General features: G+C 39.2%; 1 protein-coding gene, 1 long non-coding RNA gene, 1 other non-coding gene and 1 pseudogene across 3 annotated transcripts; 3 read left to right on the top strand and 1 right to left on the bottom strand.

Annotated features, from left to right (window-relative positions):
- Nucleotides 1-22,129: 22,129 nt before the first annotated feature.
- LOC142170576 (uncharacterized) lies at nt 22,130-33,206 on the top strand. The gene is made up of 2 exons (XR_012699836.1): nt 22,130-23,253; nt 32,625-33,206. It is a non-coding gene; the product is annotated as an uncharacterized LOC142170576 (long non-coding RNA).
- Nucleotides 33,207-34,559: 1,353 nt separating this feature from the next.
- Nucleotides 34,560-34,666, bottom strand: LOC142171339 (small nucleolar RNA R71). The gene has a single exon (XR_012700911.1). It is a non-coding gene; the product is annotated as a small nucleolar RNA R71 (small nucleolar RNA).
- A 1,179-nt stretch (nt 34,667-35,845) lies between these two features.
- Nucleotides 35,846-36,430, top strand: LOC142170384 (uncharacterized). Its single transcript, XM_075232282.1, has one exon. It carries the CDS (start codon nt 35,846-35,848, stop codon nt 36,428-36,430), a length of 585 nt encoding a protein of 194 aa, XP_075088383.1.
- Nucleotides 36,431-50,174: 13,744 nt separating this feature from the next.
- LOC107784849 (uncharacterized) lies at nt 50,175-53,957 on the top strand (annotated as a pseudogene).
- The last annotated feature ends 18,132 nt before the right edge of the window (nt 53,958-72,089 follow it).

Raw genomic sequence — 72,089 nt, 5'->3', positions numbered from 1 at the left:
TTTCACTGATTAGCCAACACAGCCTTAAAATCTTCGTCTTCGAGGTGCTGAAAGGCCGTATTTGCAAAACCGGATTTTAATTTTTGAAAAAAAAGGGAAAAGAAAAAGTGTGTCAATTTTGTCTTCGCGTCAAATGAGTCTTGATTTTTGCCTAATCACCCTAATAAATGTGCAGAATGAGCACGAGTCCAAGTTTGCCGATAGCAGTTATGAACAAGATCCCTTTAGAGTTGCGTATGTGGTGGGAAGATCTGGGCAAGTCAGAGCAAGATAAGGTCAATCTACATTTGGGGGGTCTTACCGGGTTATTAAAGACCAGACCTAGAGGAGACATCATAAAGGCTTTGGTTACGTTCTGGGACCCGACCCATAACGTATTTCACTTCTCGGATTTTGAACTTACCCCGACCTTGGAAGAGATAACAGGTTATATGAAAAGTACTGCAGGTTTGAGGCATAAGTATCTGATCGCTCCAAGGGCCGTTAACTCTCACAAATTCATGGATTTGCTAAAGATAAACAAGGGAATCCCATACTCCGAGTTGGAATGGGGGGTTTTCCACTCTACATTTTATATACCAGAAGTACGGGCATGTAGGAGGGTTCAATGATCCGGAAAGCGGGGTTTGCAGTAAAGGGAACCGAACAAAATGGGACGAGCATAGGCGTTTCGCCTTTATGGTAGCATTCTTAGGCCTTGTGGTATTTCCCCGAAAAGACGGGAATATCAATTTGCGGGTGGCCGGAGTCGTCAAGTCCTGGTTACCAACGCCAAGAGCACTCTTGCCCCAATGATAGTGTCTGAGATATACCGAGCTCTCACAGCTTGTAAAGCTGGGGCAGACTTCTTCGAGGGATGCAATTTGCTACTACAAATGTGGATGGTCGAGCACTTGTGCCACCACCCTCAGTATATGAGTTATGGATCCGCAGAGAAAAGCTGCATTGAAGAATTCAATACAAGGGTTTCAGGGTTCAAGTTACTGGAGGGGTTTGGAGAATGGACAGCCCGCCTTCGCGCCATCACTACGGGACAAATAGAATGGACACTAGGATGGCTTCCTGTTGAAGAAATTGTGTATATACCCGCCACAGGTACTTACTTCCTCCTAATGGGTCTTCGAGGTATTCAGCCTTACGCTCCCTATCGAGTGATGAGACAATTAGGAAGGTGTCAGGTGATGCATCTAGATGAAGATCTCAGTATCCACGCGGTTGAGATTAGCTCCGACGGCCGATTTCACGAAGAAACAGTTCGTTCTATTTGGAATGAGTGCCAATATTTGACGGCAAGCACCCGAGTGCGGAACCTATCTAAAGGAGAGGTCTCACCCGCCTACCTTGCCTGGTATAGAAAGAAGAACACTGCAAGGGCCGAATCAGAAAGACTGTCTAAAAAACCGCACATTCAGGAATTCGTCGAGGCATCGCAAAAACCATGGGCTTGGTTGGCCAAAGAAAACGAGTATATGGCCACGATAGGAAATCTGGAGAAGCAAGTCAAAGACCTTCAATTCGAGAATGGCTTACAAGCAGCGACAGATGAGGGTGAAAAGAAAAGGCTAGCCAAAGAAAATGAGGTCCTTCGAGCTCAAATTCAGAAACTGAAAGTAGCAACAGAAAATCCAGTCCGAAGTAACAGAGATGAAAAGCTCGTAGCTAACCTAAGGCAGAAAGTGAGTAACTATAGTTTCTATTTGAACAAAGCAGAAAGTGAACTAGCCGGGGCTCAAAAACAATTGGCTAAAAATGTAGATGAATGGGTATGCCTGGTTAAGCAGTTGAGAGAAAGGTACGACGATGAGGTCGCGGGGTTGAAGAAAAGGGTCATCGCCACGAGAAACAAAATGATCAAGCAGGCAAAAGACTTCAAGGTTGAAAGGGAACACTGTTACACGACATTGGCACAGTTAGAAATAGACTTGCAACAACTTCAGGAACAAAACTATGCAGCCAAGCAAACTTTGGAGGCCAGGTCCCAGCAGATTGGGCGTTTGTTACAAGAAAAGGGCGTCATAAGAGAGAGAAATAGAAACATCGCTGACTACATCGTTATGAAGTGCCACATTTGTGAGGATATGACTCGCACTACATTCTTTGCAGCGGTGATGACCTTTGTTAAACAAATAATGTACAACTTGGACCGACTTCAAAGGGATCTTGCACATAGGCCCGTGGCGAGACCGAATGATGTCCCACGGACACCAGGAGCATTGAATGTACTTATGATTTTCAGTTTGAGTCTGTATTTCCTTTTCTGTCAGAGTCTGTAAGGCATGTTGGGTTTATATTTTCTCTCTGTTTGAGTCTGTATTTTTTTAAAGTATGATAGTTTAATTTCAGAGTCTGTATTTTGTCTTTGCATCAGAGTCTGTTAGTCTTTTGAAATTTGTTAGTATTGAGTCTTTGTGATCGAAGCATCTGTTTTATAAAAGCTGAAAATCCCAAAAATGTTTTATTTACTTTCACACTTATCTGACAGAACTACGCACAGTCTGATTCATGTGGGGACATGATACGTAGGCAATCTCTATAGGATTCGGCCACCACTAAAAAGAAAAAGGGGAAATAAAGAAGGATAGAATAAAATAAGCTTAAAAGAAGGGAAAAAATTATGAGAGGCCGGAATGACGCACGCAACCGAAGCAAATGCATGATAGAAAATGATTAATTATCTAGGTGCATTGCATCCCAACGTGTAATTGCATATGTGTTAAACTCTAAGAACTAACAAGTTTGTTGTTTACCAGAGAATTCAAGCAGTTTATTTATTTAGAGGATACTGGCACATTATCATTACCAAACCAGATCAAAAGGACCAATACCAAAAATCATGTCTATCCCGGATGTCGACACTAGTGTTGAGGTAGAGGAGTTGGACGTCAATAAAATGAAAGAGGAAATACTCAAGATTAAGCAACAGATGGCCGAAATGTACCAGGCCTGGTCCAAAGGGCAATCACCGCCGTCTTACCCAGCCAACCCGGCTTTTACCCCACCATTAGCTCAGTCTCAGGATCATCCCGCCCCCGATCCAGGTTTTCCCATTTATCAACACTACCATGGCACTACTTCTCATATGCCGCAAGATCCACCACCAAAATCAATTCCATACCCTCCTCCGCCAGCCACCCCTATCTTTGTGGCATCTCCACCAGCTGCACTCCATAGATACCTGAGTGAACCCGTGTTCCAAGCTCAGGACAACCAGTATTATCCCCCGGAACCCACCTTCAAAGCTCCCGAAACCTACCCCTACGATCCACGTTCTGATCTCTCAAGAGAAGCTGAGAGACCAGCCAAAAATCCTGAACATGAGGAGATGTTCAGAAAAATGAAAAGCATAGAACAATCCTTAAGGGAGATGAGAGGGCTAGGAGGTCAAATAAGCGTGGCTTACAAAGACCTGTGTTTGTTCCCAAATGTACAACTACCGGCAGGGTTCAAAATGCCCAAATTCGACTTGTACAACGGACACGGTGATCGGATGGCTCATTTGAGAGGTTTTTGCAGTAAGATGAGGGGAGCCGGAGGAAAAGATGAATTGCTAATGGCTTACTTCAGTCAGAGTTTGAGCGGAGCAGTATTGGAGTGGTACACCCGCCAAGATCACGGAAGATGGTACACATGGGATGATCTGGCACAAGCATTCGCTTGTCACTTTCAGTATAATCTTGAGATCATTCCAGACCGACTATCTTTGACTAAACTAGAGAAGAAGCACAGTGAAAGCTTTAGAGAATATGGTTTCCGGTGGAGGGAGCAAGCAGCAAGGGTAGATCCCCTAATGAAACAGAGCGAGATGGTTGATTACTTTTTGCAGGCTTTGGAGCCAACTTACTTTGGTCATTTGGTGTCTGCAATTGGCAAGTCTTTTAATGAGGTTGTAAAAATGGGAGGCATGGTCGAGGAGGGGCTTAAGTCCAATAAAATCATGAGTTATTCAGCGATCAAGGCAACCACTCAGGCCATTCAAAGCGGCACTGTGGGTGTACTTGGGAAGAAGAAGAAAGAAGATGTCACGACTGTTGAGTCCGGTGCCTGGTTCAGATCTAGAGGCCCGTCACCCTACTATATCCAACCACGACCCTACCACCAAAATTACCCCCACACTCCATATAGCCCTCCACAACATTACTACCCACCGCCAGATCCCCATTTTTTCGTTCATCATGCACAAACCTATACCCAAACTCCGGCACACGCACAATTGCGTGCGCCGGCTCCACAAAATCCATATCCACCCCCAAGAGCCGACAGAAATCCCCCCGGAATGGGTTTCCGACCAAACCAAGTCTTCAAGAATGAGAGGTTACAGAAGCAAAAGACTTTCACTCTACTAGGGGAATCATATACCAGTCTTTTCCACAAGTTGAGGCAGTTGGGCATGCTGAATCCAATTGAGCCTAAAATGCCAAATCCTCCTCCTAGAAATCTTGACCACTCGGTGAGTTGTGAGTACTGTTCAGGAGCCCCGGGGCATGATACAGAGAAATGTTGGAAACTGAAAACAGCTGTGCAAGAGCTTATTGATACTCATCGGATCGAGGTTTAGGCCCCAGAATCACCAAATATCAATCAGAATCCACTGTCAGCTCACCATGAGACCTATATGATTGAGTTGATACACAAAGGAGGGGATCCCAAGAAGCCCTCGCAGACGGTAATGATGGTCCGTTCCAGTGAAACCAGCTCAAAGGAAAAGGTAACTAATGGGAAATCAATGGTCCAGTTGAAAGGGGTAGACAATAAGCTAGTCGTGGTAGCCGAGAAAGGGTCGTCAAGCATTACTGCAGTGAAACCCGAAAAAGCTAAAGTGGTAGTACTAGGGGTTGCAAGTAAACCTATTGTGGTCGTGAAGGGGGCTCGCACAGAGCCTGTTATTATAAAACCAGTAACTCAGCTTCCAGTGATCAACAACAAAGCTGTTCCTTGGAATTATGAATGGGTGACCGTGATTTACAAAGGAAAAGAAATCAAAGAAGAAGTTTGTGAAGCACAAGGTTTGACTCGCTCAGGAAGGTGTTTTACTCCCGAGGAGTTAAGAAGAACTAAAGATGATCCAACACCGGTGAAGAAAGCTATAACTAAAGAAGAGGCAGAGGAATTTTTTAGGAAAATGAAAGTGCATGACTATTATGTTGTAGAGCAGTTGAGGAAAACGCTCGCTCAGATCTCATTGCTCTCATTACTAATCCATTCAGATGAGCACCGCCGATCATTGATGAAAACCCTGAATGAGGCCCATATTTCCGACAAGATCTCGATGAACCATCTGGAAAAGATAGCCAGCAAGATTTTTGAAGTAAACATAGTCACTTTTTCCGATGATGAATTGCCCATAGAGGGTACTGAGAACAACAAAGCCCTTTACCTGACAGTAAAATGCGAGGATTCTATGGTTACCCGGGTACTGGTTGACAATGGTTCAAGTGAGAACATCTGTCCACTCTCCACTCTAAGCAAGCTGAAAGTAGAAGATGAGAGGATCCATAAGAACAGTATCTGTGTGCGAGGATTTGACGGCGGAGGCAAAGACTCAGTCGGCGACATAATGTTGGAGCTGACTATAGGTCCAGTAGAATTCACAATGGAATTCCAAGTGCTGGATATAGCTGTTTCCTACAATTTGCTAGTAGGACGACCATGGATCTATGCCGCTAAAGCAGTACCATCAACACTCCATCAGATGGTCAAGTTTGAATGGGATAGACAGGAAATAGTTATGCACGGCGAAGATAATTTGTGTGCTCACAGCAGCACCATTGTGCCATTCATTGAAGTGGAAGATGACAAGGGACCATGGGTCTACCAAGTTTTGACGCAATGTCAGTCGAGAAAGTTCCAGAAGGGAAGTGTATCCCAAATCCGAAGATAACCGCCACATCAGTTATGGTAGCGTATGAAATGCTGAAGAATGGTTTTGTACTAGGAAAGGGTTTGGGGTCAGATCTGCAAGGCATCATACAACCTGTGTCTCTTCCTGAAAACTTGGGAACATTTGGTCTGGGATTCAAGCCCACAGCCGCAGACATAAAAAGAGCCAGGAAATTGAAACAGAGGACATGGGTCCTTCCAAAGCCAGTCCCACGTCTTTCCAGATCATTTGTCAAGTCCGGTACAAGGAGTCGCCCAGTGACAACAATTCCCAGTTCTGTGATTGATCCGGACAATGAGTCAATAGAAAGATTTGAGAAGTTGTTCGACAGTGTGAACATGGTGGAAATTGGAGAAGGTTCTAGCAACGCGGAAGTGCAATTTGTTGGGCCAACAACAAAGCTTAATAATTGGAAGGCTACTCCTCTCCCTACTCGGAAGGAGTCTTGGTAGTTTGCTTTGATTTTTCTTTAAGTTTGTACGGATTATTCCAGGGTTGTAATCCGAATTTCATTTTGCAGTCTGTTTGAGTGTGCAAACCTTGTTATCTTTTATCATTCAATAAAATATAATATTCCTTTCTTCATTATTCCTGATGGTTTTCCTTTTGTTTTCTTTTCTATACAGTTCTTTTTATGCTGGTTCTAATGACGTGGTATGCATAAGGAATCCTCAGCCCAGTCTTAAAAATCAATCTGATTCTGAAATGTTAGTTCAAGAAGTAGATTGTGATTACGAATCAGAATACGATGATGAGGATGAAGCCTTCGAAGAAATTAGTAAGGAGTTAATTCACTTCGAAGAAAAACCCAAACCCAACCTGAATGACACAGAAGCCGTCAATTTAGGGGACATAGACAATGTCCGAGAGACTAAAATAAGTGTCCACCTCGAGCCGAAAATCCGGGAGGAGTTAATCAAAACACTCATCGACTACAAATATATTTTTGCGTGGTCATATGACGACATGCCGGGTTTAAGCACTGATTTAGTGGTCCACAGATTGCCCACTGATCCAGCATTCCCTCCCGTCATTCAAAAGTTGAGGAAATTCAAAACTGATATGAGTGTGAAGATTAAAGAAGAAGTTACAAAGCAGTTGGATGCAAAGGTTATTCGGGTCACTCGATATCCTATTTGGTTGGCTAATGTTGTGCCTGTACCGAAGAAGGACGGCAAGATCAGAGTATGCGTCGATTATCGCAATCTCAACAAAGCAAGTCCGAAGGATAACTTCCCACTACTCAATATCCACATTCTGATTGACAATTGTGCCAAGCGCGAGATTGGATCTTTTGTGGATTGCTATGCCGGGTATCATCAGATTCTAATGGACGAAGAAGATGCGGAAAAGACAGCCTTCATCACGCCATGGGGAACTTATTGCTACCGGGTAATGCCATTTGGGTTGAAGAATGTTGGGGCAACTTACATGAGAGCAATGACTACAGTGTTTCATGATATGATACACAAGGAGATTGAGGTATATGTAGATGATGTGATCATAAAATCAAAACATCAGGCCGACCACGTCGAGGATTTGAGGAAATTCTTCCAGAGGTTTCACAGGTACAACCTCAAGCTTAACCCCGCCAAGTGTGCATTTGGTGTTCCATCCGGAAAACTGTTGGGATTCATAGTCAGTCAGCGAGGCATCGAGTTGGACCCATCGAAGATCAAAGCCATACAAGAATTGCCCCCTCCGAGGAACAAGACTGAAGTGATGAGTCTGTTAGGAAGGTTGAACTATATCAACAGATTTATTGCTCAACTCACGACAACTTGTGAGCTTATTTTCAAGTTGCTGAAGAAGGACCCTACGATCAAGTGGACTGATGAGTGTCAAGAAGCATTCAACGAAATAAAGGGATATTTGTCTAACCCGCCTATGCTGGTACCACCAGAACCAGGGAGACCTTTGATTCTTTACTTGACTGTCCTGGAAAATTCATTTGGCTGTGTACTGGGGCAGCATGACGTCACCGGAAGGAAAGAACAAGCCATCTACTATCTTAGCAAGAAGTTCACAGCTTATGAGGTTAAGTACACTCACATGGAAAGGACATGTTGCGCCCTAACTTGGGTGGCACAGAAATTGAAACATTATTTGTCATCCTACACTACTTACCTCATTTCACGCTTGGATCCATTGAAGTATATCTTTCAAAAGCCTATACCGACAGGAAGACTGGCGAAGTGGCAGATTTTGCTCACAGAGTTTGACATAATCTATGTGACTCGGACTGCAATGAAAGCTCAAGCATTGGCCGATCATTTAGCCGAAAACCCAGTCGTTGAAGAGTATGAGCCACTGAGGACTTATTTTCCTGATGAAGAGGTGATGCATATTGACGAGCTAGAACAAGCCGAAAAACCAGGTTGGAAACTTTTCTTCGATGGGGCTGCTAACATGAAAGGAGTGGGGATAGGAGCCATGCTTATTTCTGAAACACGGTATCACTATCCTGTTACGGCTCGGCTTCTATTCCATTGCACCAACAATATGGCTGAGTATGAAGCATGCATTTTGGGTTTAAGGCTAGCTGCAGACATGGATGTCCAGGAAGTCTTAGTCTTGGGAGACTTAGATCTTCTAGTACACCAAATTCAAGGAGAATGAGAAACACGAGATTTGAAGCTCATACCATACCGACAATGTTTGCATGATCTTTGTCAACGGTTTCGATCAGTGGAGTTCAGGCATATTCCGAGGGTCCATAATGAGGTCGTCGATGCTTTGGCTACCCTGGCATCAATGTTGCACCATCCGGACAAAGCCTATGTCGATCCTTTGCACATTCAAGTACGAGATCAGCATGCTTACTGCAACATGATTGAAGAAGAACTTGATGGCGAACCGTGGTTTCATGATATCCAGGAGTACATCAGAATGGGGATATATCCAGTGCAAGCCACGGGGGATCAGAAGAGAACAATTCGACGGTTGGCAAGTGGATTCTTCTTAAGTGGAGGAGTTTTGTATAAAAGAACACCAGACCTTGGATTGTTAAGATGCATAGATGCTAGACAAGCTACGGCTGTCATGTCCGAAGTACATTCAGGAGTTTGCGGACCACATATGAGCGGGTATGTGCTGGCAAAGAAAATTCTCCGAGCAGGTTATTATTGGCTCACCATGGAGCGAGATTGTATCAGTTTTGTGCGCAAATGTCATCAATGCCAGATACACGGAGATTTGATTCATTCTCCACCATCGGAATTGCACACGATGTCGGCACCATGGCCCTTCGTTGCTTGGGGCATGGATATCATTGGACCAATTGAGCCAGCAACATCCAACGGGCATAGATTCATTCTGGTAGCCATTGATTATTTCACCAAGTGGGTTGAGGCCAAAACTTTCAAATCGGTGACCAAGAAAGCAGTGGTCGATTTCGTTCACTCAAATATCATCTGTCGATTCGGAATCCCAAAGGTGATCATCACGGATAATGGTGCTAATCTTAATAGTAAATTGATGGAAGAGGTATGCCAACAGTTTAAGATTACGCATCGCAATTCTACCCATATCGTCCCAAGGCGAATGGAGCAGTTGAGGCAGCGAACAAAAACATAAAGAAGATGCTTCGGAAAATGGTAGAAAGTTCCAGGCAATGGCATGAAAAATTACCGTTTGCATTGATGGGTTATCGCACTACTGTCCGTACTTTAGTAGGTGCAACTCCTTATTTGTTGGTATATGGAACTGAAGCAGTGATACCTGCGGAAGTTGAAATCTCGTCCCTTCGGATTGTCGCTGAAGCTGAAATTGATGATAATGAGTGGGTCAAGACCCGTTTGGAGCAGTTGAATTTGATTGATGAAAAAAGATTATCAGCAATGTGTCATGGCCAGTTGTATCAAAAGATAATGGCAAGAACATACAACAAAAAGGTACGTCCCAGGAAGTTTGAAGTGGGCCAACAGGTGTTGAAACGTTTCCTTCCACACCAGGCTGAAGCGAAAGGCAAGTTCGCCCCAAATTGGCAAGGGTCATTCATTGTAACCAGAGTATTGTCCAATGGTGCTTTATGTTTAACGAATATCGAAGGAAAATGCATAGACATGGCTATCAATTCTGATGCAGTAAAAAGGTATTATGTATGATTTCTTTATTATAACTGTTGATTGTTTGTATTTGGCATTATTTCGAAGATTGGAATGACGATGGCAATTTGTTATGCTATCTAAACACTTCACCATTTGTTCCCCCTTTTGAGCCTTATTTATTTCTTTCATACCCCTCTTTTGGAATCAATAACGAAAAAGAGAGAAAAAGAAAGAAAAGAAAAAGAGAAGAGAAAAGAAGTGAAAAGTATAACAACAAGGAAATTCACGTCTGAACTACGTTTGACCTGATTCCAGTTAAGGATACGTAGACAGCTTCCCGGCTCGGTCATAGTAAAATAAAATATCAAAAAATCCCCAAGCAAGAAACTGGGGCAGAAGTTGTACTTGTAATAAGAAATGTGATTCCAAGAGTTGTAATTTTAAAACCCGTGTCAAAATTGCTTTGAGCCTTTGATACCCTTTCTTTCTAACCCCATACAAAAGCACACATTACGGTCCAAAGAAAGACCTTCCGATCAGACTTTGAGAGATGCCAAGTCGAGCAATATACAAAGAACTCATATCAGGGGCAACACTCCAGTTTAAGTAAGAAAAATCAAAAAATGAGAGAGTCTTATTGGTGAAAACCCTCATGGGCACCATGAGGCGACGAAAGCTGAGAGAAAATAAAAATGAGAGAGTCTTATTGGTGAAAACCTTCACGGGCACCATCAGGCGACAAGTATTTGAGGAATCAACAAATGAGAGAGGTTTGTCGGTGAAAACTCTTCAGGGCACGGCAAGTCTAACGAGGTCCGTAAGTTGGCGGAAAGTAAAATTGGGTTGTGGAAATCTTGGAGAATAAAGTAAAACAATTGGGGAGGAGATTGGTTAAATAGACTGGGCTGATTGATCCAAATGCATACCATGATCATTGGTGCCGGTGATTCCGCTTAGATAAGTCCCTTTTCCTATCTCCAACAGTCATCCAAATTTGGATTCTTTTCTTTATTCTTAAAATCCTTGCATTTCATTGTTGTTAATTTTACTTCTCTAAAGCTCTACCAAGTTTAGCCTTGTAAGAAGGAATTTCAAAGCTTACTACCAGTTTCGGAATTGCACAAAGCAAAATGCAGCTGGAACATGCAAAAAATAATATGATGAAAAATGGGACCTATGGTGTAAGCAAAAGTTAAAACTGTGGAATGGTTCAGTAATGTCGCGGGAGATATACGGTTTCAGGCAGAAAGGTCAGGAGGGGAGAATAGAAGTTGGGGATCTTGCAGTTAAGGATTAGTCAGGAGGTCAAAATGATCTTTTCGATCAGTCCAAAACAATTGGATGAAGCAAAGAATGGCAAAGAGAAAACCACCTCCAGCAGGAATGCCACGATGAACCACCACGTTTTAAACTGACGAAATTTTCTTTGATTTGAAACAGGGGCAAAAATGGCATTTGTTTCGGGAAATCATCCGTAGGAAGAGTAAGTACTAGGCAGAATTGATCGCGGAAATTCTCAGGACCCTCCTGGAAAATAGGACTTAGTTTAAAATTCAAAATAATCATGAGTAGCGAAATTTGGCATGAGTGCACCCTAGAAGATTATAAGTGGAACTTTGAAGTTTGTATGTTTGAGATACACTTTGGATATTACCCCATGAGAACAAAGATTCTGACTTCTCTTCTTTCCTAGATTAATGATTATGATTTTCTGTTTCCTCAACATTTTCCCCAAGCAGAAACGCCATCTTTTTCCGCCTTTTCCAAATTTAGTCAGAAATTTTCAGGACCCTCCTGTAAAATGGGACCTAGTTTAAAAATCAAAACAATCATAAGTAGCATAAATATACCCCAAGGAATATAAGTTGATTTCAAAGTTTGCATGTTTAAGATAGGATGTAATTAGGAGTTTTCAGGACCCTCATGGATAATGGGATGTAGCTTTAAGACCCTCTTAGATAACAAGATTTAGCGGAAGTCACACCTTTAGAAGATATAACTTAGATTTAAAATTATCGTTTAGGTAAGAATTGTCAGGACCCCCCTGGATAATGGGACCTAGCTTTCGAATTCTTAGTAATATTTGGTAATATGATTCAGTTTAACACTCACATATGTGCCCAACCTCCAAACTGGGGCAGAAAGTTTTCTTTGTTTTATCTGTTTCATTGAAGTCAGGAGCCCGCCTGGAGAGCAGGGAATACTTTCAAGCGCAGCAGTCAGGAGCCCGCATGGAGAGCAGGTAATACATTCAAGTTCAGCAGTCAGGAGCCCGCCTGGAGAGCAGGGAATACATTTTAAGTCAGCAGTTAGGAGCCCGCCTGGAGAGCAGGGAATACATTCAAGTTCAGCAGTCAGAAGCCCGCTTGGAGAACAAGGGAGTACAATTCAAGTTTTAGTTTTCAAGTTCTTATTGATATTTGGTAATGTGATTCGTTTTACACTTACATATGTTCCCAGATACCCAAACTGGGGCAAAAAAATTTCCTTTGTTTTCGTCAATTTTGGTTGAAGTCAGGAGCCCGTTTGAAGAGCAGGGAATACATTTCAAGTTAGCAGTCAGGAGCCCGCCTGGAGAGCAGGGAATACATTTCAAGTCTAGCAATCAGTTTGAAGTCAGTAAAGCGGAGGGTTACAATAAAAATCCTCAGCTGAAATCAGAAGGAAGACCACAAGTCGAGCCAGAAGTAAAGAAAGAGCGGAGGAAACACAAATCAACAAGGCAACATCAGTCACAAGATCAAGTTTGGAAATAAATCTTTGTAAAGCATAGATTATAGCTTAGTCTAGCTTCTTCATTTTTGTCATGGTGTAATAAGGAGGTCAGTAGGCAGTATCAGCAGCAGCAGCAGCAGTAACAGCAAAACCGCAGCTTCATGGTAATCCCAGCTACCAAGACTTCCCGAACTACATTGACCTGATTCCTTTATAGCCAAGGATATGTAGGAAACCTTTGAAGTAGAGGTTCGGTCAAATCTTTCTAAATGCTTCTCCACGGAGTATTCAAAACAAGCAAAAATCGCTCGTATCCGCTCACTTTATCTTTGCACGAAAACTCTTCATGTTTCCGGACAAAGAGGGGCAACTGTGAGCACGTGATTTTTGCCTCATATGAATTACTCCAAAAGAATTCTCACATTAGGCCTTTTCTTTAATTATGTGTTATTCCAGGAATTACTGTGCAATTTTTTTGATTGTTTGCATATTTAATTTTAAATTAAAAATACCAAAATATAGCATCTGCACTTAGGATTTGATTTTGCATTTTTGGTTAATTTAGTAAAATGTTATTTTTACAAAAAATGAAAAATGGACAAAAAATAACGTACTTTACATTTTTAAAGTGCTTAATGTCAAATTGTGTGATTGTTTTATTTTTAGTATTTAATTACTTGTGATAAATATTATTTGAAGTGAATTAGTATTTTAAGTCAATTTTGGTTTTATAATTTGAGTTAGGATTTTGGTTTTAATTTTTTTTAGACAATTTAGGAAGAAAATAATTAATAAAAGAAGAGGAAATCGGAATTGGGACAAAATTAATTTATATCCCCAAGGCCCAAATCCTTACAACCCAATTCAAACACCCCTATACCCGGTCCAACCCGACCCAGTCCCCAGCGCTAAACCAAACGGCCCCGTTTTGTTAAGCGACTCAATCGGGACCGTTGGTTTCCATCTATCCAACGGTCCAGATTAAGTCTTTGATTTTAATATGTCACCCCCCATACCCTTAAACCCATCTCCATTCCCAAATCCCCCCCCCCCATTCCAATCGTCTCTTCAGAGACCGGAAATCTCTCCCCCAAAACCCTAGACGCCGCCGGCCTGCTCCACCGCCCAAAACCCAGCGGTCGGTACTCCAATGGCCACCAAATTCACACCCCAGCTTCCCCTCGACCTCCCCAACCTAACCCCTCTAACCATCACCCTCGAATCATGGCCGACTGCTTCGAATCTTAGATCGAAGACAAGACCTCAAACCTTAAACCTACCCAATCAGTCCCAAATTAACACCATACCACCACTAGACCTCTTTCGTCCCTAATCCAACACCATTTTCCTTCGAATCAAGTTAGATTCCTTCGAATTTGAAATTGATTGGACGAACCCTAAAAGAACCAAGCCAGGGGATCGATACGCAGTAAAAAACTAAGGTCGTAATCGACCTTAGTTGTGTGTTCTCAGTCGAGAACACTCGATTAAGGTCCATTTCGGCATTAAAATCAAGTTAAAGCTTCGAGTAGGACGAGTTCGAATGGTCTGAAATTCCAAGGTATTTCTTTTCATTTATTCTTTTTCGTTTGTTGTCTTCTGATTAATTTTCGTTGTAATTCGCTTTTGTCAATTATTTTCTTCCTCCTCTTTCGGACCCTTTTCTTGGTCCAGTTTGCTTTGTTGATTAGCATATGTTATAAACTATCAAATCGATTAAATAGTTTCGTCCATTAGTCCGTTTTCTTGTAGCTAATTCATGTTTGTAGTTAGTTGTTCTCTTCAAGTTATTTGACGTTGGTTGTTTTAATTCCTGATCCGTATATTCTCAGCTTCAGGAGTTCATTGTTAGTTTTGAGTTTTGCTACCTGAATCAGTAGGTTTTTTAATTCATATTCGTTTTTGAATTGAGTTACAATCAATCGAAACTTAAGGTAGAGATTCAAGGGGGCTTTAATTTGAAAAGTTGAACTGAGGGTAACATGATAGCATGGGTTGTCAGGGCACTTTTTAATTTAGAAAATCATGCTGCCCATAACTAGGGGAATAAAATAATGAAATTGGGATATAATGGGGTAACTGACACTTCTGTCTTGGTTTTTTTGAGTGGGAAAATCAGAGGGGGTGATGGGAGGAAATATTTTCTTAATAGTTAAATGCTTTTAGGAGTTGGAAAGTAGATAACATGGGGATAATGATAAAAGAAAGGGGTACACATAGTAAGGGAGGATACAAGCTGTAAAGAAAAGTCTGAATAAAAAAAGGGAGTAAGTTTGATCTTTAAATAGAACACATAGAGAGGAAAAAAAAGGGATGAGAGAAGGAGTTGGAGAGCTTAGGAGATTGAAAGGAAGAAAACTTTCTAAGAGAGATACCAACCTAAGAGAAGGGAGATCAGTCTTTGATCAGTTTTTTAGAGAGTGAAAAGAGTTCAAAAGGTTCTGAATTTTGAGGCCTTAAGAGTTTGAGAGAGGTTCTGCTTTTGGTTCCTCTCTAATCAGTCTTAGAGAGCAGTTTTGAGGATCATTTTTCAGAGGTTAAATTTAAAAGAATCTTTGAGGAAAGTTGAGGCCAGTTTTTTGAGAGTTTTAAACAATCAGTTTCTTTTAGAGAGTGTTGGAGAGTTTAAGAAAAGAAAACCAAAAGAAAGATACTGTTTCATTGCATCCGTAGGTGTAATTCGACTTCTGGACAGTGATTCTCATTCCTTTTGATTGCTTAAGTGGTTCAGTGGTCTACTGGTTTAATACAAGCTTGGTTGAGTCTGTTTGTTTTGGTATTTGTTGTTGTTGTTGGTTTACAATCTTTCTGGGTTTTTCTGGAGTATTGATTGAGTCGCTGCTGGTGGTGCATTGCTGTTGTATTGACTGCTACTAGCCTGTTGCTGACCTCCTTCTCTTCTCATTGTATTGCCATTTCCAGGTATCCCTTGAATCCATAGAAGATGAGATACAGAAATATGTAAAGTTGTAATTACATGAAGCTTGATGAATGAATGATCTTTGGCCTTCAGTCTTCAATAACAACTTGTTTGGAATCCAGTAGCATAATGTGAAAGTAGTTAGTTTAGCCTGTTTCATCCTAGTCCAAGTAGTGTATTCTAGGAACCATGTTGCTCTTTCTTTCTTATCTGAATATTTTTGGTATGTAAAGTTAATGGAATACTTGAGATATTATGTATATGGACTATTAACCTATGCCTATTCCCTTCAATAGAATCGACTTTAGTGTGGTTCTATTTTAGTATAGTCCAAGTATGGCACCCTGTTCTATAAGTGTTAAAACTGGAATATGATGGAGCCTAAAAGGTTAGGAAGAATGTCTATGTTCGTACCAGTAATTCCATGTATAATAGATAGTAGAAATGGTTTATACTTCATTGTCCAGTGTCAATAACCATAGCCTGGATATCATGTAGTCGTAGTTCAGAAGTTGCATCTTTTCTAGCTTCGATATTGAGTTATTATGATTCGCCCACTAATTGCATATTGAAGGAAAGGATTGAGGCATTAGTGTAAGTTTGTTTGGTTAAAGTCTGAAATTTTTGGACCATGGAGATTGGGCTTGAATGCGTGGAAAACGAGCCCAAAGATTTCCAACCCACAGAAAGGTCTCCTAGGGGAGATTAAAAGAACGTTGGGCTCTAGAACTGATCTACGACTTTGAGCCCAAACGCTAGCGGCTGAAATGCCGGGTTACTGCAATCGTGCACAAGCAAATTCATTATTTAGACTTGGCTAGAAGAATTCAATTCATAGTTCAACGTATTATAATTCAATACATAATTAACTAAGACTCTTTCTTTTATTTTAGAGACAAATAAAGTAGAGAATCATAGTTGCTCTTAGGTTTGCCCTTTAAATAATGAACGAGATGAGCCTCGCTAAATAAAGCACCTAGATTGTCGGGGCCTCGATAATTGTATATATTAAAATACTTAGATTTCGGTATGGGCCGTTTAGCGAATTTCACGGCCTTCCCCAAAATTATAACGCGTTAGTCTCTTTAGGCGCGTATTTTAACATTACCTCCCTAAACTCGGGTGCGTATTTTTGTGACCCAAATCCAAATCCCAACGATATTAAAGTATGTCCAAAAACCACGAGTGCATTTATGTGACGTGGTTCAAGACTTGTTTTAATGACGTTGCAATTTTCTCAAAAAATGAATAAAAGCGGTTAAGGTTAAAATTTGCACATAGGTTCATAATTGTTAAAATCAGATAATTTAAGCCAAATATAACAGTTGAGCGACCGTGCTAGAACCACGGAACTTGGGAATGCCTAACACCTTCTCCCGGGTTAACAGAATTCCTTACCCAGATTTCTGGTTCGCGGACTGTAATACAGAGTCAATCTTTTCCTCGATTCGGGATTCAACCGGTGACTCGGGACACCATAAATATCCCAAGTGGCGATTCTAAATCTTTGATAATAAATCCCGTTTCGATTGTCCTTTAATTGAAAAAACTCCCTTATGCCCTTGCGAGTGTAGGTAAAAAGGGGGTGTGATAATTCACAATGGTGTTTGGACTTGAAGAATTAGAATTTATCATATGCAAGACAGAAGGAAAAGAAGAGTGCTCGGGTGAAATATTAAAAGGGAATACATCTTCATGGAACAAAATATCTCTAGATATATTAACCCTCTTTGTGACTAGATCCAAGACCGTATATCCTTTTACCCCAAAGGGATAAAGACATGGGAGTAGCCTTTAGCTCAAATTTATCTTTGTGTGTCTTGAGTGTGGTAGTGTAACATAGGCAGCCAAAGCTTTTAAGGTGAGAGTAGATTGATTTTCTTTTGTAGAGAAGCTCAAGAGGGCATTTATCATTAAGGACTGTAGAGGGTAATCTGTTTATCAAGTAAGTAGCAGTAAGGATACACTTTACCCATATCTCATTGGTAATTTGGATTGATAAAGCAGGGCCCTTGCAATTTCTAGTAGATATGTGTGATTTCTTTTCACCACATCATTCTGTTGTGGTGTGTATGGACAAGTTTTCTGGTGAATTATGACTTTGTCTTGAAAGAATAGAATGGCTTCACTATTTACAAATTCTAGCCCATTATCAATTTTAACAACTTTGACTAAAGAATTGAACTGGTTCTCAATCATAGAAATGAGGGCTTTAATGGCTTGAAGGGTGTTGCTTTTGCTGCTCAAAAGATGTGTCCAGGTTAATATGCTAAAATCATCAACCATGGTAAGGAAATATTTGCAGTTGTCATGTGTGTCTATGTGATAGGGACCCCATAAATCAATGTGCAGAAGTTCAAATATTTTGGTAGTGGATGAGGTTTTCTAGGAAAATGGTAGTCTTGTTTTCCTTGCCATAGGGCAGATAGAACAGAAAAAGGTTGTTTGGGAGAAAAATTAACGGGTATGGTAGATATCCTTCTCATTTTCACAAAAAGTACATGACCTAGTCTATTATACCAGAGATGTTCAACACTGTCCCTATGAGATGCAATAGATGACAGAAAAGAATGTACACCAAAGGAAGAGTCAGTTTTATTTCTTGAATGAAGGTTATTTACATTGTTGAGTGAATGTGATGATCTATTTACAATTGATAATGAATGTAAAGGCAGACTATGACTCTTTCCTCTATTTACAACATCAACTGATGCAGGAAAGCAGGAATGGGAACAAAAGGCAGAAGGGATAGAAGATGGACCACTATGACATTTTGAGCATAAGAAGTACAAACTACTAGTTGTTTTACCAATCTCCAGAGGCCTATTCATTGAAGAGGCCTGCATCATGCAAAGATATTTGCTGAAATTAACTATTCAATCGAGATAGTCTGTTAAAGAATAAATAGAGATGAGGCTGTATTTGAAACTAGGTACGTATAACACTTTGACTTGAGTTATCATTGGACCTAGAAATGCATCTTTAATTTCTGTCACTTTCACCCTATATTCATTAGATAGTGTAACTAAAAAAGGATAAGATAAGGTTCTAATATTTTTCAGAAAAGATTTTCTATATGTCATGTGATTTAAAACTTCACTATCTAATATCCACAAGTCAGCAACTGATTTAGATCATCTACATACAGTAGTTTCAACAATCTTTTTATAAGTAAAACAAGCTAGAATACCTGCAATGTTTGCAACTCCACATGCTATGTTGTTTGAGATTTCCCTTGTGTTCCTTCTTGGAAATTTCTCCAATAGGCTGAGTAGCTAATTGTATTGATCCTTTGTCAAGTGCTGAAATTCCTGATTGTGAGTTTCACCCTCAGCTTCTTCACATTCTGCGTGAACATTTGCATAAGATGTTGCATTTCTCCCCTTAGGGGACTTGAAATCCTGTGGAAAGCCTTGTATCCTATAGCAATTATCTCTGGTGTGTCCTGGATTTTTGCAATAATCACAAAACAATCGAGACTTGGTAGGTAGATAGCCTTGTTCGTTTAAATTGTACGAGTTATGGGTGACACCATTTCCTCTTGGATTGTAATTTGTCCTAAATTTATTATTCCCAGGTCCATTTACATTCAGTGAAGTGGACTCCATAACCAATTTGTTGCTTGGCTTGCCATCTATCTGCTTCTCTTCCTGAATGAGAATGGAGAAAGTCTGTGCTATACTGGGCAGTGGATTCATCATAAGTATGTTGCCTCTTACCACTGTGTAGGCTTCGTTTAAGCCTATCAGGAACTGAATTAATCTTCGATCTTGCTCAGCCTTGTGTATATTGGACTTTGCATCACAAGTACACTGACAATCGCACTGTGCATGTACATTCAGTTTATTTAATTCCCCCAAAGCCTTTTCATTTTTGTGTAGTAACCTGTGATATCCAAAGCTCTCTGGCTAAGGTCGTTAATTCCCTTCTGCAATTGATACAATTTTGCTCTATTTGTTTGATTATATCTATCTTTCAGCTCTTGCCATAGTTCCTTAGCATCACTGACATATTGTAGACTATCAGCTAAGTCCTTTGAAAGTGAGTTTAGAATCTACGACGTGACCATGTCATCGCATCGAGCCCACTAGTCATAAGTCGCATCATCAGGATTAGGTTTCTTACATTTTTCGGTAATGAATCCAACCTTGTTCTTCACGGATAACGCTCTGAGAACTCCCCTTTTCCAAGATCTGTACCTAGTTCCATCAAAGGCAACAAGTACTAATGTTGTTCTGGCACTCTCTGACTGGTGCATGTACAACGGGTTGTCGAGTCCAAATTATTGGTTGTATTCTGATTTTCTTTATCTCCGGCCATCGATTGAAGACGAACTTAGAAAATTAGGAGAAATAACCTCTGAAATTGGGGAGAAGAATCGAGAAATCTCAAACCCTAGAGACGAACTGTAAATGCAGATTTTGATTTTGTAAAGCTGAAAAAATGAAATTGAATGATGAAATTTGAAGAGAAGGAAGAGACATTGATGAGAGCAATGTTTTAAAAGGTAGGGGCGTGAGGCGAGGCGTTTTACCTCTGATGAAGCGAGGCGTAAGCCCTGAGACATGGGGCGTAAGTCCCACGGATCATTAAATTTTACTAATTTTAAGATAGTATAAAATAAAAAATAATTATAAAAATTACATTAAAATCACAAAATTATAACAAATAATCTCTTTAAAATATTTATAAATTATAATTGAACTATGAATAATACGAAAAGTATGACATATATCATAATATGCAAATTAGCTACAACGTCATTACAACTCAAACATCAAAAGTAATGTATTCGATACGAAATCTTATATGCATCTCTTAAGGAGTAATGAATCTTGAAAGAATTTCGATCATATAATTTGATATTTTTCTTAAAATACTCCTTTTATTTAATATGCTTTATATTTGAAAGAGAATTTATATAAAAACATAATTCACAATTTAATTTAAATATGATTCTCTAGCATCGTTTATTTTTAAGTTTCAACAAGTTAATAAAGTGACACATAAGTCACCATACAATACCATGATAACTAATTACTTGTAAATAGTTACTAACTAATACTAAGCTATTAAATTAATAAGTTTTGTATCTCGTAAACGTGGAAAAAATAATATTTAGAAAAATAATTATAAAAAAATTATGGACTATTATATAGTAAAGACATAACAAAAGTTAATAAATAAATACTTTTTAAATGAAAGATTTATTTAAAATTAACTATCATAGCAGTCTTAGTGGATAACGTGCAATAATTTTTATTTCAATTATGACATAAAATACTCTCAACTCAATGATATATGATTAACAAAAAAAGTAATTTTGAATAGTCAACGATTTATTAAGAAAATTTGAGGATTTACAAGGTTAGTTGCACACAATTGCATAAAGTTCTATTATGTGAGCCCAGTACACTAGGCGTTGGGCGTGCCCGAGGCGTAAGTCTCACAGAACTAAGCCCCATACATAAGCCCAGGGGCGTTTTACGAGTGCTCCGCCCCGTGGTGAGCCCCGGACGAGTCCCAATTCTGTCTTTTAAAACAAAGGATGAGAGAATCAAGTTGTGCTCTGATACCATGTCGAGATTGAAATTAACAGAATGAATCAACCTCCATCGAAAGAGGTTGAGCTTGAGCTCTCATCATGAGAGAAGCTTCTGGACAAAAAAAGAAATTGGGAAAAAATATTGTGTTATTCTATTCAACAAAAATGAGTCTTATACACGTGAGAAAGAAAGAGTAAACTGCTAATTACTAAAGTACCCCTGTAACTAATCCTAAATCTAACAACTAACTAACTACAATGTAACATAAATAACTTCAACTATACTACTACACTTGACAATATTCAATAACCTCAATAAAGTAAGGGTATAATTGTAAGAAAATAGGAAACAATCACACTATACCAAATTATTGTTTCATAAAATAGGGCTTTTAGTTGTTGTGGAACAATGAATTTAACGATACAATACAATTAATTTTAAATAATATTATTTTGAGATAACAAAATAATATATTACGATACAATGGGTAATAATCATCCAAACAACCTGTTAACATGACTAGTTATAAATACAACTGGTTTACTTCAAAATTAGTTACGTATACAGTAAAAACGTTACATGCGTATGAATTTGTATAGCATTCTCGTTACATAGAAAAGTTGTGTATGAATTTTAAATATAAGAGTGCAGATCTATGGGTGATTATGGGATGAATAATATTGAAGCGTACGTGTCTCACTCTTGTGTTAATCTAATTAGCTACTACTAATTTGTTTTCTACAACTTGCTGGTTCATATTAAGTATTACTCCTAAGAGAGAAGTGTTCTATCAAAGATTTTATCACTAATAGCACATTAAATCAAATTAAGATTTTGATTTAATAATGTTGGAGTAGTATTTATTGTAACAGAAGAAAACAGTAATTATTGTAACCGAGGAAGTACTCTCAGCAGATATTTTCACAAAGAGGACTGATTAGTCACCAAAGAAAAATAGGCTTCGACTAGGTCAGACATTTTGCACAACTCGTTTCTTCATTTTCTATTGAAGTTTCTTCCTTCCAACGACGTACAAATGGGTAAAAGTTTTGACTTCTATTATGGACTTCTTATTCTTCTCCTCCTTATTTTATCATTTGGTCCTTTTAAATGGTTGATCGGCAAGTTTTACCATTTAATCGACTGAAGAAACGTTGTCATACTCCAGTTATTCGCAAATAAATTCTAATATTAGGATGGATTTTGCATATTTTAATAAGTTTCACATTTGACATCTATGTCGGAGCTACATAGCTCTGTCTCTACTTTCGCCTAAAAAATATATATTTTTAGATGGGTTCAGATTTTATATATATAGTGAGCAGCTAATTTTTGATCATGTTTGAATTTATTTTTGCTTTTCCCACTCACTTTCCACTTCCCCACTTTCTCCACTCACTACCCACTTTCCCCATTTTCTCCCCTCACTACCCACTTCCCCACTTTCTCCGCTCATGTTCCCCACTCTCCCCAAAATATTTCCTCCACTCACACCCTTCACAACCTTAAGACACCCATCAGCTCTCTCTCCTTCAACCAAGCAAAAACACCAGCTCTATTCTCTCCATTAAAAACATAGCTGAAAGCAGCCCCAAGGTACCCCCTATTTTGCACCAAAAATGAGTTCGAATCTACCCTAAAAATGACCTCAAAACAACTCCAAAAATGAGCTGAAAAACTGTCCAAAAACTAGCATTAAACTACAACCAAATCAGCCCCGTAAATGCCCCAAAATCCAGCTCTAAACTGACCCAAAATAGCCACTAAATTTGCTCAAAATAGCTCCAAAACGAGCTGAAAACACTCCTCAAAATAGCTTAAAAAACGACCTGAAAAACTGGCCCAAACCCAGATGAAATTCTGCCACCAAACAGCCATGAAACGAGCTGGAGTTCACACCAAAATCCAGCCCCAAAACTTCAGCACAACAGCTTCGAAAACCAGTCCAAAAATCCATAAAAACCCAGCGAATCATCCTCACAATGTTCGTGCTATGGGTCTGCAAAAGGGTCGAGTCCGTCGAGGTCGGCGTGGAAGTTCTCCGGTCGATGGTTCCGGTTGGTTGAGTTCATTTGCTGCTCATTTTTGGTCGTTGTCTATGATCTGTTGAGTTGCAAATTCTCAACCTCAAATTCATTAATAAAGGTCCATTTTTATTCTTACTCTAGTTTCAAATCCTACTTTGGTTGTTTTCTATGATGATTAATTTTGCATTGGTCTTTTTAATTGTTAGAGATAAATTCATGTAGTATTTCTTCCACTCTTTAGTATGTTGATTCTTTGATTTTAATTCCCATCATGTGTTTTACTTCACGTTAGTTATTGAATGTTCTTTTCACTGTGATTGATCAAAGAAGATTTTGTTAGTTTTTTTTTAAAAAAAATTTCTTTGTCATTTCCAAGTTATATGCATTTGAAAGATTATTTTTCGGTTGAATTCTAGCAGAGACATGTGTTCTTTTAGAATGAATGAACTAACATAATATTCATGTGAATAGGGAATAAGAAGCGTTGTCTTCAGCCACACTGAAAGAACCTAGCTCTGAAAGAACCTAGCTTTATTTACTCATTATGCCTTGAATTTGGTAGTAATTCATAAGTTTTATGTTAGAATTGTTTAGCTAAAATATTTCTTAAATTCTACATCAATTCCATTTCCATAATTCTGCTTCACAAATAATCTCAAATTTAGCCTAGAATATTAATTTATAAATACATCGTAGTTTGCTTTAGGCGCGATTAATTAACTATCGTGACTATGGGTACGGTTTCCGTGGTATAGTCATAGTACCTAATTCCCAAATTCGGGGGTGCATTTCATGTAACCCGATCATAACAACTTCGAATATTAATAAAATAAAAATATTGCGAATCGCGGGTGCATTTCATGTAGCATGGTTTGTGATGTGTTCCAAAACGGCAAGTGTACGACAATCGTAACTTGTTCAAGAGATAAATTCCATAAATTGTAAAAAAGCAGTTTTAAATAAATAAAAGCGGTTATAAAGTTAAAAATGCACAATAGGTTTAAAACATGTAGTAAATCAGATAATAGGCCAATATTAATAGTTTAAGCCACCGTGCTAGAACCACGGAACCCGGGAATGCCTAACACCTTCTTCCGGGTTAACAGAATTCCTTACTTAGAATTTTTGGTTCGCAGGCTTTTAAAATAAATTCGAAATTTCCTCGACTTGGGATTTTAAAATAAACCAGTGACTTGGGACACCAAATAATCTATTCCAAGTGGCGACTCTGATAAAAATAAATAAAATAATCTCATTTCGAATAATGTTACTTTAACTGAAAAAACTCTCATATACCCTCGGGTGTGTAAAAAGGAGGTGATATATATATATTAGTCTTTGAGTATGCGCTTTGCGCGTGTAACCTGTCTCAATGAATTATATGCTTGTTATTGAGTTACAAAAATAAAATTTTACAAAAAAATAATTCTTGAGAATAATAATAGTTGATCTAATTTAGCCAATTACTCAAGAAAAAAAAATCTACCTCATAGATATTCTCAATCATGCATCTCAATTACTATATTCAACTTAATATTTCTCCCAGTTTTATAATTATATTAAAATAATATACCATAGTTTACCTAATACTGAAAATGATAATCTTATACCTCTTTATTGTTTGATTTTGAGCTGTTTTCCTTTCGACTTTGAATTTTTAGCACCCAAAAAGTCTGTCTGTACAAACAATCTAGGCATGTATTCGAAGTTTCCATGGGGTTGGTAAGGCGAAATGAGGCTACCCTTTCGTCCATATCTGTGCATTGGTCCTTTATGCCAGCTAGCATAATATAAAAAAAAAATTCTATGTATTCTAATAATCGCTTATAGCTTCTTACACATTAAACAAAATAAATATAAAATATACAAAATCGGCTTATTGAAGTAGAAAATAATAAAACTTATTGTATATATTCATATCTGTATAAGGAATAACATAAATAAAAGAATACAATAGAATAATACTATATTCTTTATTTTATTTTTAACTAAATAGTAAATAGAATAGAAACTATAGACCTTTTTCCTAGAATTTAAATATATTATGAAAATAATTTCATATTTAACGTTATACTTTTAAAAGGAGTTGATGAAAAATATATTATATGCAAGAATAATTTCCCCCAAAGTAAAAATAAGACGTAAGATATTAATTTAAATTAAAAAAATTATATAAGGAAAAGATAGATTTAATGGTAGAATTTAAATGGGAATCAACCTTTATATAAACCAAACCTAAACTTTATATAGAACAAATATAGACGTAAGAAATCTAACGAAGACAAATTAATTATGAAGTAAATAAGGAAAGAATTTACTTAAGTAAAATCTTATTTGGTTTTAAATTCTTAAATGTTAGGTCCTAAATATTAGGACTTTTTACGTAGTTCAATAAGAAAATATTTAATAGTCAAAATTTTAGTTGATTTTAAAGTGCTAGATATTAGGAAAGTTAATTAAATTACAATTTTATCTAACGTGAAACCTATTTTTAAAGGGTAAAAAAGGCGAACGATATTTCGCTAAGGGCCTTCGTGCTTTTAATATAGTATAGATATAGATAGATTCGCGCGATGCGCGTGTACCTTGTACGATGCATATAAAATTATAAAAATATAAGCCCTTAAAAATATTTTTTTAATATAAGCTCTTGAAAATGACAAATATTGAGCCTATTTAGTAAAAAAAACAAAAGTAGAGGCTAAGCATGAAACAACGTAACCAAGATGATTTTGAAAGTTTAGTGTTCTTTTATATTAGTTTCGTATCAAAATAATCGTCTAGATACCATGTATTCTAGACAAGTCAACTACATAAAGAAATAAATTAGCGATGAAAAAATTATGTAGTTAAATAATAAAAAATTATCGCTAGTGACAGATCAATAAAAAAAAGTGATCAGCTACAAGAAGAATTTCGTAACTAATTCCTATTTTTAAAGTTAAATTATGCAATAAAATTTCTTAATAATAATATTAGTTTCTTTTTTAACACGAATTTTTATTGAGGTACTTTAGGTATTTTCGTAAATTAGATTACGCTAATTAATATTTTATCACAAATTAGTTATTACTTTTTTCCAAAAATAATTACTCTTCCCTAAAACCTAATGTCGTAGAAAATTTGAGAAATAAACGAATTTAACAACCAAGCTTCTAAAAAAAATACTTTTCATTTAAATTTTAAAAATAATAAATAAATTATATGAAAGGGAAATAAAGAGGCAATTTATGCATATCTCATACAGAACTATTCGCTTAAAAAAGAAGAGAAGATGGTACTATGTTGCAATTTCGGAGATTAGTGGCCAGTAATAAATCAAACAAAGACACAGTAAGAAGTAAGTTGGCAATGGCAGTAGCTACAAAGAAGAGAAAGAGACAGGGGAACAAAAGGGGAAAGAGAAAATGAGAAAGATTCCAAGATTTGAATATGGCATATTCGAAAGAGACCGAGTCTAGACAGTAGGTACACTACTGTCATGCATTTATTTAGTGACATGTGGGACTCTCAGATTTGAATTAAAGCAGTAATCATAGTCCCCATCACACTCTTCATTAGTAAACAATAATAATGTTAGTAACTGTAACGACTTCGTGGTACAGTTCATAAGTAAGTATATACAATTTATAATGCATCAGTTTATTGGGGAGTGGTAAGGGCAAATATATACAATCCAAGGTATCAGCGTGGTTTGACAGCAAATGTAGAAATAGGTTTGTACGTGGATTGGTTAATAAATATAGAAAAATAGAGGAATGCTACCAATGTTCACTGTTCCGCAGCTTATTGCGCATCTTGTGCCTGGCCTTAACATGCCCACACATGCCATGAAGTGTTTTAGCAGTCTTTTTGAATATCTAGTTTTCAATACAAATCACAAGGAGATATCAGCAACTTAAACATATTCGTTTACTCGTAAAATGGTACAATTGAATTTGTAACATGATTTGTAGTCAAACAAATCGATTTGATCCAAATAGTAATAAAGAAATAAGATTAAACTAAGATTTAACAACTAAAATTAAAGAGGATAACTAGCCTGGTTCAGAATTCAACTTTTCCGAGAGCAGAGACGAAAATAATAATAATAAAGCGATGATAAAGCTATTAAAATTAGAGCTAAATAGTAAAGTGTGAGAACCAAGATAGTAAAGTATAGCCTTTTCGTATCGAATATGTTTTTCTCTCTTGACAATGGCTGTTAACCTCAGTATTTATAGCTTTACCTAAGGAAACAAGATCCTAGGATCAAACTCCTCCTTAAATGAGAATAAAAGTATCATTGATGAATATATAACGACAGGCCTTGAATGCAAATATTCTCTGTAACGGCCGTTCATTTAACGCTAGTAAATGTTCCTTCATTGAATAATGTCCGTGCAAACCTTTGAACTCTTACTGCCGACTACGTTCCCTTCAGAATCCATCCGGTACCGGTCACACGTGTCACATTTGGTATTAGTTGTTTCCCGACTCGTCCTTTACTTATCTCCTATTCTACGTGTCATCTTACCATTCAACCACCTGTTATCAACCAATTTTACCCCATATTGTTAGTCCCCCTACTTTTCGGTGATGAAACTCAGCGTTACCGGAAGTAGATGAATATTCCTTTCTTGGAGGGAAAGTTCCTGAACGGTCTTTAACACTTGAGGGGACACACATCTCTTTGCATTTAATACCCCAAACACGTGTTGCCCCGTAATTCAGCAAATATTTTCGCCTGGTTTTGAGGTAATCATGACTATGATTTTTGCCATCTATATCTTCTACACTACTCATCATTTTTACTTTTTCACTTTCACTACTTTCATAAATCTTCCTTCTTCTCCGCATTTGCTAAGAACTCTTTCACACCCTTCAACTTCATCAACAAAAAATTACCTCATCAACTTCACTACTTTTACTAACCTTTTACCACGATGAGTTCTTACACTGCTTTCTTCGAAAATACCGGTCTTCTCTTTGGTGGAGGTCCAAAGAAAAATAAAGACAAGGAGGTTGACATCGAGTCTGATCCTCCAACTGTTAGCACCATCATACCACATCATCTCAGCACCACAAATTATCTTCAAGAAAAAGCCCTTTCTGCAACTTCTCAAGGCCACCGGTTTTGGCCAGTTCATAGGTATCCCTCCTCTATTCCTCCTAGTATCCCAACTGTGAAAGAGAACTGCAACTGTTCCAATATTGAAATCCTCACCCCAGATATGGTAGAGCGAGTTACCTGCTCCAAGGAGGGGTTCATGTATGTTTATACGTACCTATTTACCTTGGGTCCATTTTCTTTGGGGTCGAGTGAAGAGCTCGACCTAATAATTTTAGAGTTTTGTCACCGATATTAGGTCTGCTTAGCACAAGTAGGTCCATTTATATGGCGGACGGTGACCTGCCTTCGTTAATTGTGCACTGAGACCGGAAAACGCCTACTCTTACATATATAATGATCCTTTACTTTCCCAAGATTTTCCGTAGGGAAGTAATAAACTTTAGCAAGCATGGCCACCATGCTCTCCTCACCAATGTAGACAACGACAATGATCGTGGATGGATAGAATGGTTCATTGTTATTGCTACCAGGGATATCATCCCCACCACAACTCCAACCTTTCCCGAGTCGTGGAACATTTTTCATAAGTTTTCGGTTATTTGCTTCCTTTCTCCGTGAAAAGATCATTTTTTGCTTTTGCTGATTTTTGTTTTCTTTTGTTTCAGCTACCCGATAGGAATCGCCACGGGTCCAAGCCTGGACAAATGGGTTCAGAAAATTCTAAAAATTACAACTCTAGAACCTTAACAGTGAAAGAAAATGGCCCCCAAATACGGGTGGAAGGCCAAGCACCATGGTAAGCCAAGTCCTTCTTTCTTTTATCCTCGTTCGAACATAAGAAATCTCATGAATAAATTGCTAGCTTTAATTTTGCCTAATACAGGGCTTCCAAGGGGCTTTGTCATTTGCCCCAAAATGGACACCTTGGATGACCCCGAAGAATCCAGGAGGGTGTTGCAAAATTCCCTTGTCCAGAACAGAGCTCGTGGATCTACCCGAACCTCCGGTGAGGGTGCCTCCTTTCGGAGTCTCCAACTTGAGAACAAGAAATCGAAGAGAAGACACTCTTCCTCGATTGGGACTCAAGAGAAGAGGGAAAAGAAAATGCCATCTGAGCCGACCACAATGGTTCTTGTTGATGAAGGGGAAGCTAGTGATTAAGAGGCTCCGCTTCAAAGGAGATCTTCATCAGCTCAACCATATGCTCATCCGAGGGAGCTTCAAAACCCAACATTATAGGAAACTCAAGCGCTTTGGGGTGAGATGGACTTAGTCGAGAATGCTAATTTTCACTTCCCAGCCCCAATTGCGGTCTCTGGTCCCAGGAATTCGGACCCCGAGTCTTTTCTGCCCCCAACCATTGAGCAAATAACAACCAAAACTCATTCTTCCATAGCTACTTCTTCTCCTTCACACCGATGGGTTCATGCCCACCGATGCCAGCTGCTCCTTCGCCACCAGCACTGCATCCCCTCCTCCATCACTAGTTGATCAATAAATGGATGCCTCTTCTCCTTGCTGTCCTGACCACAGGAACTTGGGGAGAACCTATGTTATTCCTTCTCAAGATCCCCAAGGGAGGCGAAGCGCCACCCTTTCAGATTCGAAGGAGTGTCTTCTCCTCTCCATGCTGGACAAGTTACTTGGTTAGACAAACATGCCAAAAATATATAATTACATCCAATTACACCCAAACCCAATTATAAAATGGCTTTACCAACAAGTCCTTAGAAAAGTTTGAACTCCATCATACTGTAAGCTTAAACTCCAGCATATGGTAAGCTTGAACTTCAACACATCAATATGTGTTGGAGTTCGTAGGGTGTTTTTGTGTAAATTTTATATTTGCCTTAAAAACAGACATAATCGGCGTAGTCAATTTCGGCTCTACTATTAGGGCTTGACCACCTTTTATATTGCAATAGCAAAGTAGTCACTGATCCGATTAAATTAACGTGTTTGCCCCCAACTAAAATATGAAACAGAACTCCAGTAGCCAATACTGGAGTTCAAAACTTGATACGTGAAACCCCAATAAACTATGCTGGAATTTCCAAGATTAAGTAATTTTGAAACTTTACTACTACAAAATCCATACTCTATGAACGATTCTTTATTTTTAAACCTTTACTAACCTTTACTAGTGAAAAATCTAGGAAAATTCACGAATAATTCATGTTTTTGAATTCACATTATACTTCAGCAATTTTTAATATTTAAAATATAAAATCCAAGAAAAATTATAGGTTTTTGAATCTTTATTAGTGCAAATCCAGAAAAATCCAGGAATGATTCATGTTTATTGAATTCACATTATACTTCAATAATTTTTAACCTTTAAATATAAAATCCAGAAAAATTACTGATTTTTGAACTTTTATTAGTGCAAAATCTATGAACGATTCATGATTTTTTAATTTACATTATACTTAAATAATTTTAACCTTTAAATACAAAATTCAGAAAAATTACTAATTTTGAACCTTTACTAGTGTAAAACCAGGAATGATTCCATAATTTTTGAATTCATATTATGCTTCAACAATTGAAAACTATTGCTTCATGTCATTCAAACTCCAGAAACAATTACTGGCTTTCGAATTTATAAATATACAAAAGTCCAATAATTTTTGTTATGACAAAAATTACTGGAGTTATTTCGTGTTTTAAATAGGTGTATTTTTGTCCAAAATTTTATTTTTACATTAATAAGTGACTATTTTGCTATGACAATTAAAATATGATTAAGTTCTGATAGCCGACCTAAAAAGTGACTATTTACTAATTTCTCACCTTAAAAAGTAGCTATTTTTTAATTGCAGAATACATCGACATCCCCTTAAAGATGTTCCCACTTTTCACTTAGACATTCCATCTTAAGTCTGTTCCATTTCAACACTTTAACTGAATATTAACTGTGTCATTTAAACACAATTTGATGATATAGCATAGTATGTGTATTACACCATTTTTCAAAGCGTGAGAGATCTATTTTTTTTTTAAAAAAAAATCTCTTTCTTTTTCCTCCTTTTCTTCACACACCATGATATACTTTATTTTTCATTCCCGGAATAAGTTTGCCGGAAAATTTTCACACATTTGTTCTTCTTCGTTTCTCTCCTCTTTTCTCAACTCAAATTCAATTTGCATGTCTTTCGTGATTTCCACACAATTTTGGCCCTTCTCCTTTCAGATACCATAATTTTTTTTGAACAGTTTCTTCGGATCTGAAACACGTAGGTTCCGTCACCAGTGAGCTTGCTGGATTAGTGCTTTTACTTTGGAGCATCACTAAAATCTTCATTGCAGTTCCAATCCGAGCGACATGGGTATCTCTGGAAGATCCAGATTTGGCCATTGAAAAAAAATTAAACCACTAATGTTCGTTGTTGGTGGATTTGTTTTTCAGCAATTAGGGGTTAATATTCCATGACAAAAAAATTAATACTAGTTGATTACTATGTTTTATACTTAGTGTTGTAAAGGGTTGGGGATGGAGATTAAGAAGAAGAACAATGATGGCAGGAGTGAGTTTGCGAAGAAGACAATATGGGTTGCCCTCGTTCTTTTCCTTTTTGGCATAAGAAGGTGGAAGGGGGGAGGGGGGGAGTCACGAGGAAGATGACGAAAGGGGGTTGGGGTTCTTGTTTTTTTTTTTAAGTTCTTTCTTTTTTCAAAACTTCTATTTATTTATTTAAGTTAAATCCACGTGTCTCCATCTTATTCGTTATCCTGGCTTGTGAATTACACGTATTTTTGTGATTAGTTTCTTTTCAATTTTGTGTCTAAATGACACAGTTAATGTCCAGTTAAAGTGTACAGACTTAAGATGGAGTGTCTAAGTAAAAAATGAGGACAACTTTAAGGGGTTGTCAGAAAATTTTTATTTTGTGCCTCACACAACTGATACTAGTTGTGTGATGCCTCTATTTTTTGTCCCACAACTTTGTGGTCCTAGAATTTTGTGGACCTAGATGTGTAAGATATGGGTCTAAAAATATGTGAGATGAAAAGATGCCTCACACAATTAATATTAGTTGTGTGAGGCATACTATAAAATCACTCGAGGTTGTCATGTATTCTGCCTTTTTTTATTACACTTGTATTCCAAATTTTCAATTACTAGTTCAAAGATTGCTATATTTACGTTAATAACCAATCCAACGGCTTCCAAGTGAGTCCAAAATGAGGGAGAGAGAAGCAAAACGAAAGCAGAAGAATCGAGAATTAAGCAGCGATGAACCAGGCTGTACAGAAAAACACTTTGTACGTATGTAATCCCAAAACCCAAAGCCCCCCAATTAACCTCTAACTTTATCTGTGTATTGATGTGTGTCTATAAGTATATATTTTTAGTGTATTACTTACTTTACATTTAGGTGCTTTAATGCTAAACTACACTATATTTGTGTTTAATTGAGTTATTTTATGTGTAGGTATATTGGAGATGAAATTGTGAGCAAAACGAATATTTTGGAAGAAAAAGTGTAAAAGAACCAGTGAGCAAGCGAGGCAAGCTTTGTAGCTCGTGTTAGAGCATGCGAGGTGAGGAAATTTTCTCGCTATAGAGTGGGCGCCGCGAGGGATATCGTGAGAGGAGGCACGCTAGAGAGCTGGCACTGCGAGGCCTGAGGTGAGCTGGAATGCGCATTTGAGCTAGCACCGCACGGTCTATAGCAACGGTGTTCCGAATTTTAAAAGCCTATTTCATTTCCTTGTTGGGTTTGGACTTGGGCTATTTCGTTTAGGTCTTTTTCCTACACATATAAATAGTCATTAAATACCATTCTGAAGGAAGTTTGGCGACCAGAGGCAAGAAAAGCACGTGGAACAACTTTTGGGGGAAAGAATCATAGAGTTCTGCATTCCTTCATCTTTTCTTTGTAATTTGTTAATGCAAAATACATGGAAAATCGTTACTATGAATATGAGTATCTAAACTTCTAATCTAGGGGTTTGATGGAACCTATTGAAGGATGATTTTTCTAATGCGTTTAATATAAATTCGCCATTTACTTTTCTCTACTTGTTCAACTATATTATTATTGTTGTTGGTTGAAGAGCCCTCAATTGATTGTGCCTATTTAATGTGTACTGCTTGAGAGAGATTACCTATTTAGGTAGTTATTGAACAATACCACTCTTAACGTATTTGAGTGATCAATACAGAGGGTTTAAAGGCGAGATTAGAGATAACGAAACCTTGGTGCGATCGTAGTGAGAGGTAAATTAGTGCCAGCTAGCGTAGTTCGAGAGAATATATCTAGTAAATTATGATAGTTGCTTTAGAGAGAGATACACACTCAAAGTACTCTCAATCGGCAGAGTATACTTGGGTGAATTTATAGGAACCGTGGCGGGGGAGATTGTGACAATAGGGGAAATCAAAACCCTAGACCGTTCCAATCTTGTCTACGACATTTGCTTTGTTAGTAGTAAAATTACAGCTTTTTAATTACCTTGCTTTTAGTTAGTAAACAATCAACTCATTATTGAATATTTTTGAATGTTGATTATTTGGATTCTTACGAAACTAGTGGTTGTGATTAATAGGTTAATTCCATGTGGGATTTGACTCCGGACTGGTAAATCGGATTATATTTGCATCGACCGCTTGACCTCTTAGGAGGCATAGTTGCGCGTGATCAAATTTTGGTGTCGTTGTCGGGGAATTTATGGTGTTATTAATTAAGGCTGAAAGAATTCTTAGAATTTGTAGTTAATTCAGCTTTCTCGACTTAAAATTCATTATATTGAAACTCTAACGTTCGTAGTCTTGTATATTACAGATGCATGCCTAGAAACTCCTCAAGAACTGGTGAATTGTACGAAGCATTACCGAACCCTGAGAAAGCTTTCAAGGACTAAATCAAGCAAACAAGTAAGATAAACAACAACAAAACTCAATAGAACAAATCAAACTAGACATGCATGGTGACATAATAGACAATCCAAACAACAGAAATAATGAGAATGACCCGAACAACCAGGGTGTGGCACCAGAAGCAGCCTTGTATGATTGGGCATAACCTACACCTGAAAATATGGCAACCGCAATTGTAATCCCTCAGATACAAACAGAATCATTTCAAATCACAAATAACATGCTATATTTGTTGCAGAGCAAGAGACTGTTCTCGGGGTCTTACATTGAAGATCCTCAGCAGCATTTGAAAAATTTCCTGTAGATATGTGTCATGCAAAGGCAACCAAATGTGACACCGGAAGCAATAAGGTTGTTGTTGTTTCCATTCTCGGTGACGGGAGAGGCTCAGACTTGGCTCAATTCGCTCCCCATAAACTCCATTACCACTTGGGAGGAATTAGTCAAGCAGTTTTTGAACAAGTTCTACCCATCCAATAAGACTGCAAAGCAAGTTGATGAGATATTGAGCTTCAGGCAGAAACTAGCTGAAACATTGCAAGAAACGTGGGATAGGTTCAAAGGTATGTTGGTTAAGTGTCCACATCATAGCATTCCAGATCAGATGTTGAGGCAAAGGATCTATATTGGATTGGCAGCAGCTTGAAGGCCAATGTTGATGCTTTAGCATGTGGAGCATTTTTGAGCAAATCATTCAAGGAATGCAAGGTCTTACTTGATAAAATGGCTCAAAACTCAGGATGGATAACAAGAGACTCTACAATCACTCCTGTAGTTCAGTCAGTAGCTTTAGACCCAAACAACTCCATGGCTGAGAATATGGCTACGATGATGATGCAATTGAGTATCCTAACCAAAAAGATTGATGAATCAGGCCCGAAGCAGGTGCACATATTTGACACGACAAATGGAGGATTATGCACACCATGCATTAATCAGCCATATGTGTACTCGTGGAGTGGTGAAAGTGACAATCAGAACTATCAAGAGAATGTGAACTATATGGGCAACTATGGAGGCCAGAGACAAGGCGGTCAGACTTGGAGACAACAGAATCAACAATATAGGCCACCACAGTACCAGTACAACAACAATAATAATAATCTTGGAGCTGCATGACCATAGGGTCAGGCTGTGCCTTATTAAAGGCAACAAGGGTACAATTAGTAGAATCAACAACTACCTTATCAACAATCTCAACAACAACAGATAGTACAACAAGAGGATGGTTTGTTTGAAATTAAAGGAATGATGCAACAACTCATTGGGTCTAGCGAGAAAATGGAATAAAAGGTCTACTAGATGCAAGAAAAGGTAGTATCACACGACTCAACTATCAAGAGCATTGAGATTCAACTAGGGCAAATATCCATGGCCCTTAACAATCGCCCTCAAGGGACTTTACCTGTGGAAACACATGTAAACCCGAAAGAGCAGGGCCCGAAGTAGTTGATGGCTGTTAGTCTGAGAAATGATAGAGACCTTAATCTAGAGTAAGAAATTGCTAGCAGAATCCAACCAACCGAGATACTCGTGCCAATACCGATTGAGGTAGATAAGTCAACAGAGCTAACAGAAGTAAGAATCCAACCAACCCAGGAGGAAATAAACTAGGAAAAAGAGTTTGAAAAGAGGGCTGAGGAAGTGCAAGAGAAGGCATTAGAAAAAGTGCCCGAGCAAGATCAAACTCAAGTCACAGGAAAGAAGTGACCTCCAACTCCCTTCTTACAGATATTGGCCAAATATCATAAGGATGAGCAATATAAGAAATCCATGGAGATGTTGAAGCAAATCCAGGTGAACATTCCATTGATTGACGCCTTGAGGGAGATGCCTAGGTATGCAAAAATAATGAAGGACTTGATGTCTCGCAAGTTTGACTTTCAAGACTTTGCCACAGTTACACAAACTCAGACATGTAGTGCTGTCGTGAAGAGACCCATAGCTGAGAAGTTGTCCAACCCAGGGAGTTTCACAATCCCATACACAATAGGCAGCTATGCTTTTACTAAAACATTGTGTGATTTGGGGGTGAACATAAACTTGATGCCCTTGACTATCTATAAAAGGTTAGGCATTGGAAAAGCAAGACCCACATCCATATTACTACAGCTAGCTGACCGAATGGTAAAGAGGCCATCAGGTATACTTGATGATGTGCTGGTGCACGTTGGAAAGTTTGTGTTTCCGGTAGATTTTGTCATTCTGGATTGCCAGGTTGATGAGGATATTCCCATAATTTTGGGACGGCCATTCTTGGCCACTGGGAGAGATCTAATTGATTATGAAATTGGGGAGCTAAAGATGAGACTGAACGATAAAGAAATAACGTACAATGTGCAGAAGTCTATGCGGTGACCTAGTGAATTTGCAAACTTCTCTCTGATAGAAGCTGTGGATGTGATTTTGGAGGAGGAAGATGAGGCTCTGAATGCAAAAGACCCTCTAGCAGCCTGCCTCACGAACTTAGAAGAGGTAGATGGTGAGGACTTGGCAGAGTGGGTTTTGGCCCTTGAAGGCCAAGAGTACTGGAAAAGAGAGCTCGAATTCGAGCCCTTACACTTAGAAGAAAGAAAGACCCTCCAGCTAAGCCATCAATTGAAGAGCCACCACAGTTGAAGCTAAAATCGTTACCGTCTCACCTCAAGTATACTTTTTTGGGACCTAACTCAACTTTGCCTGTTATTATATCATCTGGTTTGTTAGATGTGCAGGTAGAACAACTTTTGCAGGTGTTAATGAAGTGCAAGATTGCAACTGGTTATACCATTACAAATATTAAGGGTATCAGCTCGGCATTTTGTATGCATAAGATTCTACTGGAAGATGGACACAAACCTTCCAGAGAACATCAAAGAAGGGTGGAATAACTGTAGTGCAAAATTAGAACAACGATCTAATCTCAACAAGAACAATCACTACATGGAGAATTTGTATGGACTACAGAAAATTGAACAAGGCCACCCGACAAGACCATTTTTTGCTACCATTCATTGATCAAATGCTAGATAGATTGGCGGGGAGGTCCCACTTTTGCTTTTTGTATGGATACTCGGGGTATAATCAGATCTCTATTGCCCCGAAAGATAGAGAGAAAACGTCGGTCACCTGCCCGTATGACATCTATTCCTTTCGGAGAATGTCGTTCAGCCTATGCAACGTACCCGCCACATTCTAAAGGTGCATGATGGCCATCTTTACAGATATGGTAGAGGAAATAATGGAAGGTTTTCATGGATGACTTCTCAGTGGTAGGGAACTCATTCGATTATTGCCTTATGAACTTGAAAAGAGTATTGAAGAGGTTTATGGAGACTAATCAGGTATTAAATTGGGAAAAATACCATTTCATGGTACAGGAAAGTATAGTCTTGGGGCACCTAGTGTCAAGTAAGGGCATTGAGGTGGATCGTGCAAATGTTGTTGTAATAGAAAATTTGCCACCACCCACTTCCGTCAAGGCAATAAGAAGTTTCCTTGGCCATGCCAGTTTCTATAGGCGGTTTATAAAAGATTTTTCCAAAATTGCTAACCCTTTGTGTAAATTGCTTGCAAAAGATCACCCTTTTGTATTTTCTAATGATTGCATGGTAGTTTTTGAGGAATTGAAGAAGAGGCTGGTATTTGCACCTATCATAGTTGCACCCGAATGGGAGCAACCATTTGAGTTGATGTGTGATGCAAACGACTATGATGTGTGAGTAGTTCTTGGGCAGAGAAAGATAAAGTCATGCATTCAATCTACTATGCAAGTAGAACCTTGAGTGTTGCCCAACTAAATTACACAGTGACTAAAAGGAGACTCTAGCAGTGGTGTTCGTATTTGACAAATTCAAGTCATACCTGATAGGCTCGAAGGTAATTGTTTATACTGACCATGCTGCTCTCAGGTACCTAATTGAGAAGAAGGAGTCAAAGCCGGGCCTGATTCGATGGGTGCTACTACTGTAAGAATTTGACTTGAAAATTTGTGATCGAAAAGGAACGGAGAACCAAGTGGTTGATCACCTGTCTAGGCTGGAAGGAGAAGAGAAGAAGGTGGAGGTGGAAAAGATTGGGGAAACTTCCTGGATGAACAACTGTTGGCCACGAGCCTTGAGGTAGCGCCATAGTATGCAGACATTGCAAACTACTTGGCAAGCGGTATTGTTCCATATGACCTTTCCTCTGTTCAAAAGAAAAAGTTCTTTCATGACTGTCGCATGTATTATTGGGATGAGCCTTATCTGTTCAGGATTTGTGTTGATAACATGATCTAGAGATATATCCCTGAGATAGACCAATCTTCTATTTTGTAGGCTTGTCACATATCCCCATTTGGAGGCCATTTCGGGGGAGTAAGGACAATTGCAAAAGTATTGGAGTCGGGCTTCTACTAGCCGACATTGTTCAAATATGCACACCTTTAGGTGAATGGGTGTAATGAATGTCAACGGACCGAGAATATTTCTCGCCGACATGAGATGCCCATGAACCCAATTCAGGAAGTGGAAGTGTTTGACGTATGGGGAATCAATTTCATGAGGAATTTCGTCAGCTCATATGGCAACAAGTATATACTTGTAGTTGTGGACTATGTGTCGAAATGGGTGGAAGCTATGGCACTCCCCACAAATGATGCAAAGGGAGTCACTGGTTTTCTGAGAAAGAATATGTTCACCCGGTTTGGCACTCCAAGGGCAATAATCAGTAACGGAGGCAGTCACTTCTACAACCGAGCTTTCGCAAAGTTGTTAGAAAAATATGGTGTTCGCTACAAGGTTTCCACCCCATATCATACACAAAAAAGCGGGCAAGTGGAAGTGTCGAATAGATAAATCAAGAGTGTGTTGACAAAGACCGTGAAAGATACAAGAACGGATTGGGCGAAAAACTTAGACGATGAACTCTGGGCCTATCGTACCGCTTTTAAAACTTCAATTGGCATGTCTCCATATAAACTGGCATTTGGTAAAGCATCTCACTTAACCATAGAGTTAGAGCATAGAGCTTTGTGGGCATTGAGGCAACTAAATATCAATGTGGAAATAGCGGGTACAAGTAGAGTCACAGAGTTGCATGAGCTTGACGAGTTCCATTACCGTGCTTTTGAGAGTACAAGGCTATATAAGGAAAGAATGAAGATGATGCATGACAAAAATATTCTTGAACGAAATTTTAAACCTGGAGACGTGGTATTGCTATACAATTCAAGATTGAAGTTGTTTCCGGGCAAGTTGAAGTCTAGATGGTCGGGACCATTCAGAGTAGTGCATGTGCTATCAAATGGAGCTGCAGAAATTGAGTCCTAGGATGAGACGAATAGGTTTAGAGTCAATGGGCAAAATTTGAAACATTACCTAGGAATGAATGACAAAGAAAGAGAGAAAGATGTGATACAATTGAATGAACCTCAATATGTGAGTGAAGTATAATCCAGAAAGTCTGTAACTAGAATTTTTCTCTTGGTTTTAGGCAATAACATGTTTGTAGGCAGTACTAGTGGACCGGGTAGTAGAACTCGCAGTTCCAGGTTCCTAGCGAGCTTAGCCAGGCTGCATCGCTTGCATCGCCAGGTATTTTTCACGCATTGAAGCTCACTTAACGAGGGTTATAGCGAGGCAGATCTCACGAAAACCCTCACGCCGCCTGCCTCCCAGCTCGCGTTTGAGCTCGCCTTGCAAGATAGGTGGCTCGCGTCTGTCTTCACGTCGCCAGATAGGTTTTCTTCTTTTATTTTCCCTTTGTTTTGTTTCTTCTAACTTTTTCCCTTAAAAACCTAACTAAAAAATCACTGAAGACAAAGGCCTAAAAACTCCCACGCCTCAAAACATAATGCCCACCCCAAATTTCCCTCTCTACTGCCCACCCCAATTTCCCTCTCCCCCTCCCACACAAACCCCATTGAAGATAAGTATTCATCCATTCCTTCACTCACTTGATACATCAATTCAAGAGCATTCCCTCTTCCTAAACATCTAAGGTATGGTTTCTGACTCTTTTTTTTGCCAAATTTCAAATTGTGTAAAGGCATAAAATCGGATAACTTTTAGGTTTGTTCTTTATAGTAACAATATGTTTGTTTGTCCTACACCCATAAAACTCATAGGAATGGTATTGTTGTTGTGTGCAAAAGTGGTAGCACAGAATTCCCAAGCCAATTTGGGAGGGTGAGACAATCCCTCATTCCTACAAGCACTTCTATGGCACTAGTGCATGTTAAGGGTTTGTCAAAATGCCTCAAAGGTATTCTTTGTCCCTATTGGAGCCCGAGTCTCCGGGATTGTAATACTAGTGCTATGTCGCCCTGCACCACTTGGAATTTTAAGTGTGGGATGGCTCACCGGTAGTCGAATGCTTCGAAATTGTAGAAAGCATCATTGAGTCAGTGCTAGAATTTCATGTAGACCATGTTTTGAAATATTGCAATGCATCTAAAAATCACTAAGGTTCACTTGTGTAGGTACGAATATGCCTCCAAATAAGGATACTGGTAAAGGCAAGGGCAAAGCCACTGTTCAGTCCAAGGCTAAGACTTCTTCCGCACCTCCGCCGAAAAAGAGAGGGGGGGGGGGGGAGGAAGCCACATCAAGTTAGGTTGAACGACTGCAAGCAGTTGCCGCTATAGCAGCCACTGGTCCACAACCTCAGGGCCAGCAGGAATTTGGAATCAAGAGCATACCCCAACTTGTCAAGGACTGGTACAAACTTTGTCCGCTGACACATATACATCATGAGGCAGTTGTTCATGAGCGTCGCCTACAAACTAAGTATCAAGCAATATGAAAAGGTATTCATGATCTTGGGTTGAGCTATGTGTTTAGAAACACCAGGGATATTAATGTCAACCTTTTTCGGGAGTTTTATGCCGATTTTAATCCAAATAATCTTGAGCATCTGGTGCCTATTCGGGGAGGTTGATCGATCTTTCAACATCCGCTATATGCAATTTTTTAGTTGCGCCGGATGTTCCCCAGGAACCATTGGACAACTTCATCATCCATCCAACATATCAAGCACTGAGCCACACTCTTTGTGGTGTCAATTCTGTGGCAGCTTGGGTTTGTGACAAGAAAACCAATCGTCATAGGAAATTCCCTAAGAAAAAAATGAAGGTAGAAGCTCAAAGTGTGGTTGAAATTGATTAATAAACGGCTCCTACCGTGCAACCATGATACTCTTATTAGCCGTGAAAGGACTTGCGTGTTATATTTCCTAATGATTGGCCAGAGGGTGAATGTGGGCTACTTGATCCGTTACCAGATGACCCAAGTGAGAACTAGCAAGAAAACTGATCGAATGCCCTTTACGAATATGTTGACTCAGTATTGAGATAAGAAGAGGTGGAGGAGGAGCAAGCTTTGATAGAGTCATTCCTCCGCCCTTACGACTAATAGACATCATAAGCATCCTAGTTAAGGAAGAGAATGCTATGATAGGTGCCGAGCGCAATGTTTGAGGTGATAGCTTTTTCGCCCATTTATATGGGATGATGGACCTACAGTTTTGGATTGGGGGACGACCAACCACTATAGAAGAGAGGGCTATCTTTGATGACATTTCCCGCTCAATGCTCATGCCCAACAGCTGGTTGGGCTTGGCGATGGCTACCGACTCCCACAGGATGAGGATGTCAACGCAACAGAGAAGTCTGAGGTCGAGCCGGAGCAGTCTGAGGAGGAGGACGCAGAAGATGAGGAGTGGACAGTTGCAGAGGGAGCCTTCGAAGATGAAAGCAATGACGAGGCTTGATCAGGGAGTTTTCATACCATCCTACTCGTTTTTTGTTTTGTTATCAGTTTGTGTATGTACTGAGGATATTGCATGAATTAAAGGTGGGGGTGGTAACTTGTAGATATTAAATACACTAATTACTTCTTGTTTTATTTTTTTTAGTTAGTATCATTTTTTTATTGAAAAAAAAGTAGAAAAAATTGGACTCTTCCCGACGATGGATCTCCTAGACAGTTTTCTTGAGGGAATTAAGTCTAAAGAAAAAAAAGGATTTTCTTTGTAGGTAGTATAGTAATTTCCCCTTGGTTTTTCTTTGTGCCGCGGTTCTTTTCCAAGGGTTTTGTTTGAACTGAGTATAGTTAGTTTTAATTTGGGAGTAGGAACCATTGCGCTATAAATTGAATTGAAGTACTATCTCTTGACTTTGTTATGCCTTGAGAATAGTGAGTACTCTAGTTATGACGCTTAGGCTCAATTTTTAACTCTAGTATAAGTAACTTAAATCGTATAATCTTAACTTTGCTTAACTGCTTTGACTAGAGTGTTTTGATAAAACCAATCCTGAGTGAGCTATGTGTCATGTGTGTGTGTACTCCGTACATTGCAGTTGATGTCTAGAACCTTATGTGTTTGCAAAGCGAAATAGTAGTCTTGTTCATTCTGGGAAGTGATATATGCGTTTCTTTGTTGAGCCAGATATATATAATTTACCCGCCTAAATGTTATGTAACGTAGTTAAACCCCGTTGAGCCTGTAATCCTATTTCTTTGGCAACCACATTACAAGCCTTACCCCTTTATTTGAATTAACAATCTATTTGAACCTTGTTGCCTCTCATGAGCACTTGAATTATTATGAATTATGTAAAAGTTAAAGTGTGAGGTGATTGTTCGACTTTTGAGTGGAACAAATGACATAAGGAGAAAGATGCACTGTTTTGAAAGAAAGAAAAGTCACTTGAATTGAAAACAAAAATAGTTGTATTGTTATGAAGAATATTCCTTGATGGTAGTGCCTTTTGATGTAATTGTGCTTAAATAAGTATGTGGTAATATACATTGATGTGAATGTGGAGTTTTGGTTTGACATAAGTATGGCTTGAATGTTAAAGTATATGTATTAAAGTGCTTAGGGAGGTGTAGTCACTCTTATATCCAAAGGTATCTTACCCGACCCGCAGCTTACATTACAACCAATTAAAGTCCTAGACTGAATGAGCTCAATTAGTAGAGTAATACACTACGGGCAAGCCTATGGTGCATCTTTTGTGGCATATGGATATTATTTTTGAGAGTGAGTAAATTCTTTCTATCTTGAGCTCCTAATTGTTCTTAAATTTTATTGTGTGTGGAACTAATCTCTTTTGTTGTGTGTGGGCACTTGATTCATGAAGGGAAGGTAATGTCATTGACCTCTATGTTAGAGCAAGTGAGTGAGTTGTGAATAATGCATGGTACTTGTGAGTCAAATCTTGAGGTGAGGATGTTACACTTTTGTGCTTAGTCTATTTTAAATATTCTTGGTGTGATGAGTTAGGAGAATTGTTTAAAAAGGTCGTGTCTACATAAAATGTAGTTTGATTGCTCGAGGATGAGCAACGTTTAAATGTGGGATAGTGATGTGTGGCTATAATAATATATTTTTAGTGCATTACTTACTTTACATTTAGGTGCTTTAATGCTAAACTACACTATATTTATGTTTAATTGAGTTATTTTATATGTAGGTACATTAGAGATGAAATTGTGAGTAAAATAAATATTTTGGAAGAAAAGTGTAAACGAAGCAGTGAGCAAGCGAGGCAAGCTTTGTAGCTCGCGTTAGAGCATGCGAGGTGAGGCAGTTTGCTCTCTGTTGATACCCAATTTTTCCTCAAACTATTTTTAAATATGCATATATACCTTCAAAATCACTTTTTATAATAATTTGTATTTTTCCATAATTTTCCATATTATTATTTTTTTTCTTCTAATTTATTCAGCACTTTATATCCAATTATATCCAATAATTATTCATAAATTACATTACAAGTAATTTCAAAGTATCAATATATCATTTTTAATCCTATTAGGATTTAATTATTTCACAAATTAGCCAATTTGGCATTGTTTGGCTATAATTACAATAATTTTGCAATTATAGCCTAATTGTATACTTTATGCTATTTTAATTCAATAATCGGTCGTTTTATATTTTAAATATTAGTTAATTAATTACCTTAATTTTACCTATTTAGCTTTAATTTCATTTTAACTAATTATTAGCTATTTTTATTAATTATTTATCTAATTTGATGGGTATTTAACAATTAGTCATTCTTATTTAAATTATAACCTAAGTCAAACCAGCCCCAAACCCAATTAAATAACCTACTAGACCCCAAGCCCAATACCCTATCCTACCCGGCCCAATCTCCATTCCATCTGACCCGTTGATTATTTGAATCAACGGTCCAGATCAGCCCCTTCTATAGTTAAACCCTAATGACTACCCCTATCTCTCATTTCCCCCCTCTTATTCTCTCTAAACAGGTCTCTCGATCTCCCTTTCTCTATCTCTGGTTCTCTCTAGAACTTTCTCTTCTCCCCTCCTCTTCGATGGACCCTGTCCACCTTCTCCGGCCATCTCCCTCGCCGGAAACCATAACCTCTCATCATCTCATGGCCTCTGCTTCACCCCATGCCGGTTTGACATTACCCTAAGGTCTTCAGGTGAACCTGGAGCGGTTCAACTCCTACCCATGGTTTCTCATGCCATTTTTCGGCCATACATGACCATTCGAGTAAGATCTATGACCTTTCCGGCTAAAATCGGTAACATTTTAAGGTTTTCTCATCTTCTCTGGGTTCTCTGAAAACCTAACTCTTAAGATTTTCCGATTTCTTTTAGATCTGTCTTAGATTTGTGTATATTATGAGCTTTGTTGTTTTCCTCAAAGGTTTTTCCGATTTTTCTAAAATAACTCTTCATCTTCGAACTAGGGTTCTTAAACACCTTTTCAAAAATGCTTCTTTCTTCTGATTTTTTATTAATCTACGAGTCTCTATGTTTAAAATGTTTGTTTAAGCTTTCTCCTCTATTCGAGTTATTATGTTGAAAACCCTAATTTCGTCTCTTAAACTTCTTAGATCTGTACAGATCTGAGAAAGATCGAACTTATTTTTTACTTGTTTTTATGGAAAATCTCCTGATTTTTCGAGTGGCTTGTCATCTTCCTAAACTAGGGTTTCTGAAAATCCTTTTGTTCAAAACGCTTTCTAGTTTTAAGTGCTTAAACCCCTGTGTCTATATGTTTTGACTGATTTTGTTGAGTTCTTCCTTGACCCTAACTAGCCTATGCCAAAACCCCCAATTTTTGACACTTTGTTTGGATTCTGCACTTGTCCGCATTATTTGATACATGCCTATTTTCTGTGTTTTGATTTACATGATTACTTCTTCGTCTAATTAGAATATCTTGTGATTTTACCCTAGTATTCCTCTATTAGGGTTTTGGATTCGATTCTTTCTGTTTATACTTGACTTATTTGCTTATTCATGGAAACCTATGCTATTTTCCTTAAATCAGTGTTGTTTCGAATCCTTGATTTACTGATTTGCTATGGTAATACCTATATGCTGATTCTCGATTATTTCCATATTTTGCAACCTTATTTAGTTTTCTTACCTTATTTAATTAACCGTGTTATTTACTGATTCTTCACTAATTATTTCCTTAATTGAACCCTTGTGTATTTACTCCTAATTATTTACTCTGTACCTAAGTCTTACTTGATTTTCTTTCCTCAAATATGTCCTTGCTCTTTACCGTTGGTTAATTACCCCTTAATTAAGGGAAGACTTGTTGATTTGGTGCCTGACTCATTATGTGGCTTCCTTAATTGTTGAAGACTGATTTCCTTTACCTTATTTTACTCTGCTCTCAACTACTATATATACTCTCCTCTATTCTCACTTCTAGCAGACAGAGACGAACAATTCCACTGTTCTGAACTCTCTCTTACACACATACATACTCTCTTGCTTCTCTTGCTGTTTACTTGATACTCAGTCGGCTGCAAGCCAAAACTAAGTGATTACATTGCTCTACTGCTCTATTGTTCTACTGCTCTACTTCTCTACATACTACTGCTCTACTTCCCTTCATTGTACTGCTCTTCACTCCTCACTCACACTTATTCTCTTATTTTTACTGGTATGTTTTCAGTTTAACTTACATCATCAAAAACAATATGTCTCTATTTGTATTGCACTTCCTTTTGTTTCTCTTATGCTTCTGATGTCTCCCTTGCAATTAGCATGCCTATTTTGCCATGTGATTACCCCTTCCCTCTAATTCAGCATGTCTACTGCTTTCTTACATTTTCTACTACTATTCTGCCCTACCCCCTAAACTCCAATACATTATAAGTATGTGTTCGTGACACCTAGTTACTATGTGATCCTGAATCCTTTCCCCCAAACCTAATGTGTAACTTTGTTTAGTGCCCCTTAATCTAATACTGTTAAGGTCCTAGCATGAACACTTTGTGATAGACTATTGTTGTGACTATTTAAGTTCTATATTACTTCTCTGGTGTTAACCTGTGTGCAAATATGCTTTCACATATGAACTACCTGTCCCCAATTCCTCCTTTCCCTGTTTGTGTTTGAACTATGTATGTTGATTTGGTTTTGAGTTTCTGATTGTCCTGTTTCTTTTCTTCTTCAAACTGGTTTTCCCTAAGGCAAACTCTTCTATTGCTTTCCAAAACTTATTTCAAATTAATCATTGTCAAAACTGTTTCCAACTCGACTCTTTTAAACCTATGACACGCACTCTCACTCTACTCTTACACCATTAAGTTCTGCCCCTTTTGTGCGAGCCTTGCCTTGGGACCTTTGAGCTCCCTCTGAACTTGGACATACAAAAGTTGGCCTTTCCATACTGTACTTACTCTGTCTTGGCTATGAAATCTGGGTGTGAGCACTGTCCGGGATCTCCTGAGGTCCTTAGGGAACTCTGACACACCTAGATATGAGGAAAAACTATGAAACTATCTTGGCATTTGAGGTGAGTTATTACATAACTTAGAGAGGAAGTCCTAATCAGGTGTTGGAAATCTGGTCCTGTTTTCAGGTTCTCTATAGTGTAACTTTATTTTTTCTTATATAATTCATTTCAGTATTGGTTTGTAATAATCTGTTGTAAACAAGTATTGGGGCTGACTAGTGAAAAAGGGAGGGTAGTTATATATGATATCAACATCAATGGGTAGAAACCATGTCTTAGGTTTACATTTCCTATATGTGCATTAGAATCCATGTGTAAAATCAACCCATTCAAAGCATGCCATGCATTAGATATCATGTTCTTAGGTTTACTGTTTCAGCATCTCATTTGGCATCATTTTACCACTTAGAAATCCCGCTTTAGGCTAAATAACAACATTAACATAAACTTGTTGCTTCTGCACGTCTTGAAGTTGTGTTGTAACTCTTTGGGCATTTAGAAATCATGCTTTAGGAATTCTGCAATCATTCTGTATTTTTTCATATGTGCACGTTAGATACCCTATTTTAGGATCTTGTTCACACTCGCTCAGTCACACCTAGTTAAACTACTGATGCATGAAAAAAGGACATAAAACAGTCTCACGTTTGATTATCCTGTTTAAGTGAAACTGGTCATAATCCTGCATGTCTTTGCAACATTTAGAACAACATGCTTCAGGTAAAATAATTGTTTTATAATTTTGGTAACTGCTGCACATTATTTTACGCTTAGGCAAGTCTTAGGTAATCAACTTTAAAATAAAATCAGAACCGCCTTTGTGATTATTGTTTGACTGTCAGCATGTTAAAAATCATTGGGCAAGCATGATTAGGACTTCCTATTTGAGTTATGTCATAAATCTGACTCTGTTGTTATCACTTAGATACTATGCTTTAGGATTCTGAGTTCAAATGTGGACCTTATCTGTGTATGAGTCATGCTGTCCGTGTGCATTACTTGTGGAGGTATATTTGAGCCTTCTATCTGTTTTCTGTGTTTCCCCCCTAAATGCAGTCCTATGTGTTCTTATTTGTCGCCTTAGTGTTTTACCTTTAAACTTGAGGGTCTGCCTAGAACCCCCTTTTATAGGATAAGAGTCATAAATTCCTCAAGGACTGATAGGAAGAGACGGGTAACAGAATGCAATAGGAGTCGATACCTCGCTTTAATTACCTTCACGGGGCGAAAAAAGGTAGATATGGATATGAGGACCAGTGCGTTAATACCACGTGTAGCCCCTCTTTGAGGAGTTTCATATCGGGTATTGCATTGATGTGATCCATATTATAAACAAACCTAGGACACCCCCTTTTACATTCACAAATATGTTTAGATTGTAATTCTTTTAAAATTTTGCTTTTCATTAATTATTTTTCAAACACCTGTGTATTTAAACTTAAATCCCCTACTATTTGAGCCATACTTGTTTATTTGCTACTTGTACAAATTCACAAAAAATTATTTGGCCGGCAACCACACTAGTGGATCTTGAGGGGTGCCTAACACCTCCCCTTTGGGATAATTTCAAGCATTTACCCTGTCTCTGGTTATCAAACGTAGCTAGAAATGAACCATATAGGTGCCCTACCGCACCTTAAATCGTTAGGTGACGACTCTTCAAAATGCAAACCCCCTTTCCCAAAAGGAAAGAGTTGTCCTAACAAAAAATATCATAAAGCCGATTTCGCGAGAAAAAGGAGGCGCGACACTCTCTAAAGAGCGGGCGCCGTGAGGGATATCGTGAGAGGAGGAGCGCTAGAGAGCTAGCGCCGCGAGGCCTGAGGCGAGCTGAAGTGCGCGTTTGAGCTGGCGCCGCACGGTCTATAGTGAGGGTATTTCGGATTTTAAAAGCCTATTTCATTTCTTTGTTGGGTTTGGACTTGGGCTATTTCGTTTAGGCCTTTTCCCTACACATATAAATAGTCATTAAACACCATTTTGAAGAAAGTTTGGCGACCGGAGGCAAGAAAAGCACGTGGAACAACTTTTGGGGGAGAGAATCATCGAGTTTCTACATTCCTTCATCTTTTCTGTGTGATTTGTTTATGCAAAATATTTGGGAAATTGTTACTACGAATATGAGTAGTTAAACTTCCTTGAAGGAAGTTTGGCAACCGGAGGCAAGAAAAGCACGTGGAACAACTTTTGGGGGAAAGAATCATCGAGTTCTGCATTCCTTCATATTTTCTTTGTAAGTCTACTAAATTGAGCTAAGTATGAAGAAGAATTGATTAGGGTTCATTAGAGAAAGAGGAACGAGAGAGAGAGAGAGAGAGAGAGAGAGAGAGAATCTCATTTCTGTTAAGTTCTAGAATGTACCGACCTATCTCTTATCTCTCTATTGTTTATACATTATATTGGGCTTTAGCTCAGAAGCTTAAATACAAATAAATACACCCTAGCTAAACTGTCAGTTGGTCTATATCATGGGCCGTGGTAAGCTGAAGTCCAACCCCCCTTCAAGTTGGAGGGTGCTACAACCCCCAACTTGAGCAACAAAGAGTGATGAATAGCTCGAGTGAGTAGCTTTGTAAAAATGTCGGCGAGCTGAGAAGTGGTAGGAACATGATGCAAGGAGATTAGTCCATCACCAAGTTTATTCCGAAAGAAATGAAAATCCAATTCAATGTGCTTCGTCCGCTCTGATACCATGTAAGTCTACTAAATTGAGCTAAGTATGAAAAGAATTGATTAGGGTTCATTTGAGAAAGAGGAACGAGAGAGAGAGAAAATCTCATTTCTCTTAAGTTCTAGAATGTACCGACCTATCTCTTATCTCTATATTATTTTTACATTATATTGGGCTTTAGCCGAGAAGCTCAAATAAAAATAAATACACCCTAGCTAAACTGGTAGTGGGCCTGTATCCTGGGCCGTAGTAAGCTGAAATCCAACATTCTTTGTAATTTGTTTATGCAAGATACTTGGGAAATTATTACTACGAATATGAGTAGCTACACTTCTAATCTAGGGTTTGATGGAACATATTAAAAGATGGTTTTTCCATTGCGTTTAATATAGTAAATTCGCCTTTACTTTTCTATACTTGTTCAACCATATTATTTTTGTTGTTGATTGAAGGACCCTCAATTGACTGTGCCTATTTAGTGTGTACTGCTCGAGAGAGAGTACACATTTAGATAGTTATTATTGAACAATACCCCTCCTAATGATTTGAGAGATCAATACGTCTAGCTAAATACTATAGTTCGAGAGAATACGTCTAGTAAATTATGGTAGTTGCTCCAAAAAGAGCTACACACTTAAAGTAGTCGCGATCGGTAAAGAATACTTGGGTGAATTTATAGGAACTAGAAACCATAGCGGGAGATTCGACAATAGGAGAAATCAAAACCCTACGCCTTTCCAATCTTGTTTTCTGAAAGTTGATTATTTGGATTCTTAGGAAACTAGTGGTTGTGATTAATAGGTTAATTCTGCACAAATTCACTCCGAACTTATAAACCAAATTATATTTACAAGCCAGAGCTCTTAGCGGTCATAGTTTGGCGTGATCATGTATTTTTTATGTGTTCAATGCTGTAGAAATTATTTACCATTAATTCTTAGGAGGATTAGCGGTTGAGGTGAATGAGGCGATACTGCACGCTGCTTTCATACCATTCGGAGATATTAAGGATGTGAAGACCCCATTAGATCATGCGACCCAAAAGCACCGTTCATTCGGGTTTGTGACCTTTCTTGGAAGAGAGGATGCTTCCGCCGCAATGGACAACATAGACGGTGCTGCGCTTTATGGGCGTTCCTCACTGTTAATTACGCTCTTCCTGAGAAAATTAAGGGTGGTGAACAGGGTTGGGCTGCTCAGCCAAGTAAGTTTTCTCTGCTCTTTACCTAATTTAACTTTTCAAAACAAATTATTTACTTCTGGAATGAAATGGATTTGAATGGAGCGGAGTCGGATACAGAGTATTCATACATCCGAGCCCAATTAACTCGGGTTTGGGGTGTAGTTAATTGATTTATTGAAGAAAGAGTTGGCTTTTTAAAAGGATTTTACTGGTTAGAGGGTTTGGAGTTTTAGGAATGATTGAACTATACTGACTGATACAATAGCACAACAACTTGTTTGAAAACTTCTGTTTAGTTTCTAGACTACCCTTTCCTTGTGATATGCCAATGCAGTTCAATAAGCACCTACACAGTTCCACAAAATAAGTGCAATATATTAAGGTATTGCTTCTATAGATAAAAAACCTATTTCAAAGGGAAAAGCTACCCAAAGAAAGTTTTTGATCTCCATACTGGATCATCAATTCCTATATTCTGTCGTTCCCCTCAGTTCCAGTCTCCAGAGTTGGTCCTTATCTTATCTGAAGAGCTTGCTATAATATATGGGTGTCAAAAAGGTGGGTTGGATAAAAGTTGGACGGGTTAAAACGGGTTGAGTGAATGATCGGATCATGGCATGATTCACTCAAAGTTTGCTGAGTTTAAGAAGGGTAGGCCCAAGATGGGGCTTAAACAATGAGTGATAACTAACTTGCGCAAATTAAAAACCATTTCTCATTTGTTTGTTTTTGTTTTTTTGAATTTGTTTAATTGCCAAATCAATCTAAAAAGAGCTTCTGTTTTCTTTATGAAGCGATAGCAGATAAATACAAACCAAACCAACAGATATTTTGTTTCTACTTTTAACAAAAATTTCTTAAAAGTGTTTGAAACTGTGTGTTGCTTATTCAAGAGCTATTATTGGACATTGAACCATGTTGATTCCTAGTTGTAATGGTCAATCGGAAAAGAAGGCGCTCTAGCAATTGTAATCTAAAATTGGTGACTTCTACGCTACTACTCAAGTCTATCCAGTAAAGCTTTAGAAAGAAATGGAAAAGTAAAGAGCACATAGCTAAAGAACTAGACAACAAAATGTTAAATATATATACTTTTTTTGATGACTGAGATTTTTCCGGGACCAACCCTTAGGACCAATCGCAGCCTTCAAAACTGGGGATATTGGGCTCGCCCTTCTACCCTTGTTTTTCTCTGTCGAGAAAGCGAAGCTTGTATATGCACTAAATTCCCTACTAATACTGTTGTTTGTCAAAGTGATATGAAGGAAGGAGTTACGTCTCTCTTTTGTCAAACTCTGTAAAACATTTTTTTATGATGATGGTGTCCAGGCCAGCTTGCGCACCGCGATTCGCTGGAAAACATATTAGTACTATTTAAGTAAGTTTTACCCGAACCTGATTTATCTGTAAGCCATGTGTGTTCTTATTCCATCTTTTATGGCATGCCATGTGTGCATTTTATGTAACCACTGCTGGAACTAAGTGCATGTAAAATTATGTCAGTGAACAAAGCTTACCTCCTCCCTTCCCCTCCCCGCGGTGCCACCCCCTTCTATCTTCTCCTGATTTGATCTCCTTAAGAAAATTGGGAGCAAGAAGTAAGGCAAAGAGGTAAAGATCCTTAATTTTGATATTTTCTTAGAGGGAATCTCCTTTCTCACTTCAAATTCCTCCTTCCAATTTCCCTTAAAGGTGTCTTCCTAAGGGGAAAAATAAAAAATCAGCGGAAATACCTAAATCTTGCTCCTGATTTTCCTGGTGGGGGAACTTCCTTTACTTCCATAGCCATAAGGTGGTATGCCCTCTCAAATCATGGCTGAAGTTACTTACTGTTGGAATAAGGATTAAAATCTGAACTAGGGGCCGCAAACCTTTTTGTAGTGGTCATCTGCATGATGGGTTTAAATTGTGTCATTCTCCTTATGCGTGGTGTCTGATTCACCATCAAAGCCGCAGAGAAATGCTTAAGGAAATTTAATGTGGTTACTTTGATGAAAATGCTCTATCTTCTTAATAGAGCTTGTTTGCACTAGTACTCACTGGGTCAACTTTTGGCATCTCAAAGGAGCTACTGGGTTGAGATAATAGTAGGGAAGCTTTTTATTACCTGTGATTTCGCATAGACTAGGCAAAATTTGTCAATCTGCCTAGTAGCCGTATCTTATGTCCTCCTACATGAGTTATCTAGTTGGTTTAAGACTTGATTTCTGTATCATGGTTGGTGTCTCATTTACGGAGGCCTTTGAGTAATTTGCTATATATTTGGTTATTCTTCCCATTTTCTGTTTGTGCAACCTAAATTCAGTAGCTTAGTTTGAACACTCTGATAAATGATAAGATGAGGCATTTATTCCTGGGATAACTATATTATCATGTTGCCTCAGGTCCTTTGTTCAATGGCAAATATAGTGCAACATGTGATGTGTGGTAGGGCGTACGTCATGAGCTCGAGCCTTGGCTGTTATACCAAGTTTGGTCTTTAAGTGGAGAAGGGTACGACAAAACTAAATAAAATAAAATAAATGAATAAATGTATTATCATGTTAGGCATATTCTTTAGTTGGGCACTTGTCAAGACTTACTGTGTGTCAATCACATGTCCTTGAAAGTAGTATGCTTATGGTTTGTGTTCTTTCCTTTCATATTTTATATTTTCCGGCTACGTCAATTAGGTTAATTCTCAGAGAGCTACATGATAACTCTCTTGATGTCACAATAAAAAAAATTCTCTTTTGTCTTTTTCAGCTATCTTTGTGGGTGATATAAATAAGAAAAGAGTCCTTTATCTGATAGTTGTAATTTGGAGTTGATTGTGTTGTTTTATCTGGCTAATATGTTTATTTTTAACTTCAGTTTGGGCGGACGCCGGCACATGGTTTGAGAGGCAACAACAAGAAGATGAAATGAAGCGCCTTCAAGAAGAGCACAAGGCTGCAATGCAGGCAGCAGAAGACTTGCATAGAAAAAAGATGGCTGAGGAGAGAGAAGGTGAAAAGGATGAAGAAACAGACACAAAAAATGACCCGATGGCAATGGCTGAAGCTGAGGTTTTGAAACAGAATGCAACTTCTTAATCATTTTGATGGCTGAACAGCTTTTTTTGGGATTCGTCAGATGGAAGTTAGAGGTACTCGTTATGCTTGTATAGATGAGCAATTTGCTCCTTCCTGTTACTTGACCTGTATCTTAACAAAATGTGCTTATTTACTGTTTCTACACCACTGTCTTCAGATTTTATCTTCCATCTTATTTTATGAAGAGTTGTCTAACTTTGTATTGTTGCGGGATATTATTTCTGCTCCTCTATAACACATGCTCCCTTTGATGGGTTTGTTGCTTAGTAACTGCTAAGTTCAATTGGATTTGAACCTACAGAAGTTTATATAGATTTGCAGCTTTAGAATATACTGATAGCATGTATTTCTGCATATTATGGATCCAGGAAAGGATCATAAAATGGAAGCTTACAGCAATTAAAGTTTCTGGATTTAATATCAAATTATTATTGATTGATTGAAAAGTGAAAAGGGAGAATCAATATGTTAACAACAAGTTAATCTCGTCTTGGTTTCATAAAATTAAGAAATGGAAAGAATGAATCAAGGAACTATTGTAACTTTTTATCCAATACTTCAGGACAAAATCTCTCTGCCCTGTCAAGTCATTTAACTTCTGATTATTGCGCATCCCGGATTATGAAGTTTTTCTATGATAAGAGATGTGCCAAAGATTAAATAGATGTTTGTCAATGTAACTACTAAACATTCTCCTCCTTTCAGTGCGATGCAAGCGGGGTATTTTGATTTTGTTGGACATTGTATAATCAATTAACTCTGTCTCAATCTCAAACTAGTTGGGTTTAAGTATATTGGACATTGTGCACTCTTTAGATAGTGGCGCTATTGCAGGTAAAAAGAATGATTACACTGTTGATTTATGTCTAGAAGCTTGATCCTTAGAGAGTACAGAGTCGTCGGTGGAGCACTTCTGTGCCTGTGGGCTGTGGCTTATGGTATGATATTTAGGCCAATAGAAAATTACACCCCCTCCCCCCAAACAACCCTCCATGGAAAGAGGAAAGGTAAGGTGCGTAGACTAATTTGTACGATTGTGTGCTATCTAGACGACACAAGTGCACGGCCTGGATATTTAGGTTTCTCTTGGTTCTTCATCTTCTATTTGTTCCATGCATGATATTTGCTTCTTATAGTTATCACCTTTGCTTTCATGATGGAGGCTAGATTGCATGATTATAAGAGCTGGAACACTTATTTGGTGCCGATTAGGTGATCGTATTTGTGTTTTTATTATGCAGCCATGGAACTCCAAATGCCATCTCCTTTGATAGTTGAAATTCTGGACTTTGGAAGTGGTTCTTTTTGGCATCACATTGTAGCTATAGCTTCTCCACAAAAGTTAACAGTTCAAACACATTATTTGTGATAAATTTATATTTTAAGGGAATAGCAACGTGAAAATCTCATGTGGCTTTCTAACTTGCAGTAGTGTTATATGTAACCCTTGCACTATTTCATTTGAAATATTGCAGAAACTTAGATTCTTTGTATCCAACTTATTGTGTCTCCATCATGGTGTACGGGTATCCATTTATTTGGTTGCTGAGTATAACGCTGTAGCAATCTGTTGTAAACCGAACATCTACTTCTCATCAATTCCAGAATGCACCAGTGGTTATAGTTTGAAGACAGTTCTCTTAACAGTTATTTTCTTGTTAGTACAGCTTATATAGTGCACTACACAGAGGGGAAATGATACACGGGTTGTGAGAACTCTCCTACTCAAATTTGTAAATATTCAGACTGAATTTGTTCCACATTGTCTAGAGTAATCACCCTTATTTCTGAAAATACCTTTCAATTCTTTGTTAAAAGTTAAAACCAAACAGATGAATATACAGTGGATTTGCAAAAGAAAACTGTTAAAGTAGATGAATCAAATTAAATGTCTCGCTCATTCTATAGTTAGCGCTGGTATGTAATAGTAAGCAACTTAATTACTGGAAATAAAAGCTACTATAAGATTCCATAGAGCCCAACTAACAAGACATGTCTTTTCACATGAAAATATTATCAAAACTTCAACTGAAGAAGTGCATTATATAGGTGAAGACTAAAGTAATATTGTTACTTACCAATTGAAAAATTACGTAATATGTTAAGCTTAAAAAGCAGTTCCTTTTTCTAAAGATTAGTTCAAATGAACATTATTTGTCTGCCCATGTTTTGACAAGATTCTACTAAGAACATAGAAACTTACTAATTACCGACTTCAAGTAACCATTTTGGGAAAAGCCAAAAGAACAATGATAATACAGGGTTTGCAATTACTCTCTCCCTCCTAATTTATATGGAGGCATAGTTTTGACTTAAGTTCAAGAAAGAAAGACTGACTTTTGGTCAATGAAGTGGGTGGAGAACAATGAAATCTTAGGTTTAAACTCCAACGGAGACAAAAAAAATACTAGGTTATTTCTTCCCATTTGTCCAAGCCATAGTGGATAGAGTTACCTGGTACCTATTGCTTATGGGAGGTGACATGTATCACGTGAAATTATGTGCGCAAGCTGGCCCGACCACTTAAAAAAGACTTTTTGATACTTGTTGTATAAAATAAGCATAAATATTTGTATGGTTGTAAATAATTTTATTAAGGGTAAAATGAGAAATATTAAGTTAAATTATTTCTAATATGAAAATGTATTTTTGTGACAAATTAAAAGTGTGCTGCACAAAATGGGACCAAAGGGTATTATATATTGGATCACTAGCTGTTGAGAGCTTCTAGAGAGATGTATCAGATTGCAGAGACTTTCTCTAATTATTTTGAGCATGCAAATATTCATGCTAATTGTTTCACTTCTCAATTTTGAGAGGAATTAATATTAGTGACGGTGCTTTGCTGCAATAAACAATCAGAAAGAAAAGAAAATGGGGAAAAGGAAAGGAACAGAAAATGACTTCCAACGCTAGTTTACATTATATTTATTTTATATTATTATAAGTGACTTCCCGTGTATACATTTAGAACTGTGTATTATATTTTCTTGAAATAGAAATTCATAAATTAAATTAGGAGAGTAATGCAGAATGCAGACTCTTTCTTGTCTCACAAGTAAAGAAATAATGTCATCTATACATGCAAAGTCGTCATAACAATGACACATAATAGACTACAGAAGTAGAAAATTATTGATGAATAAAATCTCTTCTTCCTAAAAAGAAAAAGAATATGTTCTTCCTAAATGGATAAATCCTAATAGTAGTAACCAGTAAAAGGATGTCTTACCAACTGATCTCATGGTCTTCTACGTTGCATCAGTTTATACTCAAATCAATTCTACTGTCAAAATAAAATGATGCATGTTTTCCTTCTCTCTTTTTTGTATATTTATTTAAGAGGTTAACAATTTTTTGGTAGTTTTTCCAGTTGGTATAGGAACTTGTAGCATGATTAGAACTAGACAAATTTCAACGTTTCAGGGGGAAGTGCATGCATGCATAGCCGCTTTGAGGACCTCTATTTTAAGATTAGCCAAAGATAATACTTTTTTTTCCAAAGTTTAGCCGTTTCAAAATCGACTTCCGCTTTGAGGACCTCTATTTTTAGATTAGCCAAGGATAATCTGTTTTTTTTTAAAATTTAAAAATTAACTTCAAACGTGTGGGTTGAAGTTTCAAAAACTTTAGACAGACAGGTTTGAAGTTGGACTTGTCAACACTTCATAACTAATGATATACTCCCTTAGGTTAGTTTTACGAGCTCGAAAGAAGCTACATAAGATTAACGTCACACACTGAATATACAAACACAAAATGAAGTGCTCATAGATTGGCCTTCCCAAATATTACACATAAATAACTTAGTAAAAATGCTGCTAATCTCACTAAACACAAGATTCCTGTACAGCTTGGTCTAAAACCTAATTAGAATTGGCATTCAGCTATCTTCCAAATTGCATTTTAAATAAACTGATAAAGCAGATTTCACATACTTTATTTCCTATTATAATTCCTTTGACTGTGCAAATACCTTTGTTGTGTGGACTTTCTGCTGTCATACCCAAAATCCATAGCAAAGACATGAACCAAAATTGCAGCACCAGCAACACAGCAGAAAATCCACCACATTACCATTAGCATAGGCAAAAGAATTACAAAAAGAATGTAAATGCCATCAATCTGCTTTAACCATAGCAACTTCTGAATGTAAAACGCATAATATATCGGAGTCACAAACATAGAAAGTAGCCCCAACAACATAAAGAACGGAATATTTTCACCCCAGCAACTGATTATTGTGCGAAAATTCCATGCAGCAAAAATATCCATTAATAAGCTAACCACATGCAGCACTTTCGGCCTGGGACAAATGATCCAACGTAAAGAGTTGGTCCATAGCACAGTTACCACCAATGATAAAGGAAAATTAAGAACGACATTGAAAATGAGACAAGATACAAAGAAGTTGGACGCAAAAATTGAAGAACAAATGATATCTTCCCACAAGTTGGACATGTTACTAGGTTTTTGGAAGTGAAGAAAAAGATAGGAAAGACAGAAGACTAGAGATTGATGAAGAAAGTTGTATCCTGTTTTCAGCTTCATCTGTGATTTGCTGCCTTATATATTGGTAGTCATATACTTCAAATAGAATTGGCAGATGGAAAAAAATATAACCATTTATGACCTTTCACATGGGCGTCAATATCTTTTTCTAGAAAGCTTGTTGTCAAATGGTTCATGCTTTTTTTGGCTTCTCTATTTGATTAGTTTGCAATTTTGAGTTCTAAAGCTTCATAGGTCTCCAGTATTAGGCTCCGTTAATTAAATTACAACAAGGATATCTCATTTTCCACGTTGGGTTCAAATTTTAAGATCACTATGGTGATAGAATGATAGTTTTGCAGTCGTCTAATGCAGGTCCCATGCACCATATATATCTTCACCCCAACAAAATTCGAAAACATAAATAAATTAAAGTCAAAATGAAGAACGTTAGAGGCTTATATATGTATGACCCAAATTTTAGATCTGAATTTTTATACAATTAGATTTATAGAGAAAAAGATTAATCTATATTAACATCCAAATGACAGATCTACTGTATTCGTGAAGAATACGACACATACACTGTTAGATATCAATATTTTGGAGCAATAATGGGGCAATAAATGATTTAAGAATGTGAAAGGAAGTAATAAATAACATTTAAGTAAATTGTAGAGCAACATTCATCCGACAAGGGTGAGATTTCCTAATGATTCTTCTGACTATGACGGATAATAAAAAGTCTTTAAATATTGCGATTCTTCTTGGATCGGGAGAGAAAAGATACACAAAGAGGTATAAAGGCAAACTTTGTATGTATATGATAAAGAGAGAATATTCAGAGAATGTCAATATTGTTCTTTACAAAAGTGTTCAATACCCTTTCTAGGATTATATCTCTTTCTATTTATAGGGGCACATGAGCCACAAAACCCTAGATAGTACAACAAAGAGGAATATTCGCTAGAATATTCTCTAGGGAATCTAAATCTTTAAATTATCCGAGCAAAGGTGCTCGTCCTCGTTCTCGTATTCTACCAAGACACCTCTACCTCGACAACGATCTGTCTTCGTTATACGACCACAACCTTATGATATGTTGTCATGCCAATGCATAGTTGCCTTTCGAAGGCTTTACACCCGTTGACCAAGTCAAATATGTGAAATATAGTTTTTTTCCCATACAGTTAGTCCCTCTGCTTACCGATTACATCTTCGCAGACGGGTTTGATGAGTGGATAATAATGGTCATAGTCGTCGTAAAAGATGGACGACGTGGCACTTCGAGGGTCACATATTTCAAACCCTTAATTTTCTCGAGTAACTTCTTGGAACTAGCCTGCCAGGGAAATAATGTGACATCATGACATCACTCATCATGATGAGCATGTTCCCAATAAGTTGCATCGATACACGCACGTCCTTTCATTGGTTCTGCCATTTCGATTTTTCTTGCAATCATAATGAGTCATTTTGAATTCGGTGTTTCTTCTCTATAAATAGGAAGATGATCAACATTATTTTAGTTTTACCTTCATTGCAGCTATTAAAACCGCCTTTGCTTTATCTTACTTATCGTCTTCTAACTTTTCTTCCCATATTCTCAGCTCTTCTCTTCTAACTTTCTTCAAACTTCATAAACATGTTAAACTTAACTTATGGTGTTGATGAGGAGAATCAGCCCGCTCCACTGGCTGTTGCAGTCCCTATTCATGGAGGAGACTCCATTTTCACCGGTAAAGAGGAGGTTCTCCCATCAGTGGAGGAGATTATTCCCCGCAATCCCGATGTAAAACTGGATTTTCATCGGCCGCCGAAGGCTGTGGTTGAGGTTTTTCGGTCTTCTATGATGGCAAGCACTTGGTGGAGTTCAAGGCCAAGTATGGCCTCCCTGACCAAGTGGAGCTTGTACCTGCCAATAATGATGAAGTGCACATTTATCGTCCTGGGTACTGCCTCTCTGCGCTTTCTCGTTCACCATTGGCTCTTCATTCCCTCTTCCTCCGCTGGTGGAGGAGTTTTGCCATTTAATCATCCCGCTCAGCTCGCTCTCTTGGTCTATAAGGTGATCAAGATGCTATCGAAGTTTGCCGAGTTAGCTGGTGTCGAGGTCAACTGTATGGAATTTGGTGCACCTGTTCACGCCCAGAAGCCTGGAATCGCACTCATGAGTATTGGTGTTTACTTTTACCTTTCTACACATTCTTATACTTTGAATTTGTGAATTAACTTTCCTCGTTTTGCAGCTTCCGCTCGACCTCTTTAGTTGGTGGTGCATCTCGCTGACTGGATTAGACAAATCCTTCCCTTTATTGCAAGGATTCGTGATTAGTCTAGCTTTTGGTAAAAGTACAAGCCGACCTCCCTTCCCAAAGGCAATGTTGTTCTTTTGAAGGTGTTGTGCTTGCATTCGCCTATTTTATTATGCTTATCTGTCTACATTCCTTTCTAGGACCCGCTAGGGATGATGCCAAAAGGAACTTGGCGTCAAAGCCTTATTTTAGGAGGAGGAGGAGGGGTGCCGCTCCCTATACTTCTTCCCCTAATTCAACTTCCATAACCGCTTTTCCCTTGGCTCCTCCCTGTATTGAGGACAAGGAGGTTTCTCCACATGACGTGGATCTAAGGCCCAAGAAGAGGAATGTCGTAGATGGGGGAGATGGCATATCGTGGCGATCGATCTATCAGGAACCTCTCCTAAGGCCATGGATCACGACCTCATACTGATGCCAATCGAGGAGCATGTAAGGGTAGCCTCAGAGGTGCCTAACTTGGTGGAACTTTACTTTGCTGCTTCCCCCAACCTGATGAGGTAGTTGAGAATGCAACTGATGATGCTCCTGCTCGTCCCGGGCATGGGAAGGCCTTGTCTTCTGGGCCACTTCAAGAAGATTCCTACGTTGATAAATGGAAAAACCAGATGCTCGCCGAACAGGAAGATGTGCGGGTTGAGCATGATGGTGATGAGTTTGGCTCTGACCTTGACCTTGAGGACCTCGAGATGATCGATAGTGAGACTACTCAGGTTGAGGTTAGGGTGGGGTAGGGGGAGAGGGCTCAAAGACTATTATGATTCCCATGAATTGTAATTTGCTGAAGGATATTGAGGACGTGGTTAAGCCCGCGATCCCCTCTGTTCTGAAACCGAACATGAGACTCTCCGGGTGTTGAGATTCAGCACCCTATCAAAGAGCATCGTCAGTCTCGCTCTCAAGGTAAGTATCCTCTATTTTTATTGTCTTTTCTTTGCTTCGGTTTGTTTCTAAGTATTAATCTTACTTTTCTTTGATTTGTAGACCATTATCTTAGAGATTGAGAGTGTGCAAAGAGAGAAGAAGCGAAAGGAGATCGACCAAAGATTACAAACTAAGTACGTGTAGTTTCGCAGAAAGTACAGGGAGGCTCAGAGACGGCTTCGTAAGGAGGGCGACGTGCTTGCTTTGCAGAAGGAGCTGAGGAAGAAGGATGAGGAATTGCTCGCAACGGTAGAGTGATTCAGCATTATCAAGGGTGCATTAAGGAGGAAAGAAGAGGAGCGCGAACTGAGCAAGGGCATGAAAGCCCAGTGTAGTGAACTTCAGAGCTAGATTGACCAACTGCAAAGTTAGTTGTATGAGTGTTAGTTTGAGATGGACGCTCTCAAGGGGGAGGAAACAGCTGCTCGAGGAGGAGTCCTCCCGAATGGAGACTCGAAGGAGGGCCGCCCTTTTAGAGTTAGTGAACAGGACCTTACACTCTGAACGGGACAATGTTCAATTGATGGCTGAAGCTAAGGAGGCTAGGCTCAAGGAGAGAATTAGTGAATTGGAGAAAGAGAACTCTGAGTTGCTCGAACAAATTTTTGCTATGGAGGGAAAGAATGCCCGATTGCTCGAATGGCCCTCTACGTCTCACGCCTCTGAGTTTCCTGTCAATCCTCGAGAGAAGTATGAGAAGTGGATCCTCGCCGAAGCCTGCATATATGTGATTCGTGAGTTAAATCAGACAAGCTTGTCTTTGATATGGCCATTGAGGAGGCCCGAGTCAAAGTTCGTGAAGCTTGGTTGGCCTGTGGCTATGAGCTTGCCACGCCTTAGCCTAATGACTACGACGATGATGAATGGGGCTTTGGCCAATTTGAGGATAGTGCCTGGTGTGACTCTACATACAATCGAGGCGAGGATGGAGAAGACGGCGGGAACTGGGCTGGTGACGACCACTAGATGTTGTACCTCGTTTTTTGTTTAACTTCATGTATTATAGTTTTTGTTGGCGTCTTTGAACGCCTTTGTAAAGACTATTTGTTTTTTGCTTTATGTGTACCTTCCTTATCTATGTATGTTTTGCTTCTGTACTTTTGGTTTTTGCTTCTACACCTTATTCCCTCATTGTTATCCTTTATGTTGCGATAGTAGTGGGATTGAGTGGCGATGGGCCGTATCAGCTGATAACTGTGATTTTTACGTGTTTTATACCCATTCTTACCTAAGCTTTGTGCATTAACTGCTATAAATTTATCCCAAAATGCTTACAAGTTACGCTTGATTGCAGGTTTGAACGAAAAGATGACAAATACCAAAGATCGGCTCAAAAAGGAGTGAAATCTGCCAAGTGTCAAAAGACAACTGAAAGGGGGAACAAAATGACCTGTGCGGTCCGCACTGTTTTGTCACGCGGCCGCACAGAAGAGTTTAGAGGCTGGGCATTTTCAAGGTCAACCTGCGCGGTCCACACTGTTTTGCCACGCGGCCGCGTAGGAAAGTTCAGAGGCCATGCCATTTTTAAGTCAAGATGCGCGGTCCGCGCCCCATTTTACGCGGTTCGCGCCTAAGAGTGTCAGAGACCCAATCATTCAAGGCAAAAGCCCACGCGGCCGCACACCTAATCAGTGCGGTCTGCGTGGATGAAGTTCACGCGGCCGCGCGTCACATTTGTGTGGTCCGCGTCCCTAGTGCCAGAAGCAAGATATGAAGACCCAAAACCCTACGCGGCCGTGCGTCATTTGTGCGCGGTCCGCGCCAGACCCTCAGGGGTATTTTTGTCCAGTTTTTCCTATGTAGTATAAATAGAACATTTTACTTTTTAGGATCAGTTTTTTTTTGGGAGTTTTGGTTTCGTATCAGATAGCAGCTGAACTCGAGATTTCATGGTTTTAGCCTATTTTGGGCAATTTCTTCTAGTATTAACGTGGAATTGAGTAGATTTACATTGTATTTAATTATTATGTCAATTTCATCTACTATTTCTTCAATTTCTGTTTCTATTATGACTAGCTAAACCCATTATCTAGGGTTGTGGCTCAACTATAGTGTGAGTAATTAATGGGTGTGATTGTTTAGTGCATGAATGATGTTGGGTATTTGTTATTTGGATTAATATTATGTTTTCATTAAGATTTGGTGGTTGCAAACACTAAGTCTAGCTTAGTGAGTCTTGACTCTTCTTGAGAAAGAGAGTCTATGACCCCAAGATTAATTCCAACAAGGAATTGGGATGGACCCATGAGAATGGTAGTCCCAATTAATGGGTTAAACTTCGAGAGAGTAATTACTCAACTTGAACCATAAGTTGCTTGGGCAAATTGGCCTACCCAATTGGTCTCTCGAGAGTCAATTGGGCAAAATCACTCTCTCTACCGAGAGGTGTGAGAGTGGGTGCAAAAGTACAACGGTTATAGCATAAGTCCCATATTCATCATTCTTGCATTAGGAATCTCTACCCGTTAGTTGACCACCTAGATGCATGCCACGACCCTAGTGCCTTTCTCTATATTGCATACAACTTAGAATCAATATCTTAGCCTAACTTAGCTTTAAATTTGTAGTTGCTATATTGTAGTTGATAATCAAAAGAAAACCAAAAATGTTAGAAGATCAATTAGGAGCTAAAACATAGTCCTAGACCATACAAACACTCAACTCCAAATTGAATCTCCCTGTGGAAAATTGACCCCGATACCGCTATTGGGTAAAAGTATTAGCGCCCACTCTTCCTTAGGTTGAGTCCGCTGCGATCATTTTTTGGCGCCGTTACCGGGGAGCTTTACGGTGTTGACTATTTGTGTAGCTAGTATTGAGTTTTGCTTCTCTTTCCTTCTTATTTACTGACTTTGTTTGTGTCGATCAATCAGGTACAATGGCTCTTAATACAAATGACCCTCTCGGCAATGTGATAGCGGGGGAGGAGGTAGAGGATCTAGAACAAGATGAGGTCTTACCTCAACTCCCACGGAGAGGCCGACATTTCAATATAAATGCAAAGGAGAACAACAACATTCCAGACCCTCCTCCGGCACCGCCGAGAGTGGTTCCCAGAGTTCTACCAAATCAAGGATACGCCAGTGCTATTGTTCCTCCCCGAATCCGGGCGGGGAACTTTCAAATCACAAATGTTATGCTGACCTTGCTCGAGCAAAGAGGTTATTTCATGGGTGCCTCCAATCAAAATGCCTACAAGCACTTGAAGGGGTTTGTGGATACATGTTGGGGTAGCAAGCAGACAAACATGTCCGAGGATGCGTTGAGATTGAGGCTTTTCCCGTTTTCTCTTCGGGGTAAAGCATTGGATTGGTTAGAAAGGCTCCCCAATCATTCTATTACAACATGGAATGAATTGGCGGACAAATTTATTGCCAAGTTCTTCTCTCCAAGTCATATGGTAGCTCTTCGGGATGAAATTCTAGCTTTCAAGCAAGAGCCAACAGAACCTTTGCATGAGATATGGGAAAAATATAGAACAATGGTGAAAGAGTGCCCTAATAACGACATGACCGAAGCTATGATTCAACAAACCTTTTATCGGGGCATCAACACCACAAATCAATGCATTTTGAACCAGTTGGCCGGAGGGAACTTTATGAAACTTTCTTACCAAGAGGCATGTGATGTACTTGATGAAATGGCCGACACCTCTTCGGCATGGCAAAGCCGAGCAAATGTGCCCCAAGGTGACCCCACGGTCATCCATTTGCACAAGGAATTGCACGATCATGGCCAAGCTATAGCCGAGCTTACTACAACTATGAATCAATTGTCAAAGGCGCAATTGCAACAAGTCCAAAACCCGCGCCAAGTCAACGCAATGGAAGGTGTTTCTATGTTGAAAATGAGGCAAAGAGGACAACAACCTCAAGGTAATTGTGAACAATATGACAACAACAATGATGGTAGTGGATATTCGAATGAAGGTTTTGATGACCAAAGTGAGGAAGTCCAATATGTCAACAACTATCAAGGGAATAGAGGTAATCAAGGGAATCAACAATGGAGACCCCAAGGTAATTGGGGCAATCAACAAGGTGGCAATTGGAATTACAACAACAATCAAGGAGGCAATTGGGGGAACAATAATTCGGGGAATCAAGGTAATTGGAATGGGAACAACAATTGGAACAACAACAATGGTGGTCAAGGTGGTTGGAACAACAATGGTGGACAAGGTAATAGGGGGCAAGACTTTCAAAGGCCCCCAATGTATCAACAACCCAATAACCCGCCTCCCTTTCCTTCTCAAGATCTGAGTTCGTCCGGAAGCGAGATGGGGAGAATTGAAAGCATGTTCGAACAAATGATGAAAAAGAACCAAGATTCTGAGGCCCAATTAGCTTCGCATAACACATCTATTCGGAACTTGGAAGTGCAATTAGGCCAAATCTCTCAGTCTTTAAATACTCGCCCAAAGGGTGCTCTACCAAGTGATACGGTAGTAAACCCCAAGGGTGGGCATAATAATCATGTGATGGCAGTGACAACGCGAAGTGGAAGAGGCGGTGATGTGCATGCCTCAAGAGGAAACCAAGTTGTGGTAGATGAAGATGAGTTACGAAATGATGAGATCCCGTTGGTAGTTGAGGATGTTGTTGAACAAAGTGCAAGTGATGATGTGAGAATTGAAATTGATGAGGGGGAGGAGGAGACTCAAGAGGCCGTGAACCCGTCTAGGTAACACGTCATTGATATGCCCGAACCGGTGGTGCCAAAAGCCAAGGCACCCTTGCCTAGACCTCCTTCGCCTATCCTCAACGGTTGGCCAAGCAAAAGGGTGACAACCAATTTAAGAAATTCATTGAAATGATGAAGAGTTTGACTATCAACGTGCCTTTGGTGGAGGCATTCGAGCAAATACCGGGATACACAAAGTTCATGAAAGATTTAGTTACAAAAAAGAGATCAATGGAGTGTGAGACAATCAAGATGACCCATCAAGTGAGCGCAATTGTGCATTCTATGGCTCCGAAACTTGAGGATCCCAGTGCATTCACTATCCCATGTACCATTGGAAGTGCTGACTTTGCAAAAGCCCTTTGTGACTTGGGGGCAAGTATCAATTTAATGCCATATTCGGTCTTCAAGACCTTGGGAATCGGACAACCTCGTCCAACTTCTATGAGGCTTCAAATGGCGGACCGGTCAATGAAGCGGCCTTTAGGAATTATTGATGATGTCCTTGTTCATGTTGATAAGTTCATATTGCCGGCCGATTTCATGATTGCGAAGTGGATTTCGAGGTGCCTATCATTCTTGGAAGGCCCTTCCTAGCTATGGGGAAGGCCTTGGTTGATGTGAAAGTGGGAGAATTGACCTTCCGTGTTGGTGATGAAAAGGTGGTGTTCCACGCATGCAAATCAATGAGGCAACCAAATAGCACCGAGGTATGTTCGTTTTTTGACATTGTCACGACGGTGATAGTGGATGACACAAGCGCAATGGCAAATGTTGAGGACCCACTTGAGGCTGTGCTATTGAACATGGATGTTGATGATGATGCTAGAAGGGTGGAGTGTGTGAACGCATTACATGGCATGGGCTCGTATTCTTATGAACCGAGAAAGTTATATCTTGATCTTGAAAACCGCAAAACTCCACCCACCAAGCCATCTATTGAGGAGCCACCGGTGTTGGAGCTGAAACCACTTCCTCCTCACCTCAGGTATGAATTTCTTGGTCCTAATTTCACTTCGCCAGTTATTCTTTCTTCTTGCTTGACTAACGTGCAGGTTGACGCCACTTTGGCGGTTCTTCAAAAGCGCAAGCGGGCGATTGGATGGACCTTGGTGGATATTCGGGGTATTAGCCCCGCGTTTTGCATGCACAAGATAATATTGGAGGAGGATGATAGGCCGTCTCTTGAACATCAAAGGAGACTCAATGAGGCCATGCAAGAGGTGGTCAAAAAGGAAGTCATCAAGTGGCTTGACGCCGGTGTGGTGTATCCAATTTCTGACAGTTCGTGGACTTCTCCGGTACAATATGTGCCAAAGAAGGGAGAAATGACGGTGGTGACCAATAACAACAATGAACTTATTCCGACTCGTACTGTGACGGGTTGGAGGGTATGCACGGACTACCGTAAGTTGAACAAGGTGACTAGAAAGGATCATTTCCCATTGTCGTTCTTGGACCAAATGCTTGATCATCTTGCGGGCCGGGCTTTCTATTGTTTTCTGGATGGGTATTCAGGCTATAGCCAAATTCTCATTGCCCCGGAAGACCAAGAAAAGACAACCTTCATATGTCCTTATGGCACATTCGCCTTCTCTCGAATGCCATTTGGATTATGTAATGCACCGGCGACCTTCCAACGATGTATGATGGCAATCTTCACCGACATGGTGGAGGACATATTGGAGGTCTTCATGGATGATTTTAGTGTGGTTGGGGACTCATTTGGTGATTGCTTGCAAAACTTGGATCGTGTGTTGGCCCGATGCGAAGACACAAACTTGGTTCTCAATTGGAGAAATGCCATTTTATGGTAGAAGAAGGAATTGTGTTGGGTCACAAAATTTCAAAAAGAGGGATTGAGGTTGATAAGGCAAAAATTGAGGTTATCTCAAGGCTCCCTCCCCCTACTTTTGTCAAAGGGGCGAGGAGTTTTCTTGGACACGCGGTTTTTTACCGAAGATTCATCAAAGACTTTTCTAAGGTAGTTAACCCGTTGTGTAAATTGCTAGAGAAAGATGCCAAATATGTGTTCGATGAGAGATGTATGGAGGCTTTCGAGCTTCTAAAGCACAAGTTGACGACTACCCCCATCATTACCGCACCAAATTGGAGCTTGCCCTTTGAGCTCATGTGCGATGCTAGTGATGTTGCGGGAGGGGGAGGGCAGTCTTGGGCCAAAGAATTAACAAAATGTTCCATCCGGTGTACTACGCAAGTAAGACAACGAATGAAGCTCAAAGGAATTACACGGTCACCGAGAAGGAATTGCTTGCCATTGTTTTTGCCATGGAGAAGTTTCGCCCATACCTTATGGGGGCCAAAGTGATTATTCATACCGATCACGCCGCCCTTAGGTACTTGATGACGAAGAAAGACTCGAAAGCGGGGTTAATGAGATGGGTGCTTCTTCTTCAAGAATTTGATTTGGAGATTGTTGATAGAAAGGGTAGTGAAAATAAAGTGGCGAATCACTTGTCTCGATTGGAGGAGGAAGGGAGGCCTTTGGACGGCCTTGAGATAAATGATGCTTTTCCGGATGAACAACTCCTCTCGGTTTCAATGCTAGACATGCCATGGTTTGCCGACATTGCCAATTATCTTGTTACCGGTGTGATTCCGTATGAGCTCTCTTCTAACCAAAGGAAGAAGCTCAAGAGGGATTGTTTGGACTACTATTGGGATGAGCCGTATCTTTTCAAAATTTGCACCGATGGTGTAATTCGCCGGTGTGTTCCCGAAGAAGAGCAATTGAATATTGTAGAAGCTTGTCACTCTTCGCCCTATGGTGGCCATCATGGCGGGGCGAGGATGACGTCTAAAGTGTTGAGTTGTGGTTTCTATTGGCCTTCTTTGTTCAAGGATTCCGGTGACTTTGTGAAAAGATGTGATGAATGCCAACGTGCCGGAGGGATTTCGAAGAAAGATGAGATGCCCCTTAACATGATTCTAGAGGTTGACATTTTTGATGTTTGGGGGATAGACTTTATGGGACCATTTGTAAGTTCTTGTGGCAACACCTACATCTTGGTAGCGGTTGATTATGTGTCAAAATGGGTTGAGGCCATAGCTTTGCCAAATAATGAAGCTTGAAGTGTGGTGGAGTTCTTGAAAAAGAGTATCTTCACGAGGTTTGGCACTCCACGTGCTATCATCAGTGATGGGGGTTCTCATTTTTGCAACCGGGCTTTTGACTCTTTGCTAGCAAAGTATGGGGTAAATCACAAGGTGACCACTCCTTATCATCCTCAAGCGAGTGGTCAAGTTGAGGTGTCTAACCATGAGATCAAGAGTATTTTGTCCAAGACTGTCAATGCAAATAGGACCGACTGGTCGAAGAAATTGGATGATGCTCTTTGGGCTTATCGTACAGCTTTCAAGACTCCAATTGGTATGTCGCCGTATCGGTTAGTGTTTGGGAAGGCTTGTCATCTTCCGGTAGAATTGGAACATAAGGCTATGTGGGCCCTGAAAAAGTTGAACTTAGAATGGGATGTCGCGGCAAATCTCCGGGTTGAGCAATTGAATGAACTTGATGAATTTAGGTTTCATGCTTACTCCAGCTCGTCCTTGTATAAGGACAAGATGAAGTACCTTCACGAAAAGTATGCCCGAGGGAAGGAATTCAAAGTTGGTGACATGGTTCTTCTTTTCAACTCCCGGTTGAGGTTATTTCTGGGCAAGCTGAAGTCTAAGTGGAGTGGCCCATTTGAAGTGGTTGGTGTAACTCCCTTTGGTGCCATTGATCTCAAAAATAAGAAGGGTGAAGTTTTCCGGGTCAATGGGCATCGTGTCAAGCACTATTTAGGAAAGATTGATGACACCACGTGGTGGCACTCATTCATTTGAAATGACTGTAATGGTAACACGCGTCGTGCCGCGACGTTAAATCAGGTGCTTCTTGGGAGGCAACCTATGTCTTTTTCTTTTTATTTGTTTTTTTGTTGTAGAGTAGAATTTTTGAGCTGATAATTTGTGACGTGTTGCAGGGATAATGTTGAACCAGTGTAGGGCAAAATGTGCAAAAAATGGTCAGTCTCTGAATATGGCCTCCGCGGCCGCGCAGCAAAACAGTGCGGTCCGCGTAGGTGTGAGCAGCTGAAAGGCTAAGACCCAGAAGACCCAGCGCGGCCGCGTGACATTTCTGTGCGGTCCGTGCTGGAGGACCAAGAATTGCATGCTCTCTGACAAAGTCCCATGCGGCAGCGCACCAAAACAGTGCAGTCCGCGTGGATTGAACAGCTAAAGTGAAAGATGCAAAATCCAGCACGGTCCCCGTCCATTTCTGTGCGGCCGTGTTGGTAGGTGGGTACTGGGTCCCAGGGCTTTTCTATAAATAGAGGCCTTGGGCCTCATTTTAACCTTTTCGCCAATTTTACACCTGAGCTCTAATTTTCACTGTTCATCAACATTAATTGGGCACATAGTTGAAATCTCATTAATCCCTGGTAACAACTCTCATTCATTTCAATCATAGTCTAATTTTTGTTTTGTTTAATTGCTTTCTACTAGTGTAACTTCTTACTTTCGTCTTTTTCTTCTTAGTTTAACTGTTAGATTAGATTTTTGTGTGTTTTTGTTTAAATCATGGGCATGGAATCTTGTTAAGTAACTGAGCAGGGACACTTAGGACCCAAAAAGGTGAACAAAAATTGGATTTAATTGAACAAACACCCGGCTCAGTTAAATTAGCCCTACGTGGCCGCGTAGCATTTGTGCGCGGTCCGCGTGACTCTGGATAAGAGATGATGAACCTCTCTGCGCGGACCGCGTATCATTTCTGTGCGGTCCGCATGAGCCCAGCGCGGCCGCGGTCCAAAATAGTGCGGACCACGTGTGAAGAGTTCAGAGAGGTCAATATTTTGGCATTTCACCTGCGCGGACCGCGTACCATTTTTGTGCGGTCCACGCTGAACCAACACGGCCGCGTACCATTTCTGTGTGGACTGTGTCGGTTTATTCAGAGAGGTATGTGTTGGTGTTAGTATACTGCGCGGACCGCGTGCCTTTTGGTGCGGTCTGCGCCCCCTCTGCCTGTGTAACTGTGTCTGTACTCTTTTCATTCAACTGAACTGTCCGCTTCACCTTATGTGCTTCTACTAACAATGTTAGACATGTATTCCTTGTAGACAATGGCTAAAAAATGAGCGGGCAAAGAAATACAACCCGGGAGAGGGGGTTCCACCCGAGGAGGGAAAAGCAGGCGGATTGTGAAACTCACTCCTCAAACCAGGGAATTGATAAAGAAAACCCGGAAGATAATCCGGGAAGCTGATAGAGCTGCATCTCATTCCACGGGGAGTGAGTATGCACCTTCACGGAGCATTACCTCGGAGTCTGCCCCCACCCACATGTCCACTTCATTTCAGCTCCGTGATTCCCCTTCCCCGGATCATGATAATGTAGCCTCCTCCAAGAAGCCGGTTAATGTCATCTCAGACTCGTCTGATGAGTCCGTAGCAAGAGAAGAAGAGCAATACTCCACATCTCCCACAGCTTCATTATCAGGGGAGAGTGGAGGATATGTTGAGGGAGGTGAGCCACAGGTCGGGGGGATTGAGCGTACTAGAAAACCGGAGGCATGGGCAGACATGCTTGTTAGTGAGGTTGCTTTCCACAGATTCCGAGAGTGGTGGCCCAGAAGGAAACTTATTCCGGAGAGGAAGTTCATAGATGCCGATCTTGTCCCTCTCAACCCTCATGTGCAAGCACAATTCCGCACTAGGGAGGGTTGGGGCTTCTTCAAAGAACGTGTTGAAATGGCGAATGAGCATATGGTGAAGGAGTTCTACAGCAATGTTCACCATATAGTTCGGGACTCCAAAGTAACTAAAGTGAGGGACAAGATAGTTGTGTTTGATGGCAAATCGTTGAATGAATTTCTGGGGTTCAGAGAAGAGGATGAATCACAATATTTAGAAAAGCTAGCAATGAAAGAGGAGGTTCGTCCTTGGTTGGCCGAGCACTTGG

Source organism: Nicotiana tabacum, chromosome 16, assembly GCF_000715075.1.
Source record: "Nicotiana tabacum cultivar K326 chromosome 16, ASM71507v2, whole genome shotgun sequence".
Taxonomy (NCBI): domain Eukaryota; kingdom Viridiplantae; phylum Streptophyta; class Magnoliopsida; order Solanales; family Solanaceae; genus Nicotiana; species Nicotiana tabacum.
Note: the sequence above shows the minus strand (reverse complement) of the source record. Positions and strands in the feature narration are given on the sequence as shown.

Bases quoted from the DNA above. Each gene is read 5' to 3' on its own strand.
- LOC142170384 (XM_075232282.1), top strand. From the start codon at position 35,846: ATGGAGATGTTGAAGCAAATCCAGGTGAACATTCCATTGATTGACGCC.